Source organism: Chiloscyllium punctatum, chromosome 14 (genome assembly GCF_047496795.1).
Source record: "Chiloscyllium punctatum isolate Juve2018m chromosome 14, sChiPun1.3, whole genome shotgun sequence".
In the NCBI taxonomy this organism is placed as follows: Eukaryota; Metazoa; Chordata; class Chondrichthyes; order Orectolobiformes; family Hemiscylliidae; genus Chiloscyllium; species Chiloscyllium punctatum.
Window position 1 is genome coordinate 28,639,502 of NC_092752.1, and position 72,089 is coordinate 28,711,590.

Genomic DNA, 72,089 nt, shown 5'->3' on the forward strand with positions numbered 1-72,089 from the left:
TCCAAGTACTGATCCATAAGCCGCACCTACTCAGCCTCTCCTTATAGCCCAAACTCCAACCCTGGCAACATCCTCACAAATCTTTACTGAACCTTTTCAAGTTTCACAACATCCTTGCTACATCAGGCCTACCAGAATTGAATGTAGCATTCCAATAGTGACCTAACCAATGTCCTCTGCAGTCACAACGTGACCTCCCAACTCCTACACTCAATAGAGCCAAGCATACTAAATGCCTTCTTCACTATCCTATCTACCTCTGACTCCACTTTCAATGAACTATGAACCTGCATTCCAAGGTCACTTTGTTCAGTAACACATCCCAGGACTTTACCATTAAGTGTATAAGTCCTGCTCTGATTTGCTTTTCCAAAATGCAGCAGCTCACATTTTCCTAAATTAAACTCCATCTGCCACTTCTCAGCCTATTGGTTCAGCTGATCAAGATTCTGTTGTACTCTGAGGTAACCTTCTTCACTGATGAAGGGCTTATGTTCGAACCATCGACTCTCTTGCTCCTCGGATGCTGCCTGACCTGCTGTGCTTTTCCAGTGCCACACTTTTTGACTCTGATCTCCAGCATCTGCAGTTTTCACTTTCTCCTAGTCTCTGTAGCCTTCTTCACTGTCCACTACACCACCTATTTTGGTGTCATCTGCAAACTTACTAACCAAACCTCCTAATCATTTATGTAAATGACAAAAAGTATGGATTTAGCACCAATCCTTGTGGCACATCACTGGTCACAGGCCTCCAGTCTGAAAAGCAACCTTCCACCATCACCCTCTGCCAGTTCTGTATCCAAATGACTAGCCTTCCCTGTATTTCATGTGTTCTAACCTTGCTAACCAGTCTGCCATGAAGAACCTTGTCGAACACCTTGCTGAAGTCCATATAATAGATCGTGCCCACTGCTCTGCCCTCATCATTCTCCTTTGTCACTTCAAAAAACTCAATCAAGTTTGTGAGACATGCTTTCCCACGCACAAAGCCATGTTGACTATCCCTAACGAGTCTTTACCTTTCCAAGTATGTGTAAATCTTATCCCTCAGGATTCCCTCCAACAACTTGCCCACCACCGATGTCAGACTCTCCGGTCTATAGTTCCCTGGCTGTTCCTTGCCACCTTTCTTAAATAGTGGGACCACATTAGCCAACCTCTGGTTTTCCAGCACCTCACCTGTGGCTAACAATGATAAAAATATCTCAGCAAGGGGCATAGCAATCACTTCCCTAGCTTCCCACAGAGTTCAAGGGTACACCTGATCAGGTCCTGGGGCTTTAGAAGTCTTTCATTCGTTGTACACTAAGGGTCTGGTAACTTATATAACATCCTTGGGCAGCATACTTATCAATGAATGCACATATTAAATATCAGGTATTTAAATTGAATTGATTATATGTACAATGAAGAATTGTATATGACTGCATTTTCCATATTGTCCATTTTAAAGTAGTTTGATATCTACTTTTATTTCGCAAACAAAACATATTTTTGCAAAAAAATCTGTATAGTCATTTTATGCTGAATCCCATCCTTATTAGTCAACACCTTCACCAATCTGCACTATTTCTAAAGTTATACTCTGCTGCAATTGCTGAATTTCTAACATGTTTCATAAATTTTACCAGAGTGTCTGTCACACATTTGACTGTTTAGAAAGTGAAAGTGTGGAACATTTCATTATATTTCTGCATTGTGCCTTATAGTCGAGTCATTGAGTCAGAGTTGTATAACACGGAAACAGACCCTTTGGTTCAACTCGTCCGCACCGACCAGATACCCTAAATTAATCTAATCCCATTTGGCTCGTGTCCCTTTAAAGGTAAAAACAAGGACTGCAGATGCTGGAATACAGCTCTATTCCTAATGAAGGGCTTTTGCCTGAAACGTCGATTTTCCTGCTCCTCGGATGCTGCCTGACCTGCTGTGCTTTTTCAGCACCACTCTAACCTAGACCCATGTCCCTTTAAACCCTTCCCATTTATATACCCATCCAGATGCCTTTTAAATGTTGTAATTGTATCAGCCTCAACCACTTCCTGTGGCAGCTCATTCCATACACGCACCACCCACTGTATGAAAACGTTGCCCCTTAGGTCCTTTTATATCTTTCCCCTTTCACCTTAAACCTATGCAGGAGGTGAGCTATTTGCTGCAGGATTCCTAGTGTCTGACCTGCTCTTGTAGCCACAGTAGTTCTATAGCTTGTCCAATTCAGTTTCTGGTTAACAGTAATCCCCAGGATGTTGATGTTGGGGAATTCAGCAACAGTAATGCTGTTGAATGTCAAGGGATGGGTACAAATTAGTACAGATTTAGAACACATTTTGTGCTTGGCTTTTACAACATGAATGGGTGAGTTTAAAAAAAGACAGGAATAAAGTAAAAGTTAAATATGTCTCTAATTTAGCCTGAATTGGACAGATACAAAGACATTAAGACAATTATGGAGGAGGGCGGGAAGGAGAGTGGACCATAAGCTAAAATCTTAATCATAAAAATAACACAACAAGCTGTGGTAACTGGAGATCTGAAACAAAAAGAGATTGCTGGAGAAATTCGGTTCTGATCAAGACTCGCCAGATTTCTAAACGTAAACATTGCCTTCTCCGGCAGCAATTTCTGTTTTTGATCCTTAGTCCTTGTCCATCCTGACCAGTCCATGGATATCAAGGGTCTGAGAAGTCTTTGAAACTTGGGATAAAGGGCTAGAGACATGGTGCAGTTCCTCTGTAAATCACTAGATGTTGCTGCAGAATGTGATATAGAGTAGTTCTTTTTCAAAAAGAAACTTTTATTTTATATAGAAACTAGGCGTTTCTTCACTAGATTTTGTTCATTTGATAGTGAACATAGTTTTAAAAAACAATATAAGGATTTAAATCTACACCAAAATAAAGGCTATTTAGGTTTGTAAATAATCTCCCAAGTTGAATCGTTTGCAGCGTGAGGGGGAAAAAAAAGATTTTAATCTGCAAGTGACCAGCTAAGAGTAAGCTGCAGTTCAGTTTCAGTGGGAATGGAATTCAGACAGTACTTTATAAAACAGCCGTAACTTTATAACGGGAAAGTAAAACCGAGACACAATCCCAGTCTCCGATCACCGCTTTCAAAGTGTGAAGCCAGCATCAATCATTTCAACAGAATGAGTAAAATTCATGAGAAGGAATGAGAGAAGACTATGCTGATGAACCATCATGCTTAACTAACAGGTTTTCTGTACAGGCCTTTCCTCACCTCTGATGGTTTATTTAAGCACGTCTACAATGTCTGAATTATCAGTGAGTTCTGCCCCCGCCCCCAGGGTGATAAAGCAGAGTCTATCACCTTCACCTACAGCAAGAGCTGAGACTACACCTCATGGGCGGAGCTAAATTACCATTCCCCACCCTCCTCTCAGACTGTTCCTGTTGTTGTTGTTGCCTGGTTCTTCCAGGTTGTTTGGAGTCATGGCGAAGGATTATGTCTTGTTAGCTGTTGTGTCACTGTTATCTGTCGTCCAGCAGGGTAAGGCGCTGGTTTTGTATGTGTAACAGGTATCATTCTCTATTTCCTATGGTTCCTGTTCAAATGCACACTCCCTGCTGTACTCTCGCCTACCTTTGACCGTGCCAGTGAGCTCGGAACACTGCCACATGCATTTCAGTTAAATTCTACATGTTTTATTCGGATAATGAGGAACAGCTTCAACGGGTTTAGTTTTTCGTCCCCTTATCTTGAACCCCTTGAGGTAATTCCTATCTCTTCCAGCTGGTGAAAGGTTAAAGGCAGTGGACGAACCTGGATGGAAGGCAGAGGGCAGTTTAATCTGGAATATGATATGAATGCAGGAAGTTGTGCTAAACTACATTCATTTAAACAACTTTACATCTCAACGAACGCACTGTCCAATTCTAGGCCCTACATGTTTGGTGGGACATGAAATTTTGGAGAAGGTACAGTGGAGATGTACTTTATAGCAGTAGGCCTGAGGGAAGTTCAGATGCTGCTGCAGTTTAAAGATTTGATTGGTGTCTTGGTGGTGGGGGAATACCCAGTTTTGATTGAATAAATAGAAGCAATTGTGGCAGGATACCTATTAGAATTATTGCCAAATGAATAGGAGGCCATGGGCAGACATTTGTGTTTGTGAAAAGCAAAACAGGTCAGGCCAAGGAGCAGGAAAATCCACGTTTCGGGCAAAAGTCTGTTCATACTTGTTTGTGAGCTGCAATACTTTGACAGAAAAAGATTCAGCAGTTCTTTTCAGAAAGGAATTGGATAAGTTCTGAAAAGATAAAAACAAATAGAGAACTATGGGAAATGGATAGATGGGATAGCATTTTTGAAACTCTGTGGGTACAATGGGCTGACTCACCAGCTGTATTGTCACAAGACACCACTTAAAAGGACAAGCAGGAGGCTGGGAGAACACAGCAAGCCAGGCAGCATCGGGGGGGGGGGGGGACAGGCAGGAGGCTGGGAGGTCACAGCAAGCCAGGCAGCATCAGAAGGGACAGGCAGGAGGCTGGGAGGTCACAGCAAGTCAGGCAGCATCAGTAAGTGGGCAAGTTGACCCTCCTTCAGGCCTACGGAGCTGCAGATAAAGGGGAAGGTGGGTGGGGCAGGGTTACTGGTGGGGAGAGGGGTGGAGTAGTGTTAGGTGAACACAGTGGGTAGGTATGACCTGGTAGGTTATTGGGAAGACTGAATCTGGTTGGTAGCTGAAAGGAAGGATTGGTAGGTGGAATAGAAGGGAGGAGGCAGGGCTGGAAATGGAATGGGGGATGGGTGGAAAGGTTATTTAAAATTAGAGACCTCCGTGTTGAGTCCTCCGAGCTATTGGCTGCCCAGGTGGAATATGAGGTGTTGTTTTTCCAATTTGCAGTCTGATTCACTGTGGCAATGAAAGAGGCAGAGGATGGACATGTTGGAGAGGATGTGGGAAAGGGAATTTAAATGGGCAGTGACTGGGAGGTCAGGCTGGTCCTCGCTGAGATGCTCAATGAAATGTGCCCTTAGTTTACGTTTAGTCTCACTGGTATAGAGAAGACGACATCGGGTGCCTCCTCGAGACTGCTGCAGAACCCCAGCCTGGAGCCTTGCCACATATTCACCATCCTCCCGACCTTGAACTCCCTGAGGCCGAACGGTCTGTCCTCAGTAAAGGGCTCACGTTTATGCCTCCACCTTAGCGAGTTTGGCGCCCACCACGATATGGAGCTCTTTTTCCATCGCCTCTGTGCCTTCTTCTTTGATGAAGACTCCCAACCTCCCTCCGAGGACCCCATCTCCATCCTTCCTCTTCCACTTGGACACTTGCTCCTCACCTCTTGTCTCCCCTGATTGTGACATCAGCAACTTTTGATTTCTCCACCCCCCCCCGCCCATTCCAACCTCACCCCCTCCAAACATGCAGCGCACCATTCTCTCCGCACCAATCGCCGTTTCACCAGTAAACCTGCTGACAAAGGCAGGATGGTGGTAGTCTGGAGGATGGACCTCTGCAGCACAGAGGCCAAAAGTCAGCTCTCTGACACCATATCCTACCTTCCTCTTGACCACGATCCCATCATGGCCCAACAGGCCACTATCACCCACACCATCTGTGACCTCATCACGTCCAGTGATCTCCCCTCCACTGCCTCCATCCTCATAGTCCCCCAGCCTCGCACTGCCTGGTTCTACCTGCTCCCCAAGATCCACAAGCCCAACTACCCTGACTGACCTGGAGCTGGAATAAACCAAAAGCCAGCCTAATAGTGACCATGTAACCACAGTTAATTGTTATTAAAACCACTTCGTTCACGACTTCCCATTTGGGAAGGAAATCCTTACCTGGTCAGGTCTCCATATGATTCCAGATCCGCAGCATTGTGGTTGATTCTGCAGCTAGCGGAGGGTTGGAGAGCAAAAGGAGTTGAGTCCAGACATGCCTGCGTCTGAAGCAGAGAAGATGCTGACCCTTTCATATGCTGGATGGAATATGGATGATAGTCTTCCTCAGCTTGAAGACCAGGTTTGTGACGAGTTTAAAAACCCAAAACAGAGAAAGGTTGATCTGGCTTACTGGTTTTCTGATCAATACATACGTTTCTGTGGCATTTTGGGGGACCCTAGTGCTGTTGCTCCTGAGGAGTGTAGGCTTCCATTTAGTAGCTGAGCCAAAGGTTGAGAAATAAAGTAGACTCAATGTGAGATGGAACATTGAATGAATTCATCCCTATGCCATTGCTTTGTGCTAGGGGCAGGATAAGGGCAATAAGAGTACATTACACCAAGGACAGAAATTCATTGTAGGAAAAAGAAAATTTTATCTATGTTTTGTCAGAAATTTCCAATCAGTAAAATATGTTGAAATTTTTGGAATGTGAGGCTACAAATAACATTTAATATGAGATTTGTCCCGTTGTATAGAAATAAATGAAAAGCTTTCCCAATTAGGAGGCAAAAGCAGGCCAGTTGCATCTCTCGCAGTTTAATATCTCTTGCTGTTTGGTCACACCAGCACAGTGTAAGACTTTTATACTATTTAAACTTCATTCCAGAGTCATCCATTCCATTCCTTCTGCTGAGGAGTCCCACCTCTTTAAGATTTTCATCACTTGCGATTCTCTAAGGTTTTTTTGTATTTGTTTTGCTGACTTTTTTTTTCTTATTTGTCTTGCTGCTTAATAAGTAAAATCAGGACCTCCGTTGAGGAAAATACTGAGTTCAAAATGTGGAGGTCGCTGAAATAATATGGTGAAAATTAAATGTTAGGAATAATGATCAGAGTTAATGACAGTGTTTTTGGACTCAGTAACTGTTCCAAAGTATTTCCTCCAGTGAGATCATTAGTGTTAAATCTGTACAATGTGTTGGGCTGCCTCATTGTATTAGCAGATTTATTGTGAATAGCTGCACCGTATAAATCAGAAGCCTCTGTTTAAATTCTGATGTGAGCCAGTTGGCAAATGTCACCTGGGACATTACCTGACTTCAAATAACGGATGTTGGGGCAAGGATTGGGGGCTGCACAATGAGGATATAGGACAATCCTTGGCTGAAAGACCATACCAAGTGTACATAGTTCTTTAAATAAGGATATTTTCTTCACATAGTCATAGAAATGTACAGAACGGAAACAGACCCTTTAGTCCAACTTGTCCATGCTGACCAGACATCCCAATCCAATCTAGTCCCACTTGCCCAAATCCCTCCAAACCCTTCCTTTTCATATACCCATCCAAATGCCTTTTAAATGTTGCAATTGTACGAGCCTCCACCACTTCCTCTGGTAGCTCGTTCCATACGAGCTGCCGGGGGTGGGGGTGGAGTGGTTTTAATGTCTGCTTTCAGAATGCTGGTAATGGCACATTATCACTAGTGTGCAGCAATTGGGCATTCAGATTGGTATCCAAAGATTAGTAACAATATAGGCAGAAGGAAATAGAGGGTTACAATGATAGATTTAGATCAGGGATGATGGGAGGAGGCTGTAGCAGAACACAAAACACTGTTATGGACTAATTGGGCTGAATCACCTATCTCCATGTTACATATCTTACATAATCCTAATAATCTTCCTCTGAATGATTTTCCTTCTTATAGGGAAAATATTAAGCCGTACCTTAGTAGAGATTGAGTCCTCTGTGAGCAATTTGGAGCAGTAATCCCATGATCTTCAATGTGTGATTCGATATATTGTCGGTTCATTGTATTAGGTGAGCAATTGTCTAGTTCATACTAAACTCGCAGCATAAAACCTTCAATAATTCCATACAAAAGATTTTTGTTGCTGGATTATGACATGATTGAATAAAGGGTAATACTTTATGTTGGTGGAGTAGGTTCACAACCCGTTAACACTGCTTTGCCAGCTACATTAGTTGTAGTTTTATAGCCACTCCTTGTATTTTGAAGTTAACTCCCTAAATATCAAATGACATTACTTTCTTTGAGATGAGGATCTTTGTGACCTTATACTAGAATGACATAGGGTAGTGTTTTCAAGGTTTATTTGGAGCGATGTTCATATACAAGTACTTATCATTCTCATCTCCTTCTCTTTCCAAGTAGACTTGTAAGATATCCATTCAAATACAAGAATCCCTCCACGGATCTCATCATAGGAATTTTCTTTCTTGTGGATGAATCTAGATCAACTTTGGGTATAAAGGATCCCATCAGGTCCTCAAACAATGTCTTTGAGGGTACCAAGTGCTGATTGAGTTATACAGTACTGCATGTACCCCCACCACTTGATCCCTAGCAGTTGCCTATCTGCTCTCTGGTTGGAATCAGCAATGTGCACCAGTCAAACATTGGACTACTGTCATCTGCCACATCAGTTTATATCATCTGGTAGCCTGCTGGGACAGCCAGTAACCCACTATAACACCAGTGGCATAGATTTGAGTAATCAATGTAATTAGACTGATTCTGCTGACACGAAGCTATATTTGACATGTTGAGACTAAATGTATAATATTAGATCATATCTCTTAAAAGAAAATAGAAACAAACTGTGCCAGATAACAAAGAAACCCCACAGAAAACATGGAGAATCAGTAAGTAAATCTAGAGCGAGAGAGAGAGACGCTTGCAGCCAAGTGTGAAGGTATGTTACCAAGTCATGTGGTGGTTGACATCTGAGCTAAGGTATAAATAATTTGTCTTTGACAATTGAAGGTAGCTGTGGAAAACTGAAGCACTTCAAATTCGAGAACAATAAAAGGCAAAATGGATTCTGCATTATTGGGTCTCTGATGATGGAAGTATGAGCTGATTTTTATAGAAATTGAGTTTGTAGAAATCTGAAATGAAACAAAGGATTGTTTCATTTTCAAACCTGCAGCTTCACTTTTCTCCTGTTCTAAGGAAATCACGAAATATTTCTGTGCAAAAGTAGTCAAAAACAGGATGTCCCAAACACCCTGTCCTAAACGTGAATAAGTTCAAGTCAGGAAATTGTGTGTGTAAAAATGAATGTGTCACCAGTTTCTGTGATTTCATGTCAAAATGTTTTGTGCTGTTTGCATATTATTGTAATACCAAATTTTAACCACTAGAGGCCCTAGGTAGATTATATGAAGAGTAATCTCCATTAGGTGTGTACTCTAGTACAGTACAATGCAATTGACCTCTCGGATCTTATGCATTTTCTCTTTCCGTCATTTTTGTAGAATGATCAGTAGATAAATTCACACCTGTCACACTACTGATTTAGAACTGGTTAGGAACGCCACAAATTTAGTTGCATGTCTGCTGGATTAGTTGGTCTCTTGGGCAACAGTGGGTGTGAATACAATTTAGATTTTGCAACCCTGGGAGAGAGAGTATTAAACCAAGCTATCTGCTTGTGTTTGTTAAGCAGTGACCCCTGTTGGAAATGTACATATATTGTACATAGGTGAGGACAGGACCGGAATTAACTGTGGCTCCCTCATGTTATATGGGCCAGTATAGTTTGTACTATAACTGGACTCACAAAGGATGGTAGGTTGATAGCAGTCAGTGTCAGACAGCCAATATTTTTGATACAGAGCAAGTTACCCAGTTTGGGAGAAGATGGGTTCGGGAGAAAATTGTATGGAAAGTGCTTGATTTAATACTGAAATATGTAAACAAGGAAGCTCCTTGTTGCTATTTATTAATCTGGACTCTACAATTTATGTCAGTGGAGTTCATCTCTCTGATTTAAGCTATTGATTCTGTGACTTGACTGTGCATTGGTCCACTAAAAGGAACACTAGTGACAGAACGGAGTTGAGCTTATCTCTTACAATTACAGAGATATGACACAGGATGGGCAGGATTGGCAGCTTAATGTTCCAGGGTATAGATGCTATAGAAAAGATAGAACGAGGATCGGGCATGGTGTTTTTGACTAAGGATAACATCACTGCTGTACTTTGGATATTCCTGGGAATACCTCCAGGGACGTTATTTGGGTAGAACTGAAAAATAAGAAGGGGATGTTCACCTTATTGGGATTGTATTATAGACACCCTAATAGTCAGTGGGAAATTGAGAAACAAACATATAAGGAGATCTCAGTTATCTGTAAGAATAATAGGGTGGTTATGGTAGAGGATTTTAATTTTCCAAACATAGACTGGGACTGCCATTGCGTTAATAGCTTGGATGGAGAGGAATTAGTATGTACAAGAAAATTTCAGTATGTGAATGTACCTACTAGAGAAGGTGCAAAACTTGACCTACTCTTGGGACTTGAGGCTGAGCAGGTGACTGAGGTGTTAGTGGGGAGCACTTGGGGCCAGCGGCCATGATTGTATTAGTTTTAAAATAATAATGAAAAAGGATAGACTGGATCTAAAAGTTGGAGTTCTAAATTAGAGGGAGGCTAATTTTGACGGTATTAGGCAAGAACTTTCAAATGCTGATTGGGAGCAGATGTTCACAGATAAATGGTCAGCTGGAAAATGGGAAGCCTTCAAAAATGAGATAACAGGAGTCCAGAGACAGTGTATTCCTGTTAGGGTGAAGGGGAAAGCTGGTAGGTGTAGGGAATGCTGGATGACTAGAGAAATTGAGGTTTTGGTCAAGAAAAAGAAGGAAGCATATGTCAGGTATAGACAGGATAGATTCCTGAAGAAGGGTTTATGCCCGAAACGTCGATTCTCCTGTTCCTTGGATGCTGCCTGACCTGCTGCGCTTTTCCAGCAACACATTTTCAGCTATAGACAGGATAGATCAAGTGAATTCTTAGAGTATAAAGGCAGTAGGAGTATACTTGAGAGGGAAGTCAGGAGGCCAAAAAGGAGACATGAGATAGGTTTGGTAATATGGTTAAGGAGAATCCTGAGAGATTCTACAAATAGATCAAGGGCAAAAGGATAGCTAGAGAGAGAATAGGTTAAAGATCAGCAAGGCTGCCTACATGTGGAACTGCAGGAGATGGATGGGATACTAAATTAGTATTTTGCATCAGTTTTAACTGTGGAGAAAGATATGAAATACAGAATGTGGGGAAATAGATGGTAACATCTTGAAAAATGTCCATATTATAGAGGAGGAGATGCTGGTCTTAAAACGCATAAATGTGAGGTGCTGCATTTTGGAAGGGCAAATCAGAGCAGGACTTATACACTTAAGGGTTAGGTCCTGGGGAGTGTTGCTGAACAAAGAGACCTTGGGGTGCAGATTCATAGTTCCTTGAATGTGTAATCGCAGGTAGACAGTGAAGTGAAGAAGGTGTTTGGTATGCTTTCCTTTCTTGGTAGGTGCATTGAGTAAAGACGTTAGGAGGTCATGTTGTGGCTGTACAGGTCGTTGGTTCTGCCAGTTTTGGGGTATTGTGTGCACTTCTGGTCTCCCTGCTGTAGCAAGGATATTGTGAAACGTGAAAGATTTCAGAAACTATTTACAAGGTTGTTGCCAGGGTTGGAGGGTTTGAGCTATAGGGAGAGGCTGAACAGGCTGCGGCTGTTTTCCCTGGAATGTCAGAGGCTGAGAGGTGACCTTTTAGAGGTTTACAAAATTATGAAATGTATGGATAGGGTAACTATATGTATGGTCTTTTCCCCAAGGTTGGGGGACTCCAGACCTAGAGGGTGAGAGGGGAAAGATTTAAAAGAGACCTAAGGGGGACCTATTTTACACAGAGGGTGGTGCCTGTATGGAATGAGCTTCCAGAGGAAGTGGTGGAGGCTGGTACGATTGCAACATTTTAAAAGGCATCTGGATGGGTATATGAATAGGTAGGGTTTAGAGGGATATGGGTCAAATGCTGGGAAGTGAGACTGGATATATATCAGATATCTGATCAGCATGGACGGGTTGGACTGAATGGTCTGTTTCTATGCTGTATACTACTATGACCTGATGACTCTTCTGATCTTTGTTCCTCAAAACATCAGGAAAGGTTTATGGAACCAGCAAGTTTATTGAAAGGTGATAAATAGCTGTATACAAGAAAATACGAGGCTGAAGACAAAAGGAATTAACTGTCTAATCCATTTTTCTCCAAGTCTAATTTGGCTTGAAAAGCTGGATGAATTGGGAGTGTGTTGCTGAGAATGAACCTCAATACATTACATGAGTTATAAAACCCACACCAGCAGTGAATCTTGTATCCTGCCTTTTAGCTTCTCATCAGGCAATACCATCACTTGCAGTAGTCTGCTGTGTGTTTTGACCTTTTGACCTTAGGACCATTTACTTTATAAAGAATTGCTTGGAGCATTCATTAGACTGAGAATGCTTTGAGAAAGTAAGGACTGCAGACTAATCCAGTACTGGAGCTCAGAGTCAACCTCCACTAATGTTGTCTACTGTATCCGTTGCGCCAGATGTGGTGTCCTCTACATCGGGGAGACAGGACGCCAACTTGCGGACATTTCAGAGAACATCTCTGGAACGTCCGCACAAACCAACCCTATCACCCTGTGGCCGAATACTTCAACTCCCTCTCCCATCCACCAAGGACATGCAGGTCCTGGGCCACCTCCACCGCCACTCCCTAACCACCCGACGCCTAGAGGAAGAATGCCTCATCTTCTGCCTTGGGACCCAGCAACCACATGGGATTAATGTGGATTTCAACATTTTCCTCATTTCCCCTCCCCCACCTTATCCAAGTCCTAAGCTTCCAACTCAGCACCTCCCTCTTGACCTGTCCATTGTCTTTCCTATCTATCTGCTCCACCCTCCTCTGACTTCTAACCTCCTCCCTGCCTTTCATTTACCTATTGCATTCTCAGCTACATTTCCCCCACCCCCTGCCCCTCCCATTTATCTCTCAGCCCCCTGGCACACAAGCCTCGTTCCTGATGAAGAGCTTATGTCGGTTCTCCTGCCCCTCGGACGCTGCCTGACCTGCTGTGTTTTTCCAGCACCACACTTTCGATTGTGAGAATGCTATGATCTATGTTTTTTGTATTTTCATACGATGTGTTTAAATCTTTGCCCCAGCATAGCTCCCTTTATTTGTACTGTTCTAATACTGCTCTGCATTTTGAAATAACCTTTCCCTTGTATATGCAGCACATTTTGCCAAGCAAGTAGGAAGTGCCAGGAAGAAGTATAAAATTGCTCCACCATCAGTTACAGGATCTCCTGATTTTGAAAGAATATTTCGTGCACAGTAAGTTTTATAATATCTATTAACACTGAAGAATTGACTGAAGATTTCCTTCTTCCAATTTTTCCCAAATGAAATTGTGCTTAAGCTTTCAGTGTGGTCGCTTTAAGACTCTCGTTTTATCATCAATAAAAAAATCAAAAGGAAGTTCTTACTGCATTTTTCTTAATTAACTGTCTTGTTAGGCATGAATCAATCTTGGGTTTTTCTTTCTTTTTTTTTTAAAGTTAAATAATTAGCAGGATTTTCAAGTTGAGAACGTTCCTGGAGAAGAGCAAGACCTTGTCTAGATAAACATTCTGAGCAATGCTGCCATTTCCATGACTCTGGCCATTCAGAACGATAGCCTCAGTTCCCAACAACCCGGTCTGAACTGCACTAGATCACAAAGGGTAGGGGAGGACTAGTATTTGGCAGCCAGTACAACAATAAGTACCTTATACACAGTTACAATCACATGCAGGAACAAAAACGGACTCTCAAACACATTTTCAGTTTAATTAACCACGTTCTTCTAATTTTTTTTACCTTCCTCTCTTGAAAGGCTTGACTTTTTTTTGCTTTTCAACTTTAATCAAGAATTGGTACAGGTATCAATGAGCCTCATTAATAATCTTTTGAGTAAATTTTTAACCATGGACCGCATCACAGCTGAGCCTGTTTTGACTTGTTTGTAACCATTGACGTGGTTGGCTGCAGCTTCCTCATCCAAGCTCTTCCTCATTGTTGCCCCGCTAAGGGGGCACTGATCCTATCTGTATCTATCTAATCGTAATCAGGAAATTGCATTCAATGGCTTCTCATCCTGCTCTACCTCATTTCCTCTAGTGTCTCCAAGTGATCCATCCTTGGTCCCTCAGTGACATGATCTAAAGGCATGGCATTAGTTTTCACATGTATGCTGACAACACTCAGCTCTACCTCCCCACCATCACCACTACCGCATCTCTTGACTCCTCCCCTGTTGTTAAACTGTCAGATTGCTTATCTGATATCCAGTACTGGATTAGCAGTAATAAAAATACTTTGAAATTGGAAGCCATTGTTTTCAAATCCCTTTCAAACTCCACTCCCTAGCCATGGTCTTCTACCTATGTCCTTGGCAACAGTCTGTGATAAAGACAATCTGTTTGCAACCTTGGAGTCACACTTGATACTCCAATAAGCTTCTGACCACATTTGTGCTGGCTGAAGAATGCCCATTGTCCCTCCATAATATCACTCCACTTCTCCTGATTCCAGTAGACCTACTGCTGAAATCCTCATCTGTGCCTTTTGTTACTTTATTATTCCAATGCACATCTGTCTAGTCTCCCACGTTTCAGTCTCGGTACATTTGAGCTCATCTGGAACTCTGCCTATGTCTTAACTTACAGCAAGGCACTCTCCTCTATCACTTCTGTATTCACTCAACTCCATTGGTTCCCCATCTAGCAAAGTCTCAGAACATAGAACAATACAGACCAGAACAGGCCCTGCGGCCCTTGATGTTACGCCGACCTGTAAAGTAATCTAAGCCCATCCCCCTACACTATCCCATTGTCATCCATGTGCTTATCCAAGGGCCAAGGGCTATTTAAATGCCCCTAATGTTGCTGAGTTAACTACATTGGCAGGCAGGGCATTCCACACCCTTACCACTCTGAGTAAAGAACCTGCCTCTGACATCTGTCTTAAATCTATCACACCTCAACTTTTGCAATGCCCCCTCGTACAAGCTGACGTCATCATCCTTGGAAAAAGACTTTCACTGTCTACCCTATCTAATCCTCTGATCATGTATGTCCTTATTAAATCCCCTCTTAGCCGCCTTCTCTCCAATGAGAACAGACTCCAGTCTCTCAGCTTTTCCTCATAAGACCTTCCCTCCAGACCAAGCAACATCCTGGTAAATCTCCTCTGCACCTTTTCCAATGTTTCCACATCCTTCCTGTAATGGGGCGACCAGAGCTGTACATAATATTCCAAGTGCGGCCACACTAGCGTTTTGTAAGGTTGCAGCATGACATTACAGCTCTGGAATTCAATCCCTCTACCAATCAAACCTAATACACTGTATGCCTTCTTAACAGCGCTATCAACCTGGATGGCGACTTTCAGGGGTCAATGTACAGGATACCTCAACACATCCACACTACCAAGAATCTTTTCATTGACCCAGTACTCTGCCTTCCTGTTATTTTTCCTAAAGTGAATCACTTCACATTTATCTGCTTTGAATTCCAAATGCCACCTCTCCGCCCAGTTCTGCAGTTTATCCAAGTCCCCCTGCAACCTGTAACATTCTTCCAAACTGTCCACTATTTCACCGACTTCAGTGTCATCTGCAAACTTACTAACCCATCCACCTATGCCTGTGTCTAAGTAATTTATAAAAATGACATGACAAACAGCAGTGGTCCCAAAATAGGTCCTTGTGGCACACCACTAGTAACCGGACTCCAGGCTGAATATTTTCCATCAACTACCACTCGCTGCTTTCTTACAGAAAGCCAGTTTCTAATCCAAACTGCTAAATTGCCCTTAATCCCATGCCTCTGTGTTTTCTTGAACAGCCTACCATGTGGAACATTATTAAAGGATTTACTCAAGTCCATCAACTGCCCTACTCTTGTCCACACGCTTGGTCACCTTCTCAAAATACTCAGAGGTTTGTGCGACGTGATCGGCCCATTGACGAAACCATGTTGACTATCTGAAATCAAATTATTTCTTGCTAAATGATTATAAACCCTATCTTTTATAATCCTTTCCAAAACTTTTCCTACAACAGAAGTAAGGCTGACTGGTTTATAATTACCAGTCATCCCCACTGCCCTTCTTGAACAAGGGCACAACATTTGCAATCCTCCAGTCCTCTCTACTAAACCTGTAGACAATGACGATTCAAATCAAAGCCAAAGGCTCCAACACCACCTCCCTAGCTTCCCAGAGAATCCTCAAATAAATCCCATCCGGCCCAGGGAATTGTCTACTTTCACTCCTAGAATTGATAACACCTCCTCCTTACCTCCTCCTTATCAACCTTGATCCTTTCTAGTCTAATATCCTGTATCTCATTCTTCTCCTCTACAATATTCTCCTTTTTGTGAGTGAAAACAGATGAGAAATATTCATTTAGCACCTCTCCAAACTCCACAGGGTCCATACACAACTTCCCATTTCTGTCTTTGGCCCTATTCCTACCCTAGTCATCCTTTTATTCCTCACGTACCTATAGAAAGCTTTAGAGTTCTCCTTCATTCTACCTGCTAAAGACAACTCATGTCCCCTCATTGCTCTTCTTAACTCTGTCTTTAAATCCTTCCTAGCTAATCTGTAACCCTCCATCATCTCATCTATACCATCTCATCTCAACGTCACATAAGCTTCTTTCTTCTGCTTAACAAGAGATGCAATTTCTTTAGTAAACCACGGTTCCCTTGCCTTATCACTTCCTCCCTGCCTGACAGGGACATACCTATCAAGGACACGCAATATCTGTTCCTTAAACCAGCTCCATGTTTCAACTGTCCCCATCCCCTGCATTTTGCTACCCCATTCTATGCCTCCTAAGTTTTGCCCTATCGCATTATAATTGCCCTTACCCCATCTATAACTCTTGCCCTGTGGCATGTACCTATCCCTTCCATTGCTAACCTAAATGTAACTGAGTTATGGTCACTCTCTCCAAAGTGCTCACCTACCACTAAATCAAACACCTGGCCTGGTCAATTACCAAGCACCAGATCCAGTGTGGCCTCCCCTCTTGTCAGCCCTTCGACATAATGTATCAGGAAACCCTCCTGCACACATTGGACAAAAACTGATCCACATGATGTACCAGAGTTATAGCATTTCCAGTTAATGTTGGGGAAGTTAAAGTCCCCATAATGATCACCCTGTTCCTTTCACTCCTACCCAGAGTTGTTTTGCCGATCCTCTCCTCCACATCCCTGGAACACCGCGGAGGCCTATTTTTAAAAAAAAAAGCTCCCAGCAGTGTGACCTCCTCTCCTGTTTCTAACCTCAGCCCATATCACCTCAGTAGAGGGGTCCTCATCAAAAGTTCTTTCAGCCACCGTTATACTGTCCTTGACTAGCAAGGCCACACCTCCCCCTCTTTTACTACCTTCTAAATCCTGGAACCTGCAACATCCATTCGTGACCCTGCTCTATCCATGTCTCCGAAATGCCCACAACATCAAAGTCCCAAGTACCTATCCGTGCTGCTAGCTCACCTACCTTATTCCGGATACTCTTGGTGCACTTCAAATCAGCTTGCTGTCTGCCAGCACACTCCTGGCCATGAAATCCTGTCCCTGTCTTTCCTACTCACATCCTCCTGTACAGTGGAACTACACCTCAGTTCCCACCCCCCTTCTCAGTTTAAACCCACCCAAATATCACTAGCAAATTTCCCACCCAAGATATTATTACCCCTCTGCTTCAAGTGAAGACCTCCTGGTTCTAGAGGTCCCACCTTCTGCAGAATGAGCCCCAATTATCCATGTACCTGAAACCCTCCCTTCTGCAGTATCCCTGCAGCCACGTGTTTAGCTGATATCTCCCCCTGTTCCTTGCCTCGCTATCACGTGGCACGGGTAACAAACCAGAGATAACAACTCTTTGTTCTAGCACTCAGCTACAACTCTTTGTTCTAGCACTCAGATTCAACCCTAGCTCCCTGAAATCCTGCCCTACATCCCTATCCCTCTTTCTACCTATGTCATTGGTACCGACATGGACCATGACTTGAGGCTGGTCACTCTCTCCCTTCAGAACCCCAAAGATACGATCTGAGACATCACTGACCCTGGCACCTGGGAGACAACACACCAACCACGAGTCTTGTTCATTCCCAATGAACCTTCTATCTGACTCTCTAATCATTGAGTTCCCCAATGACTAACACACTCTCCTCCTTTCCCTCCTTCCCTCCTATGCAACAGGGACAGGCTCTGTGCCAGAGACCTGCACCCCACTTGCATACCCCTGGTAAGTCGTACCCCCCAACAGTATCCAAAACGGTATACTTGTTTTTCAGGGGAACGACCACAGGGGATCGCTGCACTGAATGGTTTTTCCCCCTTCGAACAGTTACCCAGCTTTCTTCATGCCGAGGAGTAACTACTTCCCTGTAACTCTTATCTAGCACAGCCTCTGCCTCCTGAATGATCCGAAGTTTATCCAGCTCCTGCTCCCGTTCCCGTTCCCTAATGTGGTTTTGGAGGAGCAAGAGTTGGGTGCACTTCCTGCAGATGTACTTGGATGGGACACTAATGGAGTCCCTCATCTCAAACATCATGCAGGAGGAACATTGCTCTCCCTGCACTGCCATCCCTGCTAATCCCCTTATTGGAAAGTAAAAAAGAAGAGAAGCTTACCTGATGTGTCCCTGGTGTTTAAGGTTAGAGGAGGTTGATGGGTCGGAGGCCCTACAAAGGTAGGGTCTCGGTTTTAGAAAACATTCACTTATATAGCTGGAGGGAAATAAAAAAAAAGTCCCTCCTTTCCCAGAAACCTCTGCTCTCTGATGTCAGATGTAAGACTCAAATCAGTGACTGGATTAGTGGTGCTGGAAGAGCACAACAGTTCAAGCAGCATCCAACGAGCAGCGAAATCAACGTTTCGGGCAAAAGCCCTCACTGCTCCCGACATGCCCTGGTCCAAGCTCCTGCTCTTCGTGCTGGTGCTGATAAACAGAAATGGAGGGCTTTTAAAATTCTCATCTTTGTTTTCAAATCCCAATGTGGCTTTGCTCTTCCCTATCTCTGAAACCCTCTCCAACCCCACAATCCTCTGAGATATGTGTGCTCCTTTTAATCCTAGATTCTTGTGCATTCCCAGTTATAATTGCTGCATGGTTGGTAACAAAGCTCTGGAATTCCATCTCTGACACCTCTCCACCTTACTTTTTAAAACATTTAGCCATCTGGCCTCATGTCTTATTTTTTGGCCCAGTGTTATACTTTGCTTTGTAATGTCACCTATAATGTAAACATACCTTTTTTATGTAAAAGGTGCAATTATAAATAAGTTATTGTTGAAGCTGGTCTTGTTCTGTCAAATATCTACAAATGCATATACTTCCCAATTGGTTGGATACCAATCAGGAGCAGGGTCAAAGCAGATTCTCCTTTCAGCCTCACCTTCCCTCATACAGAGAATTGAAGCAAATTGTAGAGTGGTATTACTGAAAGTGTTTATGATACAGTAGCACCTCGACATACAAACGACCCCGTTTATGTACAAATCGGTTTACGAACAGGATTGTACGTAAAATCTTGCTTCAACGTACGTACAAAATTCAAGGTACGAACACAAAAAGTCCGTGTGCGACCACGTGGTTTCATTGTTCTGCTTTGCTACGCGCTTGTTGAATGCAAAAGCTCTCGGGGCCCCACGTGATCTTAGTCAGTTCGTCTTTGGCGCATGCGCTGTGAACAGCCATCCAAGCATTCTTACGCTATCCGAACAATGGGAAAAATTGATTCAGTTCCGGACTGGGTCCCGGGACAGATTAAGTTCATAAGTCGAGGCGCTACTGTATTTCATAAAGAGAGCTTTCTGCCAGTTTACTAACTCCTTTTTATGTTAGAGAACTATGGTTTTTTCCCTACATATTGTGAATAAACCTTCCATGGTGTTTCAGGGCTAGAAGGAAAGGACAGATGCCTGGCTAAGGAGGGACCAATTTTAGGAGGATGGCCAATGTTGTGTTGGAGTTGGGCAGGAAGGGAGCCTGATTGGGGTAGTAAAAAGAACAACCTTGGAAACAGGATAGTCGTTATGCTCCCCCTAAGCTGAGGAGCTATGCAGCAGCCTGCAGATTTTCTCGTAGACCGAGGGCAGGCTTAAAGGTACCACATTGATGTAGCCATACCAAACAGTTTAAAGGCACACATTAATAAGCCACACACCACACTGAAAGGTTAGATGGGCCATTAGCCCTGCAGTTCTATATGAACTGACGTTTCAGGGGATGGGTGTCTGGTCAGAAATATTGGGATATTTAAGTCTAGTGTCGACAAAGGTACAAATGAGGTAACAGATGAGCCAGTGTGGCCTGGAGTTAAGGCAAAAGAAGTTATGATTTTCCTGTAAAAGATATGGAACTTGAGATTGAACAGGAGGCAGAGGTCATATGTTTTTGAAGACTTTATTATAATCGATTTTATTTTTATAAAACACTGTGAGAGAACCTTCCCTTTTGTTCCACTTGGAGTAGGAAAAAAAGTTGAAGTTTTATTTGCTTACAGATACAATCTTTGATTGCCAATAATTAACGTCAGTCAGTCCCTTACCTTAATTGAGGCATATCCATATAATGATATGGTGCTGGTGAATAATTCACAGCAAACCTTTAGACAACATAAGATTTGACTTCACATGAACATGAATCATTTGTGTGTAATTGTATTGTGATGGCTGCTTGCTCAGATAACAGAGACATAAATTAGTGGTACGCATCATCAAGGTGAATAAATTCAGTTTGCCCTTTCCTTGCCCTCCTTCCACCACTAGCTTGCCCAGAAATACTCATTCACGTTTATCCAGTGCATTTCCTAAATGTTCTGTCTTCACACATGAGCTGAGATAACAGCTGCACCAGAACTATTCACCTGTGGAGGCCATCACAACCAAGGCTGGCCCTGTCCCTATCTGTAGATAGTAAGAAGTGCAGATGCTGGAGAGTCAGGCAGCTTCCTCAGGCAGCTCATTCCAGTATCCTAACAAAGATTCCGATCAGAAACGTCGATCCTCCTCCTCCTCCTCGGCCTGCTGTGCTTGTTCCAGCTCAAATCCCTATCCACCCCATCCCTACCTGACACCTGTATATGTGCCATATCCAGCAAAAAACGTTAGAAGGACCAGAAATGGAAATCCTGGACAATTTCGCCCTTTTAAAAAGGGAAGTATTTTTGGCTTAAAATCTTTAAAGTGACAAGCAGCAGTATGTTTCTTTCAAAGGGTAATTTAATTTCTGGTGAAATCGGAATCATAGAATCATACTGGCCCCCCCGAAGAGCATCTACCCATCCAGATGCCTTCTAAATGTTGTTTGGAATGAGCTGCCAGTGGATGTGGAGGAGTAGTAGTCCCCACCACTTCCTCTGGCAGCTCATTCCATACATGCACCACCCTCTGTGTGAAAAGGTTGCCCCTTAGGTCCCCTTTTAAAATTTTCCCCTTTCACCTTAAACCTATGCCCTCTAGTTTTGGATTTCCCTATCCTGGGAAAAAGACCTTGGTTATTCACCTGACCCTTGTAGTGCACTGACTGTCATACCTTCCTGTCAAAGCCCTGGCTTTGAATCCCACCCCAGAGCTAAGATGCCAAGGAAGTTGCATTCCTAATGTGGCCAAACACGTTGTGTATCAAGCTGCACCTTCATTCAGCACCTCCCAATGGCAAAGGTAAGAATGAGAGAGGGGTTAATGTACTGGAAGAAAATTTGGAGCTTCTAGCAGCACTATCCATGGTTCCAGAACACAACACACGTGTAGAAAGTGCATGCTGCTGCTTCAGCTCTGACTCCGAGTTAGCTGTAACTCACAACGTTCATAGCTTAATTGTGCTGCATTTCTCTTTTAAAGAATGTTTTCTCATGGAGATGTTAACAACAGAGCAATAAATCTCAGCTAGAATTTATTTTTTAAGTAAGCTTGTGTGTGTGGATGGTGAGCACAGAATCAAGCTGGACAGAATTCCGGTTCCACCTCTGCCCTCTCTTTGCTCTTGTAAATTGGCAGCGTGGATCTTGGTTTCAGTTGCAACAGAATAAGATTCAAGCCTGTTCTCCAGGATCTAACATAGAATGAAGGGAAAATGACAGAAAGAGCCATTTGGCTCTTCCACCTGCTCTCTGTTCGGTAACATCATGACTAATCTGGGTGGCTTTATTTTCACTCTCCTACCCATCCCCAAAACCCTCGATCCTCTCGTCTAACTCAACTTTGAGTGGATTTAATGGTACAGCCGGCAGTGCTCGCTGGGGAAGAGAAGTTCCAAAGACCAGTGACCCTCAGAGAAATTTCTACTCAGACCCCTTGGCATCATGGTAGCCCACAAACCCGCCAACACAGTAAAACAGCAGCTAATGAACTTGAAAGACCCTATACAGACAACAGGCAAAACTAATGACTGCAACAAACACTACATTGGACAAACAGGCAGAAAACTAGCCACCAAGATACATGAACATCAACCAGCCACAAAACAACATGACCCTCTCTCACTAATACCCTTACATACCGATGAGGAAGGACACCACTTTGACTGGGACAACACATCCATCCTAGGACAAGCCAAACAGAGACACGCACGAGGTTTCCTAGAAGCATGGAATTCCAACCGGGACTTTAGCAACAAACACACTGACTTGGATGGGATTTACCACCCTGTGGGAAAAAAAACAGGAAATGACATCATCAATCCAAAGAAACCCAAATATATAAGTAGAAAGCAGGAATCATCAGCAATGCATTAGCTGACCAATGTTGCTAGCCTCAGTACACATGAGCTACCTGGAAAAAAAATTGGTCTGATTTCTGTGCAGTAATCTATTCTCTAAACAAGTACATACTTGTAACCACAGCCTATTTTTGAAATTATAAACATACTTTGTTCTTAAAGACATCTTTATACACATTGTCACTAAAGCAGTTCAGATCAATCAGTAGCATCTCACTGAAGATGTTACCTATAATAGTGACAAAACATCTAAAAATGAACTTTGAACTCAACATCCAGAAATTTCTCCTCATTTCCATCTTAACTGGAAACCACTTTGTTTGAATCATTGCTCCTTAGTCCTAGATACAAGGGGAACATCCTCTCAGCATTTATCCTGTTAACCTATGCTAGGATCCTTAAAGCTTCAACAAGATTACTTCTCCTCCTTCCAACTCTTCCTCATAAGACAAATTCCTCACTCCAGAAATCCGCCTAGTGAACTGCTTCCAATACAAATCTATCCCTTCCAGGTAAGGTGATCAAAACTGTACTTGTACTCTAGATGTGGTGTCGGTAATGTCCTGTACAGTTGAAGCCAAACTTTTGTACTTTTATATTTCATTCTCATTGCACTAAAAGCTGATATTCCATTTACTACCTTGATTATATTTACTGGGTCTGTGTGCTGAATTTTTTTTTTAGGATTCATGTATAAAAGTGACCAAGTCCCTCTGCCACCATATTTTGCAGTTTCACTCCATTTCAATAATACTCTACTCTTCTTGCCGAAGCAACGACCTCCTACTTTTACATGTTAAGCTCCATTATACTCATCAGGTCTTATCGCCTCATCCCTGCTGATGCTATAAAATATTTAAAGTTTAAAATTTGTCATCTTTCATCAGAATTGCGTGGAGATAATTCCCAACATGATTCAGCACCTTCAAGGGAGGTTAGGAGAAAATTTGGGGGTGGACGTTTCAAAGCAATTTTAATTAAATATTTTGGAAACATCCATTGAAATTGATTTCATGCTTGTTGCTTTTAAATCCCTGCAGGCAGAACTCTGTTGAATTCTATCCCATGTTCTTGGTTCTATTTTGGACTTCTGGAATGTTCTTTAATCAAGGTGAGTAGTAATGTTTTTGAAGAAGCGGTCTTTCCAAATACACACTCTTGGTCTTCAGCAAAGCCAGTTCATTTGCATGGCATCCATTATCTATGAGGCATAGGCTGAACGTTTTCTCCATTGTTTCCTTTATAAGGAGGTTAAGTTGAAGGTATTATGAAACTTGGTGATTTCCCTCCCACTATCTACTATAACAGAATCGTGGACATCTGTAGGGAACAGGGAGACTGAAAGAAAATGAAAAATAGCTTTAAGTTTTCTTAGTTCCTAACATGGTTCAGTGGATAACTGTAGTAGCCAGGGCAATACTAAGCTGTGTAGAGTGGACAAGTCTCAGGATTCCTTTCCTGGTCAATGCTGACATAGCAGATTTCAGCCCAGTTAGTAGCTGACCAATGTTGCTAGCCTTAGTACACATGAGCAACCTGGAACAAAATTGGCCTGCTCTCTGTTTAGTGATCTATTCTCTACTTACTTGTAACCACCAGCCTATTTTTGAAATTAAAAACATACTTTGTTCATAAAGATATCTTTATACACATTGTCACTAAAGCAGTTCAGTTCCGGACTGTAACATACGAAGAGAAACAAACATCGGAGTTTGACTGTATCCAACAAATAAAGCAAAGGCATTTCTTACTTGTGCAAGGTTTTATTGACATGAGACACTGGGAAGGTCCAATATCTGCACATGCCCCCATTTAACTTCAGGAGAAAGCCCTCAGACAGTGGTTTTTCCCCAGTTTGCCTTGGCAGCAGCTGCCATGAGTTTTAGTGCAGCCCTCAGCACATAGTCCTGGACCTTGGAATGTGCCAGTCTGCAACACTTGGTTGAGGTCAGTTCCTTGCTCTGGAAGACCAACCAGTTTCGGGCAGACCAAAGAGCGGCTTTCACGGAGTTGATGGTCCTCCAGGCGCAATTGTCTCTGTATCGGTCCTGGGAAGCAGACAACAGAGCACAGAGTCACGGAGCTGCTCGGGATGAATCTCAACAAATATACATCTAACCACTAGACAAAGACAGGATCAACCTCGCTTGTGATGCTACTGTGATCGATGTTGTTGCCAAATGTCACTGCCTGAACTCATCTGAAGTATAGTTCGGTTCAGCAAACCTTTGAGAACCTGCAAATGGAAATCTCCAGAAATTGTTGTAAGAAGAATATCACCTTTGAAAAGGTTTACAAATAATCCTTACCAGGGAAAAAAAGAAGTCTCATCAAGGCATGCTTGCATACTTAAAGGGTGACTGCTGCTGATCTCTTTGAGGATGCCCAGCACTTTTGGCATTCTACAGTTAAGGCAAATTCAGTCAGCTCCGTGCAGAATTACTTTGTAGTTTGATCATAAACAATAACTTTTAGTAGGGCATGTAAGGTCTCTGGGTATTGGTGTCTAAAGGGAAATACGGAGTAAATGAGGTAAATCCTGTTAATCAATGCCACGTTGTCTGCATATTCTGAGAAAATGATCTATTTTGATGTTTAATGCAAGGACTTAATCAGTAAGTTGTAGTGAAACTCAAATAGAAGGAAGGCAAAACCATGAAAACTTTGAGATAGAAAGCCAGAAGAATAACAGGAGTGAGAAATGAAGAAAAGTTATTAAGAGAAGGGAGGAAAGCAATGCAGAAAAGAAGCACCTTAAAATTCATATTCTGTTTTCCAAGCAGCGTTAGGAAGAAAATAAAGAATACTGAGCTAATTTAATGGCTGGAGAGAGAGGGAGGGAGGAGAAAGGAGAAATAATAACTTTGCATTTACGTAGCTGCTCATCACATTCTCAGTACATATGCTGATAACAGATATTTCTGCTATGGAACCTCATTATTAATTATTGGCTGATTTGTAAATCTTCTAATGGCTTCACTCAGCAAGGCTTGTTGAAGAGGCTGGCAAGGAAACTTTATTATATTGAGATTTAAAATGGTTACGGGTTTTTAAAATGGACTTTAAAGTACTGTTTGAAAAGCTCATCAAAATAAACAAAGACTTTCCAAATTTATGGGGCTCATGGATTCTGTAGAGAGTGAATTCTGGGTAAGTGTGGAGATGTGGGGGAAGCCACACCTTCTTCAGAACTAAGTGAGCCTCCCAGCAAAAGGAGGTAGGCCTTTGAAAATCAGTTGCTTTGGCAACCATTTATCTCAGTCTCCACCTTTTGGCCTTTCTGACTCAAATAAGAACTCTGGAGACCTGTGAGCTGTCTCTGGAATCCAAGCAAATGCTTATAGGAAATATAATGACAATTTTGGATGAGCCTCCAGCCTCTAGCCTCTGGCATATCCTTGAAGCTTCAAACGTATGTCTGTAACTTCAAGCATGAACTTAACCTGAAACTATACCTGGGCCTAAAGCAATTTTGAAAGCAGTTCCTTTGCCAATGAAGTCATCTATTAACACTGCCTTGGTAGGTTCAGCTTTCTATGATACATCTAAGTCCATAGTAGTAGGAACATATAGAAAATAGGAGCATGAATAGGCCATTCTGCTCTTTGGAACTTGGCTGTCCAGCCCTCCTCCTCTTGGAAGTAAGAGTGCCTCTTCCTCAGCTAAAATTTCACCAAGAGGAGTCAACTTGGTGCAAGGCTGTGAAATTGCTGGTGACTTTGGGGGTGGAGGTAGAACACACAGGTTAGGAGTGGAGCATGGGTATGGAACAATGGCAAAGGTAGTAATTGAAATATCCAAGATCCTGAGGGATCCTGTTTGATGACAATGTAAATGAATGGCTCAAAGCAAATGAGGCAAACCACTGAGAAAAACCAAAAAGAAAATGGAGAGGGTAAGTGCAACACATACCATGTGGCTCAGTTTATCTTGGCCAGAACTTTTATCTTGTTCTTAGTACTCTGGAGATGGAGTCATTTCCCAAACATCCCAATCCTGTATCCTGACTGTCACTGTCCACCCATGCTGTTTTTATAGCGGGTGGTGGAGGTGGCTGGTGTCAGGAACAGCAGGCCCAAGGTGGAGACCGAGTTGGATGGTTGCCAAAGCAACTGGCTTTAAAGACTCCCTTTCATTCGCCGGGATGTCCATCAGTTCTGGAGAGGAAGGTGCGACTTCTCTCACACCTCCATAATTGCCCAGTATCCAATATGTGCAAAACCCAGGAGTCCTGTAGCAAATTTGAGAAGTCTTTGAAAAGCTCATAACTCTATCAAAATAAACAAGTAGTATTCAAAGTCCATTTAAAAAATCCATAACATCTTAAATCGATCAAGTTTTCTTGCCAGTCTCTTCAATGATCCTTGCTGAGATGAAGCCATTAGAAGATTACTAATTATTGGCTAATTTGCAAATGAGATTCCATTGCACAAGTATAGAAACCACCTGCTCTGAGTTGCATGCATTCGTGAGCTTGAAACTCAGCCCAGCATTCACACCAAGGTTGCATTGAACAACTATTAACAAAACCTTCTGAATATAGTAAAGCTTTTGAAGTCAGCTGAAGACCACCAACCTTGAAGAAAGAGGCTAAAGCTGTCACTCATTTGCAGGTGACTACCCATTTTTGAATTTGTTCAATCACTCCTTTTGGAGAGACAAGATGCCCTTCAGAGATGAAAATAACAGTAGACATAAGTGTGCATAAAATCCTACTGGAACTGTTGAGCTTTAAAGACACTAAAATCTTCCCACTAAAGTTTTTTTTATTAAAAAGAAGTTTGCAATTTAAAAAAGAAAGAAATCCTATGTTTGCAATTTCGCTGTCTGTTTGTACAAACCTGAGTTTTATCATTGCAGGATTAGTACTGCCTGATTTGATTCCACAAATATTATCATGGTGTAGTGCATGGTAGTTCAGTGTGACTGGTATCTCCAAGTAGTTAAGTCTTTGTGGAGCTATGAATATGATTGTTTTAAGAAGGAATTAATGTAAGTCTTCAGTAGTTAAAGGAATTTTAAATGTATCAAATAGGTCCTTATGAATATGGACATTTATAAAAGGTTTGCAAGAGACAATTAAGTTTTGTTTTATTTCATCTTAGCATAGCTCCTGCAGGAGCCCATGGTGGATCCTGGGTATGTTGGAATGGAGGGTGCAAAGGCAAAGGGGCCCTGGGCTGGCATGAGTTGGCATAGGGAGTGTTGATGAGCATGGAGGTAAGTGGAGGGATACTGTTTTGCAAGGAAGGTGTGAGGGGATCCTGGGGGCAGGTAGAGGGGAGAAAGTTGATTATAGGATGTGTGAAATTCCATGGCATTTTGGTTGAGTTAGCACGGATAGAGCATGAGTAGTATGTGGGGTAGTGAGGGCTATTTCTTACTTTATTCTTTCACTTACAATTCTTGGAGTTGGCCTTTCACAATGCCTGCATCCCCGGCTGCCTTCACTGTTTCTGGGGTTGGAGGGTCTGATTCTCTTTAACTCCTGTCTCCCCCACTTTCCCTTCCACTGCCTGGGACAAGAATCAGAACTTTTGGGCCACTTCTATTGATTTGGATTTGGAGACTCCGGGAACTTTTTCAACTTCGGGTCAAACATTTACTTCCATATTTCCAGTATGCGGGTTTTAACAATAACAAAAAAAAAGCCACCATGCCAGAACACTAGCGTTTTCAATCATTCGAGAAACTTATCACATTTTGAATGGAGATATCTCTCATTGTGTTACCCTGGAGTTTAAAGTTAGGGAACTTGGAGCAGAGTGAGAGAAACTCTACCCTTATTGTATTTTTCCTGAGCACTCTTGATGCCCACTAGAATCAAGGGCTTTCCTGGCCAGTTACAGGATCCCTAGTGTGAAAGTGTGGTAAGTTTCAGTGCTGCCATCAGAAAGATTGAGAACTTAAAACAGGAGGGGGTTCACATTATCCTGTGTAAAATTACTGATGACTGTATGAATGTTTTTACATGAAATATCTGTTTGCCATTTTAATGAAGCTCTTAACTCAAGTGAGTAAATTTCTTCTTTCAAAACGCAGAAATGAGAAATTTCATGGGAATGAATTAATATGTTCATTACTGGTCCCACACAGTCACATTTCAACCTGAAGATCTGATGAGACAAATCAAATGAATCATCTGGGAAGGTCAAATTAATTGTAAGAAAGCTGGTTATAAATCTGTACCATCTTCTCATTTAGGAGTTAACTGTTATTAAAACAAATATCTCTAGTGTCATACATTGATTTTTTTTTCCATTAGAAATTAATTTTTTGATTTGTAGTTTCAATAGAGTATTTCAAAATTGGAAAATCAATTCAATGCTCAAAAAAATACAAATTTGAAATATGCTGTTTTATTTGATCAGTTTTCAAGGTGGAGCAGATGCATTTTGATATTAAATGTTGTATCCATAAACACTATGGCAAGAGTTTAGAAAATATATTGAGGTAAACTGTTTACAACCTTGTACTCCTCTGATTCTCTCTTGCCCTGTGGTTCTATCTTGTGCTGAGACATCATTCCACCAGCCCTCGAAATGCTCAGGTATCCCTGCCCAGCAGGAGAGGAATTATTCCACATGTGTGAATCTAACAATTGAGCATGGCTGCATTATCTGATCATTTGAGGTATTTTCCAGTTAGAGTGCTCCTCTGCTACCCTGAACACAAACGAAAGGTTGAATCAGCTAGATTTGAAGGACTTGGGGCACAAAATCACTCTGCATGGAGCATTTTCAATCTTGTAATTTACATAGTTTTGAATTTATTCAATTAAAGTTGACAATATGACACTGAGTTGTACAGCAGACCCTTCAGTCCAACCAGTCCATTGCTGACCATAATCCCAAACTGAATTAATCCCACCTACCTGCACTTGGCCCATATCCCTGCAAATATTTCTTATTCATGTTCTTATCCAAATGTCTTTTAAACATATCCACATCCACCACTTCCTTTGGAAGTTCATTCCATGCACGAACCATTCTGTGTTTTAAAATGAAAAGAAAAGGCTCCTCGTCTTTTTAAGATCTTTCTCATTTAAAAGGTTTGAGCGATCAATAAGTTAAAAACTGGTTTATGTTTCTATTTATGTTGGAGCTGTATAAGACTCTAATTAGGCCACGTTTGGAATATTGCATGGACGTCTGTTCCCCACACTATAGGAAGAATGTGGAGGCCTTGGGGAGGGTGCAAAAGAGATTTACCAGGATGATGCCTGGATTGGAGTGGTTAAATATAAGGAGAGGTTGCACACAATTGGATTGACACTATGGCATCAGAGGCTGAAGGGTGACCTGATAGAAGCTTAAAAAATTTGAGAGGCATGGATAGGGTGGATAGTCAGAATCTTTTTCCCAAGATGGAAATGCTAAATACAAGGGGGCATCGATGAGAGGGGCAAAGTTTTTTTTACAAAGAGGGTGGTAGGTGCCTGGAACATGCTGCCAGGGAAGGTGGTAGAAGCAGAGCCAATAGTAACATTTAAGAAGTGCTTAGACAGACACATGAACAGGCAGGGAAAAGAGGGGTATGGACCATGTGCAGTAGAGAATGGCACCATAGTTGACACAGATATGGTGGGCCGAAGGGCCTGTTCGTGTGCTGTACTGTTCCCTACTGTGTGGAAGCAGGCCAATCAGCCCATCGAATCTACACCACCTCTCCAAACCGCATCCCACCTGGGTCCACCTCCCTAGACTATATGGCTAATCCACCTAGCCTGCACATCCCTGAACACTACGGACAATTTAGCATGGCCAATCCACCTGACCTGCACATCTTTGGACTTTGGGAGGTAACTGGAGCACCCAGAGGAATCCCACGCAGCCATAGGGAGAATGTGCAAACTCCACACAGACAGTCGCCTGAGGGTGGAATCAAATCCAGGTCCCTGGTGCTGTGAGGCAGCAGTGCTAACCACTGAGTTAACACACAATATGAAAGTTACAACCTTTATTACTCTGCACTGTATACCAGACTTGGTTCAGACTACAGGGTGTTGCTGATTTATGAACATCCGCCTCATGGATGCTCATACTTACGAATACGATCCCATGCATGGTTCTAATTTGAAAGACCCAAAATAGGAGTGTTTCCCGAATGTACAAACAGCTGCTTTCCATTGCCTTGCGTTGAGTTCCAGCTTGCAAAAAAATTGACTTGCGGATGGATTCCAGAACTATGTTCACTAGCGTTTGGTAGAATGAGGTGAGTATCTGAGAAACCTGCAAACCTCTAACAGAGCTGGACAGGATAAATACAGGAAAGATGCTCCCTGTTACCAGGCTAAAGACGCAAGCTAGACCATTTAGCACTGAAGTAAGGCGAAGTTACTTTGAGGGTGGTGAGCTGTGGAATTCTCTGCTTTGGAAAGTGGTTGAGGCCAAACATTGAATGTTTACCAGAAGGAGATAGATGTCGGGATGCAGGTAATGGGAAGAAGGCAGAATCGGGGCACTGAGTTCGATGATTTCGCCATGATCCTAATGAATAGCAGCACAGGCTTAAAGGCCTACTCCTGTTCCTATTTTCTATGTTTTCTGCTAATTCTTGGGGAGAGAATTGGAGGGAATAGTTTCCTGGAAAGAAACAGGCCAAGTAATTTATTTAGGTGCAAAGCTTTATCTATGAGCGGTTTTGCTGATGTCTGAGGTTTGTTTTGTTGCTTGACTAAGCATACCACTAGTGACTGAACAGAGACTGCAAAAGGAAACGTGAAACAGGCTGAGATTAAATCACTTTTGTACCAAATAGACCACCAATACTAAAGTCAATGAGCTGTCACACGACAGATTTATGCATAACCTACTGTGTAACATCTTTGTCCGTAGTTCTGACTTTCTGTGCATTCAAGGACATGATTGTTAATACCAGTTAATGTGACTGTTAATGTGCCTTCTGTGGGAAATGATAGCCTTGTTTTGTTTCTGAGTCACAGTGAAGCTGATGGAAAGACAGGAGGAAGTGCTATTCAGGGCCAGATTGTGACAGGATGATGGTCTGTTAAGACAGCAGGATGCATGGCCTAAAGCTGAGAGAGCATGAGGAAAGACTTCTGGATAGATTAAAATCTATCCTCGGATTGTTAGCGCTGGCATCCACTTTGAAGCACTAAAACAGGCTCAGTTGTGAATTAGTATCGAATACATGACCCATCAAATGTGAATGTGCAATTGAATCAACACATCAATTGACTGTAATTATAAAATTTGTGTTAAGCTTTTGTCAATGTTATGTATGAAATTACTTTGAAGTTCTGAAAGATTAGTTTGAGGTGCAGTTGCTGAAGGAATGGTGAGGTGCTTCTTCACATAAAACAAAGGAAACATCCCACCAGCTGGGTCAGGATCATGCTGTACTTTCATCCCTGCCTCTTCCTCAGGACCACGTGATCTTGTGTTCTCTTTTTTCTTTGTTGTTCACTCTGCACGCTCTCTCTCCTGCACGTGCTCTCCTTTTCTTCCCCTCTCTCCCACTGTCACACCATTCCAGCTTCCCAAACATCTCTCCTTTGCAGCTGCATGTCCCTTCCTCACTTGTTCCTCCAACCTACATGCTACCCACTTTCCTGCTGTCTCTCCCTCTCCTGATCAATGCCTCCCTCCTGCCTCTCTTCCCTGCTCTTGACCCTCCCACCTTCACCACCCTCACCCATTTTTTAATCTGCCTCCTTCCTGCCTCACCCATTTTTTGATTTCCCCCCCAACCCGTCCCTTCCATGCTCTCTATCCCAACCCTCACCCACTCCCAACCTGTTCTGTCTTCACATTCACTCGTTCTATCGCACATACAGACCCGTACATTGTAAAGAAGTCACGGAGTATGGAGAATACAGCAGGAAGGTGGGGGCTAAATAGAAATGAAAGACAAGATCTAAGGAAACTGCAAAAGAGTCTCAAGGGCTGGTGTTCTCTGTTACTGGTCTCCCTCACTTAGAGTTCAGTTCTGCAGGTTTATAGCTGTCCAGTTCACTTGGTGAAAGATGTTATGACTGAAGTTGATTGGTGCACTGAGTCCTTTTCTACTTGCACTCTTCCACTGTTGACAATAAAGTTTAAATTTAATGGGGAATGATATTATCAATGCAATAGGCCTCAAATTGTATTAGGTTTGTACTTCAAAAATGTCAAAGGTTTCTTGTGTTGAACAATATTAACAAGTGCTTTAAAACAAAACTTATCCAAAAAATGCAAATACTTTTGTCAAAGAGGTTTAGATTGCGCAAGGTTGGATATACTGTTCTAATAGCTGGATTTAGCATGAGGCAAATTCTTAACTAGAGTAAGATACCCTCTAGACCACTCCAAATAGAAAATGTAAGTAAGACAGAACCTATGGATTTCTTAACCATCTCTCCAGCCGCAATAGTTAGTGGCATAATATAATGAGATTTCAAGACACAGCATTAAAATAGATTCCAATTCATCTCACCTGAGGAGTTAACCTCAGATGTCCCTCAAAAGGCACTTGCTCCTGGTATTTCTCTCCGTTCTGGGAACTGTGCCCCTTGGATTCTGGATGTAGCACTCCAGCACCTGGTCACAGGCACAACTTAAGATTTTCATAGACAGCTACCTGCACCAAGCTAGTACTAGAGTCCTAGAGATGTACAGCATGAAAACAGACCTTTTAGTCCACCCATCCATGCCGACCAGATATCCCAACCCAATCTAGTCCCACCTGCCAGCACCCGGCCCATATCCCTCCAAACCCTTCCTATTCATATACCCATCCAAATGCCTCTTAAATGTTACAATTGTACCAGCCTCCACCACATCCTCTGGCAGCTCATTCCATACACATGATTTGCATGGAAAAGTTGCCCCTCAGGTCTCTTTTATATCTTTCCCCTCTCACCCTAAACCTATGCCCTCTAGTTCTGGACTCCCCGGCCCAAGGGAAAAGACTTTGCTTATTTACCCTATCCATGCCCCTCATAATTTTGTAAACTTCTATAAGGTCACCCCTCAGCCTCCAGTGCTCCAGGGAAAACAGCCCCAGCCTGTTCAGCCTCTCCCTGTAGCTCATAACCTCCAACCCTGGCAACATCCTTGTAAATCTTTTCTGAACCCTTTCAAGTTTCACAACATCTTTCCGATAGAAAGAGAGTGTAGTTTTTTTTTCCTGAGCTCTAATGTTGCTTAATTGCACAAGACAAGTCCAGCTTCTGGGCTTCTATCATGCCACTCTCTGCATTGAAATAACTGCTCACTGGCTTTTTCTAAGACCCTCATGGCTCCCAGACTTTTACTGAGTCCTAACTGCAATGCTCAGTTTCATCCACTAACTCCTGGGATCTCTCCAGAGTTCTAATCACACAGAAATATCATATAATTTCTGGGACATTTTTCTAAGCCCCAACACCAAACCAATGGCTTTTAATCACCTCATTAGGACACCTTCTAACACTCTCTTGTTGCAGTGAGTATGCTTTTTACTCCCTGACAAGCTCGAACTGACTGTAGTCCTATAATTGCTCTTCAGTGATCCTTGACATGTTCTGAGTGATTGTTACGACATGGGATAAACTCTCCTGCTTAATTTAAACCCCGCAACACTAAAGATTTATTCCATGCAGTCATCTATAAAAATTCGAGTGGCAAAGAACTGTGTAAAGTAAAAATTAACTTTATTTCTTAAAGTATAACAGAGAATAATTAACCACTATGTATGATTTCTTTCTCTAATCTATCTTTTATCTTCCCTTCTATAATACTAGTCCGATAAGGCTCCCAATTAAGATTTACAAAACAATATTTGTTATCTCAATACCAGACAGCTGTAGGTTTTTATCTTCGGATCTTCCTGAGTCTTCTGTTCTCCTTCTTAGTCACTTATGCATCACAGGTTACTGATCGAAAAGGTACTTTTAAAGAGAGAGAGCGTGAGAGATGTTTTCAAGCAGTCTAGTACATGTTAGGCTAAGCAGTTTACCTCTCAACTGTTCAATTTCCCTCCGGTCTTATATCCAAGATTGTGTCATTGGCTTTTAATATTGTCAAGATACTCAATTAAATCTTGATTGGAAATTGGTATTTTTATCAAGGTTTAATTTAAACTGGCTGAATTCAAATTTGTCTTTGTCTCCAGGCAACGAACTACTTGAGTTGTTCGACCCAGTTGCCTTATTGAGAACATTTGGTGCTGTGTATGGTAGTTCTGCTGCTTTTCATTCTCTAAGATACACCCACATCTTCATAACACCTCCCACCTTAAAAAAACGAACCATCATAATGAAAAAGTGGCTTCTTTTTTAATCTTTTAAACACATTATCCTAACATACTGATAACTTCCATATAAGTTCACCTTAACCTCTTCCCATATACCTAAATATATGCATTAAATAAAGACATATCATCTAAACTGTTAAATCTGCGATATCGCATCTGCGATTACATTCTTCCGATCTCCAACATGTACAATTTTAAAATTAAAAGTCTGTAACAAAAGACTCCAATGAAATAGTTTCATATTCTTATCTTTAAAACCTTCTAAGAATGTAAATGGATTGTGGTCAGCATACACAATTTCTCTGATACGTCATTCGTGACATACACATTGAAATGCTGTAAGGCCAGTACTAAACTCGATAGTTCGTTTTCGATTGTGGAGTATTTCCTCTGGGGGATGTTGATCTTTGAAAAGTAACCAACTGGCAGTTCAATCCCATCCTCATTTTCCTGGAGGAGTAAAGCGCCAACTCCTGTGTCACAGCATCAATGGCGACTTTAAATGGTTTTGAAAAGTTTAGTGTAGCTAAAGCTGGTTTGGTGGTTAATATCGATTTCAAATGGTCAAATGCCTCCTGACGTTGTTCTGTCCACCGAAACTTTGTGTCCTTCTTCAGCAAATGGGTTAATGGTGCCACTACACTGCTGAAGTTTGGAACAAACTTCCAATAAAATCCACTGAGTCCTAAGAATCAAAGCACTTCTTTCTTCCAGCTTGGTCGTGGAAATTCCTCTCTAGCCTTTGTCTTTGCATTCCATGACCGATGTTATGTTCCAAGCAAGTCACCTCTGCTTTCGTGAATTCAGTTTTATTTAAGCTTATCACAAGTTTTGCTTCTTGTAGTCGTTGAAAGAGCTCTGCCAAATTTACCATGTGATCTTTCCAGGACTTACTAAAGACCGCTCCATCATCCAAACAAACTGCACAGTTTGTTAAACCAGCCACAGCTCTGTTCATGAGTCTTTGGAATGTGGCGGGCGCATTCTTCCTTCCAAAGGGTATTACTTTAAACTTATAGCCCATTTGGGGTAACAAACGCAGAAAGTTCTTTTGCCATTTCTGCTAAAGGTATCTGCCCGTAACCATGCCGTAAGCCCAACTTGGTGATGTAACTGGCTTGTCCGACTTTCTCGATATAGTCCTCCAATCTAGGAATTGGATATGAATCTGATTTTGTAACAGCGCTGACCTTCCGATAATCTGCGCAGAATAGTTGCGTCCTGTCTGTTTTGGGAACTAGGATGATCGGCAAACTCCAGCCGCTCTGGCTTGGTTCGATGATGTCCTCCTCAAGCATGGCCTCCACCTCCATCTGGACCTGTCGGGCTTTGAAAGGATTAAGCCGATAGGGGTGTTGTTTCATCGGAGCAGTATTCCCTATGGCTACTTCATATACAATAGCATTAGTCCTCCCCATCTGATTCTTACACATGTCCTTGTACTGTAGTAACAAATCTTTCAACTCCATTCTGTGCTCCTGAGTCAGATAGCTTACTAATCTATCCCACTCCTCAAGGAGTACTTCACTTTTAATCTATTTTGAGGCAGCTCAAAAATCTATATCGTATAGATTTGTTTCCTCACTCTGCAGGGCAGTAACTAAAACCCACTCCTCCAGTTCTTTCTATCTAGTGTAATACGGTTTCAGCATGTTCTCTTGACATACCCGATACCTTTTCTTTCTATCTGGCATCTTTACTAAATAGTTCACTTGACTCCTCTTTTTCTCAATTTGATAGGGACCACTAAACCTGGCTTGAAGGGATCTCCTATCACTGGTAACAGTACTAACATATCATCCCCTTGGGAAAATGTCCAAGTCTCAGAGTTTCTGCCACCTGCTTCATTCTACACTGTGCCCTCTTTAGGTTCTGTTTAGCTAATTCACCCACTCTATTGAATCTCCTCTTCCCCTCCAATACGTAATCTAATGGTGAGATCTCTGACTTTGGTCCTGTCAATTTTTCTTTAATTAATTTCAAAGGGTCTCTCACTTCATGAATGAATATTAACTCAAAGGGAGTGAACTAAAATAGATTAGTTTGGGGCATCTCTAATGGCAAACAATACGAATGGGATACCTTTATCCCAATCACTCAGGTAATCCTGACCGTATACTCTCAACATAATTCTCAAGTTCTGATGCCACCCTTCTAAAGGTCCCTGGGATTCAAGACGATATGCACTAGATTTAAAGTGCTGTATACTGAAGCTATCTATAACCTCCTTAAACAGCAGTAAAATTTGACTCTTAGTCTGACTGAATCTCTGGGTAGCCCATTCCGTGTGAAGAAAGCTACTAACTCCTCTACTACCTTTATTTGCCTTGATACTGTAGAATGGAATTGCTCTGATAATCTGGTAGAATCATCCATTATGGTTAACAAATACTGGCTCCCACTTTTATTTCTCGGGAGGGGACCTACATAGTCTATTATAACCCACATGAAAAGTTCTTCAAATGTGGGAATTGGCATCAAAAGTGCTGGTTTTATTACCGCCTAGGGTTTACCTATCATTTGGCATGTATGACACGTACGGCAAAAGTTAACCATATCCTTGTGTATTCCAAGCTAATAAAAATGTTTTTGTACCTGAGCCTGAGTCTTTCGTACCACTAAGTGACCTCCTACAAGTAGTTCATGTGCTACCTGTAACACCTCCTGTCTGTATGCTGCAGGCAACACAGTCTGGTGCACTTCGGCCTATTTCTCCTCTGCACTAACCTGCTGTGGTCTCCATTTCCATCTTGTGGTTTCTATCTTTCAGATAATAACCCTCCGGAATATTCTCTGCCTCGTTTTCAGAGTATGTATGCATCCATCCATATCTTTTATCATCTTGGTGTTGTAAGTCTCTTAGCCTTTCAGGACTAAACACTTCTGTCTGACCCTCTGGATGTTCAGGCTTTTCCTGCACCATTCCGTCAAACAGGGTAGCTGCTAACTGAACCTCAACTCCTTCATCTTTCTCTTTACTTTTCACTTTGTGTTGCGACTTATGATAGTCGGATCTGGTTACAACACAGTCTGGGAAATAACAGGATATTTCTGTTTTAACTCCTCAGTTTCTTGGTCTTCCTTGCGCTTCTCCACAACAAGTGGTGTCACTCCCACCTTGGATCCTCCCAAATCATTCCCAAGAACAAACTGAATTCCTGGAGTTGACACTCTGTCAATCACTCTCACTGTAACTTCACCAGTCTTAAGTTGGTATTCCAACCTGATCTTACATAAGAGAATGTTAAATTTCTGTCCATCAATCCCACAAATTACCACAATCTCAGGTAATACATCAGAAACAGTGCACATTCACTCATCCTTTACTATCAGCGATTGGTTAGATCCTGTATCTCTCGAAATTATAACGTCTTGTCCTCCTCCCTTTGGTCCTTCTGAGTAAGCTTTACCCACAGAGGCGAATTCTTTGTAGAGATCAAGTACTAACTCCATACCCAGCCCCTGCTTAGGCCGTGCACTCTCCTGCAGCTCCTCAGCTCTTCTTGGGGTCTCCTTTACTATGTTCACTAATGCCACTGGCTTAGCTTCTTTTATCACAGCACCCTTCTTTAATGACCAGCACTGTGTCTTTACATGTCCCACTTTACCACAGTGTAAACACCTGAGGCCTTTCATCTCCTTTCCACTTTCTTGCAATTCTTTTTAATTCTGTGGTAAAATCTTACCAGTGCTCTCTAATCTTGGTTTAGTAGTGTAGGATCTCCCTTTCTCCCAACTTACATCCCTCAGAGGACAAACTTCTGGCCGGAAGCTTGTACTCATCTGCTAATTCTGCTGCCCTTCTCACTTCCTGAACTTTCTGTTCTTCCACCTGAATTCTTACCATCTCTGGAAGTGAGTTTTTAAACTCCTCCAGCAGAATAATCTCACTTAAAGCCTCAAATATCCTATCTATTTTCTAAGCGTTTACCCATCAAGCAAAGTGACTATGCTTAATTCTTGTGAGCTCAGCTTAATTCTGACCTGGTTCCTTCTTTGTTTCTGAACCGCTGTTTATATGCTTATGGTACCAATTCATAAGCACTTAAAATAGCCTGTTTAACCCCTTCATAATCCCTTGACAGCTCATATGACAATGTGGCAAATACCTCACTAGCTCTGCCTACCAATTTAGTCTGAACTACCATTATCCATAAATCCTCAGACCACTCCATCTGCCTAGCCAATTATTCGAATGTAATAAAGAAGACTTCAACATTTTTCTCAAAATATAGCAGAATTTTGACATGTTTATATATATCGCTACCTTCTCTTTTAATGTCCATCCTGTTAACTTGACTTTGCTGACTAAGTTGCAACTTCTCAAGTTCAAATTCTCTCTCTCTCTCTCTCTCTCTTTCTTCTCTCTTTTTCCTCTCTCTCCCTTTATCTTCTAACTCCATTTTCCTCAATTGTAATTTAAGTTTTTCCACCTCTACTGCATCTGTCTGTTTCTCCGACACACCGAAGTGTTTGAGTAATTCCCTTACAATTTCAGCTTCACTTTTGTCCATGGTTAAACCCAAATCTAACTTATTTGCTAATTCTAAAAGTATGGCCTTTTTCTTTCCTTCTGAACTTTCTCAGCAAATTTCAGAATCATCTTCAAATCCCAGAACCTCTTCTGCAATTTTAAGAGCCATTTCTCTCACTTTTAACTTAATCAGCCACAAATCACCGAGATTAAACAATTTGTCTCACCTGCGTTTTATTTAGAGTTCTAGGGCACTAACCTAAAAGTGTTTAAATCTGCTGGGATTTTTCGTACCCCAAAATCTATTCAATTCTGTCTAAACTAGTTCAAATCATAGAGTCGAGCCCCCAAACTGTTACGACATGGGGTACACTCTCCTGCTTAATTTAAACCCACCAACACAGAAAAGATTTATTCCATGCAGTAATCAGTAAACATTCAAACGGGCAAGAACAATGTAAAGCAAAAATTAACAACTTTATTTCTTAATGTATAAGAGAGAATAATTAACTAACCACTATTTACAATTTCTTTCTCTAACCTATCTTTTTACCTTCTCTTCTATAATACTAGTCCAATAAAACTCCCATTAAGATTTACAAAACAGCACTTCTTATCTCAAAACCAGGCAGCTGTAGGTTCTTGTCTTCGGATCTTCCTGTCTTTTTCTTCTCCTTGTTAGGATTTTCTGTGTCACAGGTTACTGATCAAAAAGATACTTTTAAGAGAGAGTTTTTTTTCCAAGCAGTCTGATACATAATTAGGCTTGGCAGCTCTCCTCTCAACTGTTCAATTTTCTCCTGGTCTTATACCCTAGAGCATTGGATTTTAAGATTGTCAATATACTCAATTCAAACTTGATTGGAAATTGATATTTTTATCGGGGTATAATTTAAACTGATTCGAATTTGTCTCTAGGCAACAAACTACTTGAGTTGTTTAACCCAGTGTTACATACATTGTTGCCTTATTGAGAACACTTGGTGTTGTGTCCAGTAGTTCTGCTGCTTTTAACTTTCTTAAAGGTACACCCATATCTTCATAAGTGATCTATAAAAAAAAATTATTAGGCCCTGCCACGATTGCTAGGTAGCAATACGTTCCCCAAAAGCCAGCCAATTGTAAAAATTGTGGCTTACAGAGTACAAATGGATAGAGCAGGAAAAAAAAGAATTTCATCACAGTTTGGAATGACAGCCTAAAGAAAGGACAGCTGTAAGTTGGAGCCACATTAACACCTCTGCTTCCACAGGAGATTAAGAAATTCAGGATGTCCATAAAGACCTTTACAATTTTTTATAGATGCACCAAAGAAAACATTCTACCCAGATGGACCACAGTGTAGTATGGCAACCGTTCTTCCCAAGACTGAAAGAAACGGCAGAGTTATGAACACTGTCCATCACACAACCCAACCTCCCATCCACTGACTTCATCTATACGTCCTGTTGCATTGGGAAAGCAACTAACATAATCAAAGAGATCTCCCACTCCAGTTATACTGCCTTCCACTGTCTCCGTCAGGCAGGAGCTATAAAAGTTCTGTAGTATGAAGTATGAACAGATTCAAGAACTGCCTCTTCCCTACTGTTATCAGATTTTTAATGGACCTGTTTAATATTAATGTTGATATGTCTCTCTGCACCTTCTCAACAGCTGTAACCCTGTCTCCTGCACTCTGTTCTGTTACCCTGATGCCTTTGTATCGTATGCCTGCCCATAAAGCACATAAGACAACAATTTTCTCTATACTTTGGTACACATGTGAGTAATAAATCCAATCAAATCATCCTTGTTTTCAAATCTCTTCATGGCCTTGTTTCTGCCTATCTCTAATCTGCAAACCCTCTGAGATATCTGTGCTTCCCGCATTCTGGCCTGTTGTGTATTCCCAAACATAATTGTCCCACTATTGGTGGTCCTGCCTTCATTTGCTTAGGCCCACGCTCTACATCTATATACATTGCTTGCCTTCCAAGATACTTTCACTGTCTACATCTTTGTCCAAAGTTTTGGTAATTTGACCGAATCTCTCCTTACATGGTTGGGTGCCGTAATTCACTTTATCGTGCTCCTGCAAATCACCTTGGAATGTTTAGTTGTTTTAACAGTGCAATATAAATAGAATTAGTTGTTGTTAAATGATTTTTTAAACATGCGATTCAAATAATTCAGCAAAACACTTGTATATAGACAAAATATGATAGATTTTTACAGATTCTGCACCCTTGATGTTCTGAACATTTGTAAAAAGTATTAAGTGAGCATTTGTAACAAAGCTCTCTTCCTTTTATGAAAATGAACAGGTCAAGTAAGATTTCAATCAGAGTCCATGATTGTCTAATAGTTCCTGTCACGCTGTTTGGCAATGAAACTGTATTACTCCCAATATGCCTTGAGTTAAAACCTGATATTCTCTGATTTTTTTGAAGACTTACTTCTACAACTGATCTCTTACTATAATTTCTACTTCTAATGGTGCTATAATATGTACAATTGTATAAGATTACAGTCTTTATATTCCAGTCATTCCCCTCCCAGGATTCATCCAAATCTATAATTTTGAGCCTTCTGTTCCCTTTTCCATGATGTTTATTCAGCTTCCCCTTAAACACAACTATATTATTTGTTTCAACCACTCTGTGTAGTACTGAGTTACATATTCTCACAACTATTTGAATACAGTTTTTAAAAGAAGTCCAATTGGATTTGTGAATAATTATCTCATATTAATGGCTTCTAGTTACTCGCTTCCCCATATGAGAAATAATTCTCTTCATATTCATTGTCTCAAATTCTATCGGGTCACCCTCTCAGCCTTGCTTTTCCATGAGAGAAGAGAACTAGCATGTTGATCTTTTCCTAATCTGCATAGACATGTTTTTTTCTAATATTGTGTTAATAAATCCTCTGCGCAACCTCTCCATTGCCTTGATATTCTTTTTATCATATGCTAACTAGAACTGTTCTCCCAGTACCTGTAAGTTTGGTCTCTCCAACATTTGATACAGTTAACATAACAAACATATTTTTATAGTTGTAATCCTCTAATAGCCTTACTAATCTCTGGCATAGTGTTTTGTGATATGTACCTGAGATCTCTGTCTTCCACTGTCCTACCTAGATGGGCACATTGCAAGTAGTAAGTGATATTTCTATTCTTTCTCTCAAAAATGCTCTCTTGTTTATTTGTGTTGAACTTCATTCTCAAATTATTTACCATATTCTACAAGCTTATTAATATCCCTTTTTATTTGCTCTAGTCCAATTCTCAAATTTTTTTGTACCTGCCACACCACACCACACCACCGCAAAATTTGATGCCATCTGCAAATTCAGAATGGTCTTTGCCACTAACATATTGCTGCCATCAAACCAAAAACTACATTCTACCCATCCTCCAAATGACTAATGAGCTTCAGTGTTGATATACCATTAGATATGTAGGCTGTGCATCTCAAAAACTGGAGAATTGTATCAAACAGCATATCCCTTCAGCCGTTGGCAAGGTCATGACTATACCCAAACAGCCATGTCCTCACAAAACTCAAAGCAGAATGTCCAATATTTGATTCAGTTCCATGACTGGGCAACATTTGGTAAATAAAATTTACACTGACCACTAATTTCAGATTATTGGGTTCAAAGACTGGCACATTTGACATACTGAAAGGTACATCTATTAAAATACAGGGCCATGTTCTTTGCAGTCAGAACATGTACGTGCACTGCACCTGTTTCAACTCAACAAAGTAGGTGGCTGCCATTTTCTGATTCATTACTCAGGGAAATACCTGGTCAAATCAGTCAACATGTCTGCTTTAATTTTTAAAAATTAACTTGGCAGTTAACTGTTAGTCATCATCTAATTGGAGCATTCAACATGGTACCTCCACCAATTGCATCCCTCTTGCTAATCACTGAGTGTTCCTTTCTCCTGCAATAGAAAATGTTGTTCCCCCTTATCAATGGTATTCTTGTGAATATCCCAGTGAATGCAAGATGAATAGCTATGACAAAATGTGGCTTCTTTCTGCAGCACCCAGGTTCTCTATTACCAGATAGCTACTTCCTTCTTTTGATCTGTTCGTACAAGCTCAAGCCTTGACTTATATGTGACATTTTCACAACATAGAAAATCAAGGGATGATCATATTGATTGGTTATTTTCGGCTTGATGAGTTTTGACTGAATGGAAGAAAGACCAATCAGGAGCATGTTTATCTCAACAGTCTGCCAAGATAGTACATTGTCCAGAGTTGCAGTCATTTAATTTTCTTCTTCTTTAATGAGTTGTGAGCGTCACTGATTGAGCCAGCATTTATTGCCCATCCCTAATTGTCCATGAAACTGTGGTGGTTCTCCAATTTCTTGAATAGCTTCAATCCATGTAGTGTAGATATGTCCTGTTAGGTTAGGAGTTTGAGGATTTTGATTCAGCTACAGCAAAGGAATGGTGACACAGTGCCACGTCGGGTTTGGAAATGACTTGGAGGGGCATTTGCAGATGTTGATGTTCCCATTTATCTGTTCCCCCATGCATCTGGGTATCTGATTGATCACATATAACATATCTCAAAGCAATCTTGGATTATTTTAAAGACACTGTCTAGGACTTTAGCATGTTCATTTATACCGTTTCATTGCCAGGAACCATATCATAATATAGACTCTTGTTTGAAATTTCCTTTACCTGGGGTGATGGTATGACTTGGTAATGTTGCTGGGTCAATAATCCAGATATTCAGGACAATATTCCCTCTAGGCCATTTCGAGGTGCAAATTAGTGTGTAAACGCATTGATAACTGGCTTGGTCTCCACAACAGGAAACTCACACTGGATAGGATCCTAGGCTAATGCTCTGGGACCATTGGTTCAAATCCTACCGTGGCAGCAGATGGAATTCAAAATTCAATTCATAACTCTGCAATATAAAGCCAAACTCCATAAAGGTAACTTTGACAGCTATCATCAGTTGTTGTAAAAAGCAAAATATCCTTTAGGAATGAAAAACGACTATGTTGGACCCATTTGCGACTCCAGAGCTGTAGCAATTTGATTATCTCTTTGCAGCCCACAGCAAACTGCATGGGTCACCAGCACCTCACTTACGTTGCCATTCTTTATATGGCAACCTGAAATATGAGTGTCCCACACTTGACTGAAGAAGAATCATAGTTTGTCACAATCCAATACTTACCTTGTGTCCATAAATATCACTTTTGAGTTGTGTAATTGGATCATAGTTAAGTGCTGGAACTTGAGTGCAATTTCTTCAGTTCTCTCATCATTGCCCCTTGACCATGGACCAGTCGCTGGCATGGAGACTTTGAGACTGGTTACTGTGTTTTGTTGTTGCTATAAAGATACATTGTTATCACTTCAGTTTATTCCGTGATTACCTGAGGATTAAATGTCATTACTATTGTATTATTGCATAGATTGCAAAAAAGTTACCTTGAAGACTGTTAGATGATACCATGACATATGACCATTTAGGAAGAAACTCCTCACCTCACCTACAGTGGTCACAGTGCAATGGGGTCAGTGCTTTGTGTTAGTCATGGAATGTAGCCGTAATATTAGTGAGCATGGAACACAGACTTTGTGAAAGACTGAGATCTTATAAATAGTACTGTTAATAAACTTCAACACATCTGTCTCACCAAGAACCCAGTCTTGTGTGTTGTATGAATTAACACAGAGGGAAACACTCTGTATCATCACTAGAAGTGATGTCTGAACCAAGAAATTACATTGGTTACTTCAGTGTAACTGTCTTCATGATTATTGCATATATCATCATATGGAGCAAGTAAATTAAACTTTATATTTGTTCTTGGGGTACGGAAACAACATACATAATATTGATAAAGTGCATTGATTAATTTAATTTTCAGTTACCTAAAATAATAGTTTGTTACTTGCCTTCATTCAGAAATCACCTCGATCTTGGGTCTTGTATATCTGTTTAGTCGACACATGTACTTTACTGGATATGCAGAGTCAATGAAAGGAAGGTAGGTGTTTAAAGGCTCTTCCTAATTTATTTTCTTTTTCTGTTTTTTGGTCTTTGTCTCTCACGATGATCTTTCCATGCTGTGCACTATCTTCTCTGAAAGATTAGTAATTTACTTCCCATGTTGATTGTCATAAGTTTGAAACTTTTTATAAAAACGATCCATTATAATTCTGCCTCCAATACTTTTTGCCCCCTATTTTGTGTGGTAGGAAGGGGAAGGAGAGAAGGTGACTTGCCCCAAAATAATAGCTGCCATTTGTTATTGCATATAAAGTAGTGCATTATGAAATCCAAATTTGTTGTCCACTGAAGTCTATTTGAGAACATGTAGAATACAGCCAGGAAATTGGTCCACACAGCTCAGACTACTGAGGCCTTAACATAGTAGGTAAGAAGCATATGTACAAATCCAGCTGGAAGTGCATCACTTACTATACTGGGTAGGGACAAATGAACTTTCAAGCTTACCAGCTGCACTCAAGAAGTGACAACCAAGAAACTTGGCTGACTGTGCAGGGCTGAACAGTCATCCAGACACCATACTGAGATTAAAAAAATGAAAGAACTTACATGTCTTGCGAATAAAGTACTTTCTTAAATTTGGCAACTTGTAGTGTGAGAGACCCAGCAGTCAATTAGGGTCCAACTAGATCCCAAAAGCAGCAATGAAATAAATTACAATGATCTATTTTTAGATGTTACAAGGGATGAAAGTGGCCGATATAAGGGAAATTAATATTCCTACCAGTTGGTGCCATAGGGTCTTGTCTGCATCTGAGAGACCAGTCAGGATCTTGGTTCATTATGCCATCAGGAAGGTGGCAGATCTGACAGAACAGTTTTCTCTTTGTGATCTGTTGGAGCAGCGGTTTAGATTAAGCACTCAAGCCCCTGAAGTAGGACATGAGTCTTCAACCTTCTGTGTTGTAGGTCAGAATATTACCACTTCACCAACACTGATACTGTAGGATGATGGATGCTGGCTGAAATCCAATACCTTTCATCGTGTGAATGACCAGAGGCTGTCTATTGACTTGCATCACATCCGTGATCTGAGATTCCCACCTGATTTCCACCCCATAGATTATCAGAAGGAATTCTATTGTTTAGGAAAGTAAACTGATGTTTTTTAGCATTTTACTTGCTCTCCCCACTGTCTTGGATATGAAGAAAGTTGCAATGAAGCCCAGCAGTATCTCTCTGATGTCAGCTGTTATATCAGGCTCCAGTAATTGCCCATCGAGCTACTGAAAGCAGAAATAGGAAAACAAGAACATAAATCATCATGTACTTCTAAAAATAAATTGTAGTTGGCCGATTATTGTTTTAACGTGTGCATTTCTGGTTTCAGGATTCCTGGATTCAAAATTGGTATCGCAGTGTTGTTCATACTGTTCGGTCTTAGTTTTGTCGCGATTACAACTTGCATGATGGACGAGTATTTTGATTTCAACATAGCTAAAAAGATCAGCAAATTGTTTCCATAATGTGAAAGCTGTTGACTACAAAAGGGAATATTGCATACTCTGCTTTAAAATGATTATTATGAAGACATTCTCTGAAGCCATTCTGTGATTTTATGTATGTGACTTCAACATGGTAAAATAAAAACAGCATTTTTCACATCATCTAGGCTTTTTAAAAAATCTAATGTTCATTTATGTACACAACCTTACTTTGTAACTATTTAGTTAGTTGCATTTTTAATAAGCTCAGGTAAATTAGCATTAATTTTCTTGCAGTTATTTTCCAATCCAAATATTTACATTCAGTTTCACACACATTTTATACCATTAATATTTCCACAGGAGAGGTGATGGCCTAGCAGAATTATCACTAGACTATTAATCCAGAGATCCAGGCCATGTTCTGGGGACCTGGGTTCACATCCTGCTATGGACAGATGGTGAAATTAGAATTCAGTTTTAAAAATCTGGAATTTACAAAGCTTTTCATTGTGCCTCCATACACATGACAATAAATTCAATTCAATTCAATTCTATGATAACAATGAAACCATTGCCAGAGCAAATTACTGCAGATGCTGGAATCTGTACTGGAATCACAATAGGTCAGGCAGTATGCACAGAGTGAAAGCAAGATAACATTTTGAGTCTGGATGACTCTTCAGACCCGCTGTGATCTCTTTATGTTTTAAGTATGAAACCATTGTTGATCGATGGAAAAACCACTCTGGTTTCACTAACGTCCTTTTGGAAAGGAAATTGCGATCCTTACCTGGCCTTCATGTGCTGCCAGACCCACAGCAATGCGGTTGACACTTAACTGCCCTCTGGACAATTAGGAATGGACAGTAAATGCTGCTGTAGCCATGACACACTCATCCCTTCAATGAACTTTTAAAAAGTACAGGTGGAGTTTACTATCTTCAGGCCATTTGCTATGTTTATCCTACGCTCAAGTCTGAACTCAAGTCTACACATGGGTCATGTACTGATGAAGAGTGGTTGAGATGGCATTCCTTCCCAATGGTGGTTATTTTTGGATTACTTTCTGAAGGCTAAAGACTTTAGTGAGATGCACTGCGTCCGTCAAATGCAGCTTGTCAGCCATTCACTGCTATAACTTCTCATCACGCCTGTTTGGTGTGGGGCTTGAATTCAAGTCTTTTGTCTTAAAAGCCAATAATACTATCACTGAGACACAAATAGCAACTGAGATGCATGAAGTATTTTGTTGCAGGAAAATTATTGACGTGGAAACACCTTGCTCTTCTTGAAGTAGTCTCATAGGACCCAGTACATCCACCTCAGGAAGAAATTGCTTCACGTAACATCTGATCTTGACAAATGTAGCATTTCCAACAGTTTTGTGCCAAAGTGCTGGCCCACACGCTTAATCTTGAATCGAGTTCATATTCAGAAGTGTGTCACAGCCACAACTTCTAAAGTTGAAGGCAAGTGTATTACACATTGATGAAACCTGTTACTCTAGAAACGTTGTCAGACTAAAACCTTCAGGATAAAGAAATGCTTCCAATCTCCATGCCATGTGATGCAAAATAAATTGAACTGTCACTGTGGACAGGAGGTATTCTACACCTCCATTTAAAGAATTTGCAAACTATTTTGTAAGAGATCAGCTCAAAAACACAATTTCATTTTGACTGAAAAACAATATTTCATTCCTGACTGAATAAAGACATTAATTAATTTTCCTCCTGGATCTCAATTGCACCGATACAATTGTTCTCTTTGCCATGCATCTTAGGATTGTTTTGATGATAAAGGCTGAGAATATGTAAACGTAAGCTACACTTAACATGTCTTTTCAGTATCTTATTTTTCTGCAACATCATTCTGTGTATGTGAACGTTCTGCTTAAATAAACATTTAGATTCCAGGATTCAAAATAAAATAGTGTAGATACTAGAAATGTGAAAACAGAAAATACTAGGAATATTCACCAGGGCAGGCAGCCACTTTAGAGAGAGAGGGACAGAGTTGACATTTTCATCAAAAAAACCGGAAGAACTACGGATGCTAGAAATCAGAAGTTGCTGGAAAAGTTCAGCAAATCCAGCAGCATCTGTAGAGAGAAAACATTAAAATTTTCAGGCCCAGTGACACATCTTTAGAATTGATGGAAGGGTCACTGGACCCAAAATGTTAACTGTTTTCTCCCCACAAATGCTGCCAGACAAGCTGGGGTTTTCTAGTGTGATCATACTACAGCTTTAAGAGATGTACTTGGTCCTGTTTTTGTTTTCCTGAAGAGTGGTTGAGACAAAAGGAGAGGAGCAGTCTGTCCAAGCCAATCAAGTAAACAGCTTGTGAGGCCTTGGGTTTTTAAAGTTGGAACAATATAAGCAGCCTGACGGGGTGAGGTCAAGCTCCCATAGAACCAGGATTTTAGTTTAACTTTCAGCAGCTGTTCGGGTTTGGAAACTGCGATACATCTCTCCCTGTGACAGCAAAACACTTGAGTTCTCTCACTTTCCAAGTTTTCTCTTGATGTTCTTTCCTCCTGGACTGGAGAATTACATGTGAGACAGTCTATTTTGTTGAATTTGTCTTTGTCAAAGATTTGTTTATGGAATGTTATTATCTTGGAACAGTTGCTGTTTAGTAATTAAATAATCTATTATTCTGTTAAGCTTTCCAATAAAGTGATTCCAATTATTCTTTCTTTTATTTATATTTTAACTATAGTGTCAGAATAAAGTATGTTTTGCTTCAAGCCTGGTAGTTTGACCAATGGAATTATACACTGCCTTACACTTGCCTTTTTTTAAAAAAAAAGAGTAGGTTGAGCTCTAGGTAACTATTCATTAGAAACCAGTTCTGAACCTCCATTCCAAACTTAGACACTCAGAATCCCACCACACCTCGATGTTTTCTGTTTCCATTTATTTCACCATGAAAGGTTAGCTGATAACAGTCTTCAACGATGCCCAAACCTTGACTATTTTCTTTCATGAATCTCCTGTGTAAGTGGCGTTTCTCATTTAAGACATGGTGTAAAATCATTTTTGATTGTTTGTAACTTGAATATTCACATGGATACTTACTGAAGTAATTGTTTCACAAAATCTTAAGAAGTAAAAAGATAAATAAATTCCAAAAGTAAATTTAATGTTGTCATTCATGCACCAGCTTTTATGCTCCAACCAAACTCCTTCAATATTAATTGTCTTCTTGTGCAAAGTTAGCTGATAGAATATCGCGTTCCTGCATTACTTATTGATGATTTTATTTCCCAGAGGAGTATTGATGTTATCATTTCCCATTGATGATTACATCAATGTTAGCACTGCTACCTCACAGCGCCAGGGACCCAGATTCAATTCCCGTCTTGGGCAATTGTCTCTATGGAGTTTGCACATTCTCCCCGTGTCTGCGTGGGTTTCTTCCGGGTGCTCCGGTTTCCTCCCACAGTCCAAAGATGCGCAGGTCAAGTGAATTGGCCATGCTAAAATTGCCCGTAGTGATAGGTGCACTAGTCAGGGTGGGTTGCTCTTCGGAGGGTCGGTGTGGACTTGTTGGGCCGAAGGGCCTGTTTCCACACTGTTGGGAATCTTAAAAAAAAGAGGAGTAGAGAGGAGTAGAGGATATCAATGGTTTGAGCACAACATGATTGCCCAATCTTGGCACTGATCTTAAACAAAATTCTTGTTTTTGCCACTGTTGAGGATTACAGGCAGTAAAGTGCTTCGTCTCTTTACCTGATAGAGATAAGCTGAGAAGGAGGTTTCCTCATTACCTCAGGTGAAGTGGTCATCATGGTGAGACCAGGATCTACTGCTTCTACACAATTGGCCTTGCAGAGGTGACGGTGAGCCATCATCTTGACCTGTTGGTGTCCAGGTGATGCAGGTATACCCATAGTACTGTTAGTGAGGAAGCTCGAGGATTCTGACCAAGTGACAATGAAGGACTGGTGACGTAGATTCAATTCATTATGGTATTTGGCTTGGAGGAGAGCTTTGTGGGTGATGGTGTTTCCATGCAACTGCTGCCCTTGTCTTTTTAGATGATAGATCATCATGGATTGTACTGACACTGTGAACCCTGGATTGTATCCCTATGCTTAGAGGCTGTTGTCTTACATTGGATTGTCTCTACTCTGAGTCTGCTCTGTCTTTGACTTCAGAATAACTGTCTGACCCTTAGGAATTCCAATAAATACTTTTACTTGTGTACTAATGTTCAGATGCACTCTTTCAGGTGCACCGACTTTTTCAGAACTATTACCTTATACAATATATTCTTCTACTGTGGTAATGGAATTTCTGCTTTCAACATTGTGGCCATCCAGTGAATATCCATTGCTGAAAAGTGCTGCTCTGTGATTCACTAAAGCTAAGTCCCAGTCATTATTGAGTCTATTGTGACCATTAACAACATCACTGGAGGAAGATGAGAACATGTCACTTTTCTTTACAGGTGGGAGACACTGGAAAGGCTAGTTTTTATTTCTCATCCCGAATTGCCCTTGAACTCAGTGCCTTTGTAGTCCATTCTCTGAGGTTAGTTTAGCATCAACCTCACTGTCATGAGTCTGGAGTCACATGTAGATAAAATCAGGTAAGGATGGCAGTTTCCTTCCTAAAAGTGAACCAGATGAGTTTGTACAATGAGCTATGGTGGTTTCATTGTTACAATTATTGAGACTAGTGTCACAATTCACTGGGTTAGTGCACTAGAAATCAAGCCCTGCTAATCCTAGAGTTGTGATAAACACGAAGATTTACTTTGACTGCCAAGAATCCCAAATTGTCTTTGACTGGCTGCTAACCAGGATAAACATGATCCCTTTAGGAACCTTTAAAAAAAATTATTATAACACCCTTAGCTTAAACAATAACAGTAAAAGGATTTCTAACTTGTGAAGTTTAAACACTATTCTTTTTAAAAACTTCTACAGACACACTTGGGGAAAAATGCACAATTATTATGAGTGGACAGGAAAGGAAAATTAAAGGAATATATTTCTGTACCACCAGTCCAAAAAAAATCATAAAACTAAATGGGTTAGTTTTGCAATCCTCAATTGTTCAGTGATGCCCTGATGTTACTTGCATAGCAATGATCAGTCTGTAGTTCACTGACTGCTTGGTTGGTGTCATGGCTCACTGGGAGAGTGCACTGCAAGCCACACCCCAATTATTCCCAGTGTCATGACAAGTTTTAAAAAACCATTGATTAAGTCACTAAAAAGCAAATTCTACGTAGCTATCTAATTTTAAAAAATGTAACATAGTTTGCATAGCAGCCTTTTCAGAGATGTTACTACACACCTCTGGAGCAGGTGGGACTTGAACCCAGGACTCTCAGTTCAGGAATAGGGACGCTACCACAGTGCCACAAGATGGCCCCCATCAACTGTCTAATTCAGCTTAAAACAACATTTGCACCAGATTCTTCCCATTAGCAAGAAAATAATAATTTATGACCAAACTGGTTGCAACCAATCGCAAAAAAAGGTCAACATGGAAACTTTATAGATCTAAAACGAACCCTTTCTCAAAATTCCCATACATGTACAAATAGGTACACACTGTAGGCAGGACAGTTATTTGGTGGGTGGGCGGAGGAGGCAAGGAAACAAAGAAGCACAGTTCTGGCATCAGTCTGGAACACAGATGTTTCTGAGTTGTTTCAGATCCTTTTAAGTCCTTCCCATTCTTTCCTAATGATGCAAGATTCTGGCTGCACTGATTCACACTCTTTCTTTCATCAGTTGATAACTTTAGTGTCTCTCATGATGGTCCTAATCCCTTTTCCTTTTAACAGGGGCTTTGCAGAGAGAGCATTTCACAGACAAAGGTGAGGAACAGTAGCTAGCTGCTAGGAATTTTCCTTCCCACACGAGGGAGAGAAAGGGAGACATGAATGTTTTTCTCTTCCTAGGCTGGATGTTGCTGCTGTATTATCCACACACAGGGCTGTAGCTACCTGCCTGGGAGCCAATCAAATGGCTCTTGTTATGCTGAGCCCACAACTAGTGCTGACAATGTCTGGGCAAAGTTGCCCTAAACACACAGATGCTCATTTTGTCTGGAATTGTCCCTCACTGTTTGAATCAGGCAACAGTGTTAATCAACCCACAATATTATTCCAGTAATTTGTTTTTAAAACTGCAAACATCCTCTTCCACAGTTTCCTTGGATTAGCGTACTATCTTTTCCCACATTCATCCACAATCCATACAGGGTCTTTCTTCAGGTTTTACATTTATTTCTTTCGATGTCTCTGAATGTAGTTTTCCTTCTCTTTCAAATGGGAGAGAGCAACTTTACAGAGAAAGAGGAGAAAAGATTGATAACTTCAGGAAATCTCCACTCTGTCTGATTCACTTCCATCACTCTCTGACCAATCAGAGGCTTGTCGCTATGCTGAGCTGTCCTGAACCCATTATACTGATTTTAATTGAAAAGCCAATCAAAAGACTACACCCTGATGGTGCCAGTTTATTTGCACTCAATGTCCCCACAAGTAATATTGTTTCCTATGTATCAGTTAGCTTAATGTGTTTCTTTAATACTGCAAGCAACTTTTTCCCTCTTTAAAGCAATGTCATTTTTCCCCTTTTCCCATCAAGTAATATTGTGGTCTTTTATTTAATTCTACCCCTAAAAGAAATGAAACACATTTTTAAATGCATTTCATTACCATGTACATAGCACCTAGACAACAAAACATGAAAAATACATCCATTCATCCTCATTCAGTTCCTTTACAGAATTAAATAGTCTATTATAATCTTTCTCTTAAATTCTTAACTTATTCTGTAATTTTCGCAATCTGTAAAATGTCCCTGCTATGGATGATTTTATGTATGAGAAACAGATCATAGTTTTATGAGAAAAATTTACTGCAGCATAGAAGAAAGCTTTCAAATATTCTCATTATTAATTTGACTGCGTTAAACTCTTCTGCACTTTTCTCAACAAAAAGAAAGTATTTCTCAGAGAGAATTCTGTTAGCACTCACTGTTCTTATCCCAAACAAAATAGTGACTGAATTTTATTCTTTTTAACAAAGTGCAAGTTGTGTCAAGATTTTGGCCATGGGGTCCAGCAAGTTTTCTCTCCATATTCTGCCACACTTAGCTTAATAATTACTGATCCCACACCCATGGTGTCCCTCATTCCGATTCGTGCCTTATCTTACCAAATGCCGTTCCTGGTTCAACTTTCTACATCCCAGATATCCACCAAACAACATGGAGGTCTAGGTCAAGGGGATGGGCCAAAGGAGAGGAGTCTTGTAATTAAAAATATAGAATAAGATATAATCTTTACAACACTAAGGTGTGTTGGGAGGGGGAGAAAGAAGAAATCCTATTTACGTCACTTTGATGGCACAGCTGATGACACACTATATGTCATTTAGCTATAACGTTATAACTATCTCTCTGTGTAGCCCTGAGTCTAACTGTCTAGTTTGGGACATTACATCATGGTCACACTGGATGTACCACGGATTGATGCCTGTCCTGAGAGCCTGCAGCAGCATCTGTCTGCAAGTGGAACAAGAGTCCAGCAGATATCGTTAGCCCCCATCCTTCAATATCCCTATTCTTCCCCTAACCTCTATGTCCAAAAGTGTTGGTGTGAATGAGTTGGTCAGGAATTTCTGAAAAAGGGAGCTGCACAGCAATGGATTAGGATAGCCAGGGATTAGGGTCCCTGCAGGGTTGTATCTTGTACAGTGGATCTGTGTGTAATGTTCTTGCCCTCTAAAGGGCCTTACAACAGAGATTCTTGCAGCCCCTCACACAGTCTGGGACACGTACTCTGCTCACTCTGAGTGTATTTGCAGCTGTTTGTTTTTCCCTGATTGCACACTTTCGATTTCCAACATTATGGAAAGAAATAGATGGTGCTCCTTGATCAGTGACTTCCACTTCCAGCTCTAGGTTTTGGTAAATCTTCAAACAACCAAATCCCCTTCCTCTTAGTTCTTTTCATGAACCCCATCAGCTTTATACCTTCCAGGTTTCCCCACCCAAACCGTCAAAGTGAACCTGCATTTCCTAACCTCTCAACGCATGGAATATGAGGTGACCGTGCTAGGTGTGGTTATACACTGCTCCTTATTCGATGCCAGGCTGCTACTGACTGTGAACAAAGAGCCATCCTTCACCACCCCTCCCTGTTCACAATTTACTCATTCCAGATATGTTTATCTCCTTCCCCAGCCTGTACTCCTCAGTCCAGAAGAATAGTTTGCCAAATCTCCTTCCTGTGGCAGAGTTCCCCTGTCCTGTCCCAACAACCCACTTTCTACTTAGTTTCTTTGGACAGATCTGATGGAAAGGATTCTGGGTAATCCAAGATAGAGGACAGGAAAAATTGTGGCTGTAACAGCTGCTCCTTTTTGAGGTATTTTCAGCATTGGAGCTGATTTCCTCAAATTCTAGGAGCAGTAATTACTATATTATAAGCTGTTGCATTATTTTGGAACTTTGGAAAAAAAGATTAAAAAAAAGCACTTTAAAAAGGAAGAAGAGAGACAAAGGCAGTGACCACATAGAAGTGATTCAAATGGAGCAGTGAACCTGCACAGCTGCATGACCCAGCATTAACCTGCACAGCTGCATGACCCAGCGTTAACCTGCACAGCTAACTGCTTTTACTGTTTGGTTTCAAGTATCTCTGGACATCTGAGTTCATTTTAAGAAAAATGAACAAACATTGAAATTCACAACTGACCTGGAGATACCTGTGTGGGGGAACGCAGAGCAGGGGAGCAGTTAAGTGGCTTAATTTTAATGTGTAACCTTACTGTGTTTGTTTAGAAATCTACAATACTGAGTTGAGTGGATTTTTAAAAAAATTATATGTTATTATTGAGATCTGTCTCTTGATTAAACTTTATAAATATAAAAACATAGGTATTATGTTAGCCTGGCAATGTTTTTAGAGCAGTAAAACTGTGTTATTTTCTGGGTCTGTAAATTGTGAAGGTGCAAAGATGGCCTTTAGTAGAGTGATGTGCTCTTCCTGTCGGATGTGGAAGGTTAGGGAGAGTTTCCATGTAACTGATGATTATGCCTGCAGGAAGTGTGTTTGGTTGCGACTCCTATCAGATCACGTGGATCGGTTGGAGTGGCAGTTAGAGGGCAAGAGAGGAGGAGGAATAGTGTTTTTGATAAGGGATAGCATTACTGCTGTAATGAGGGAGGATATTCCTTGGAATATGACCAGGCAAGTTATTTGGGTGGTACTGCGAAATAAGAAAGGGATGATCACTTTATTGGGATTGTACTTTATAGATTCCCCCCTCATAGCCAACTGGAAGTTGAAAAACAAAAGGACATCTCAGTTATCTGTCAGAATAATTGAGTGGTTAAACTAGGGGATTTTAACTTTCCAAGCATACATTGGGATTGTCATGGTGTAAAGGGCTTGGATGGAAAGGAATTTGTTAAGTGGGCACAATAAATTTTTCTGATCCGGTATGTGGATGTACCTACTAGAGAATGTACGGGAAAGTAAGGACTACAGATGCTGGAGATCAGAGTTGAAGAGTGTGGTTCTGGAAGAGCACAGCCAGTCAGGCATCATCTGAGGAGCAGGAGAATCAATGTTTCAGGCATATTGAGTCTCATTCCTGATGAAGAGCTTATGTCTGAAACGTAAATTCTCCTGCTTCTCAGATGCTGCCTGACCAGCTGTGATTTTCCAGCTCCACAATCTTTGATTACTAGAGAAGGAGCAAAGCTTGACCTACTCTTGGAAAATAAGGCAGAGCAGGTGACTGAGGTATCAATGGAGGAGCACTTTGGGGCCAGTGACCATAATTCCATTACTTTTAAAATAGTGACGGAAGAAGATAGACTGAATCTAAAAGTTAAAGTTTAAAATTGGAGGAAGGCCAATTTTAATGGTAGTTTGAGGCAAGAACTTTCAAAAGTTGATTGGCTAGAAAATGGGAAGCCTTCAAAAACGAGACAATGAGAGTCCAGAGAAAGTATGCTCCTGTTAGGGTAAAGGGCAAATCTGGTAGGTGTAGGAAATGCTGGATGACTAGAGAAATCAAGGTTTTGTTTAAGAATTAGAAGGAAGTATTTGTTAGGTATAAACAGCAGAGATTGAATGAATCCCTGGAACAGTATTAAGGCAGTAGGAATATACCCTAACAGGGAAATCAAGAGAGCAAAAAGGGACATGAGACAGCTTTGGCAAATAGGGTTAAGGAGAATCCAAAGGGATACTACAAACACCTTAAGGACAAAAGGGTAATTAAGAAGAGAATAGGCCTCTTAACGATCAGCAAGGCAGCCTGTGTGTGGAACTACAGGAGATGGGGGATCAGTGTTCATTGTGGAGAAGGATATGGGAGATAGATAATGTGGTGAAATAAATAGAGACATTTCATTTACAGAAGAGGAAGTACTGGATATTTCAAATTGCATAAGGATTGGTAAATCCCCAGGACCTGATCAGGACTCCCCTAGAACTAAGGGAATGATTGGTGGGTGCATCACTGAAATCTTTGCATCATCAATAGTCACAGGTGAGGTGTCAGAAGACTGGAAGTTGGCTAATGTGGCACCACTATTTAAGAAAAATGGTAAGGAAAAGCTCGGAACCACAGATTGGTGAACCTGACATCAGTGGTGGGCATGTTGTTGGAGGGAATCCTGTGGAACAGGATTTACACATATTTGGAAAGACAGGGACTGATTAGGGCTAGTTAACATGGATTTGTGTGTGGGGAATTGTGTCTCACAAACTTAATTGAGTTTTTTGAAGAAGGGACAAAGAGGATTGATGAGGGCAGAGCAATGTATGCGATCTACGTGGACTTCAGTAAGGTGTTTGACAAAGTTCCTCATGGTAGATTGGTTAGCAAGGTTCGATCACATGGAAGACGGGAAGAACTAATCATTTGGAAACAGACCTGGCTTGAAGGAAGAAGACAGAGGATGATGGTAGAGGGTTGCTTTTCAGACTGGAGGCTTGTGACCAGTGGAGTGCCACAAGGATCGGTGCTGGGTCCACTGCCTTTTGTCATTTATGTAAATGATTTTGATGTGAACATAGGAGATATAGTTAGTAAGTTTGCAAATGACACAAAAATTTGAGGTGTAGTGGACAGCGAAGAAGGTTACCTCAGATTACAATGGGATCTTGATCAGATGGGCCAATATGCCGAGGAGTGGCAGATGGAGTTTAATTTAGCTAATGTGAGGTGCTGCATTTTGGGAAAGCAAATCAGAGCAAGACTTATACACGTAATGGTAAGGTCCTAGGGAGTGTCGCTGAATCTTTGACTGAGGACTGCTGACAAGCATAAGACCATAAGACGGAGCAGCAGAGGTGGGACATTCAGCCCATTGAGTTTGCTTTACCATTGAATGAGATCATTGCTGATCTGACAATCTTCAATTCCACTTTGCCACCTTCTCCCTGCAACTTTTGAATCCCCTGCTGATTAAAAAGCCTTGGAATAATGGCCCAGCTCTCTTTGGTCAGGCATTCCACATATTCACAACTCTCTGACAGAAGAATTTCCTCTTCATCTCTGTCTTAAATGTGTGACCCCTTATTCTGAGACTATACTGATAGCCTGCTTTTGTTTCTGTGTAATAATCCCACACATTCAATTGAATGGTTCTTCGAAATCTGGTTCTTCAAAAACTTGAGATTTCTCTACTACATAGCACGTCTAGCATATTTTCCAGAACAGCTCCACATCCTAATTCAGTCTGGGCCGTGTAAAATTCTGTTGATCGATGTTTGTGTTTTCCATATTCCTCCATGTCCTGCCGTCATAAGTTCATGTGCTATTTGCAAAATCTCCTTCTGATATTTGGACAGTACCACTGCTGATGAACAATTATCCATTCCTCATCTGCAGGTCAATATGGATGTCTCCACTTCCTCAGGAGAACTGCATTTTTAATGTAAAAATACTTCAAAGTTCCTTTAGCCTCAGCATCAATGTGAGCTGCCTGTGCTCTCTTGTTTTAACTCTGGATTTGCTTTCTCAGCATCAATTAGCAAAGACATGCTGAATATTTCTTTTGGACTATCCCCTTCCTCAAGTAAAGTTTCAGATATTTTAACATTTGCCTAAACTGAGCAGGTCTGGCAGCATCAGTTCTGATGCAGGGTCACTAGACTCGAAACATTAATTCTGCTTTCTTTCCACAGAGGCTGCCTGTCCTGCTGAGTTTCTCCAGCAATATTTGTTTTTTGTTTTGTTTAGCTATTGCTCTGGTGATGGAAAACTACCTGGAAATTGTTCCTGTACCTGTTTGATCTCTTTAACCTTATTCAGACTTTCTGTGATTATGAGTGCAGCTCTAACCTTTTACTCCAGCCAAGTCATTTCCTAAGAGTAATTCAACTCCATTTGTGGGTAATCACTTAGTAACTCCTACTACCACAGTTCAGGTTAATATGTTATACATGAGTTTTGCTTTCTGTAGTGAAATTATAAGACCATTTGATGTAGAAATGGAATTAGACCCTTTGGCCTATCAAGTCTGCTTCATCATTTGATCATGACTGATAGGTTTCTCCCCGCCATTCTCCTACCTTCTCCCCCATACTAATCAAAAAATTAGTAATCTATCTCTGACTTAAAGATACACAATGACCTGGCCTCCACACACTTCTGAGGTAATGAGGTCCACAGATTCACCACCCCCTGACTGAAGACATTTCTCCTCATCTCATCTGGAGGGAAAGGTACATCCTTCTCCAGAAAAAGCATTTAAGTATTACCCATGTCTCTTAATGTACTTACGGGTTTAGCAGCATCATTGGAAGGATAAGGAATTATTTTCCCTTTTGACAAGATTCTTTTGCATCATTTGCCCTATTCACCTTGCCTGCTCTCACCTTCAGTCTCCTGCGTTATAACATTATAACGTTATCATTTTGTCCAGGTTATTGGCCCTTTGAGTCCCTTTTTGGACTCGCTCCAAAATGTCTCATCTATTTCCCTCACAAATTCTAACATTCTGACCAAGAATCTCCCACTTTGTTATAATGCATCTACCTTCAGCACCTTGCTTTCTGATCTAAGGACATTCCCAGCTCTCCTTTAATTGATCCTGGCTACTTGTCTTCCTTTCACTCTCCCATTCTCAGCCCTTCTCGAGTTTGTTGGAGTGACAGGAAAAAAATGTTCAGTTTTATAGATTAGATTGTAATCATCAGCCATGACTTCTGCTTGTCTAATGGATGTAGCCTTCTGATCTTCAATATGGCTCCTTTTTTGAAAAGTTTTTAAATTCTTCTAAGAGACTTATCTCTCCAAACGGTATTTATTCCAAATGCCCTTATTCGCCTTTCAAAATTAGTCTGTTTGACTCTTTCAAATTTCTTATAGGTTTACATAACTACTAAGAGCAGGAGCAGGCATTTCAGTCCCTCAAGCCTGCTCCCATATTCAATATCATCACAGCTGATCTCATCTCAGCCTCGACTCCACTTTCAACAGAGCCTGGTTTTTTACATTCTGAAACATTTGCTACATGCTTCAGGAACTAACCCATGTGCACCCAGAATAATGTGCTTCAGAGCATCATAATATTCAGAAACTCCTTTGACAGAGAAAAATCGTTTTCCTGCACTAGAGCTGAACGTTACTGTGCATGGGTGAAGGCCTGTGTTGCTTCAGCCATTTCATTTATCTTACTACTTACTTGACTGACATAAGGAATATCTCCACAACCTTTATCTCAAATTTTGCTAGGGTCTGTACAAACTTAAAATATTTCCTTATAGATTTTAGATTATGTCTAGAATTTTTCTCATCAGAGCCCATTCAGCTTCTTTTTTTTTAAATTGCACCATTTTAAGCCTTTATTCTTGTGTTGTGTCTTCTCTCTGAGATACAAGATTTTTCTTTTTGTACCTCAGTTCTTTTCAGTTCCCTCTGCCTTTCTTCATTTCTCATTTCATTTTGTTCGTCATTCTCAAGGTGCTTTAACTGTGGGCCGGAGGGTGGACCTGATCAGGTAGTCGCGGAGGGAACAGTCTTTACAGAAGCGGAAAGGGGTGGGGAGGTAAATATATCTCTGGTAGTGGGGTCTTTTTGGAGGCGGCGGAAATGTTGGCAGATGATTTGGTTTATGCGAAGGTTTGTAGGGTGGAAGGTGAGCACCAGGGGCATTCTGTCCTTGTTATGGTTGGAGGGGTGGGGTTTGAGGGCAGAGGTGCGGGATGTGGACGAGATGCGTTGGAGGGCATCTTTAACCACATGGGAAGGGAAATTGTGGTCTTTAAAGAAGGAGGCCATCTGGTGTGTTCTATGGTGGAACTGGTCCTCCTGGGAGCAGATACGGCGGAGGCGGAGAAATTGGGAATATGGGATGGCATTTTTGCAAGAGATAGGGTGGGAAGAGGTGTAATCCAGGTAGCTGTGGGAGTCGGTGGGTTTGTAAAAAATGTCATTGTCAAGTCAGTTGTCACTAATGGAGATGGAGAGGTCCAGGAAGGGGAGGGAGGTGTCAGAGATGGTCCAGGTAAATTTAAGGTCAGGGTGGAATGTGTTAGTGAAGTTGATGAATTGCTCAACCTCCTTGCGGGAGCACGAGGTGGCGCCAATGCAGTCATCAATGTAGCGGAGGAAGAGGTGGGGAGTGGTGCCGGTGTAATTACGGAAGATCAACTGTTCTACATAGCCAACAAAGAGACAGGCATAGCTGGGGCCCATACGTGTGCCCATGGCTACGCCTTTGGTCTGGAGGAAGTGGGAGGATTCAAAGGAGAAATTGTTAAGGGTGAGGACCAGTTCGGCCAAACGAATGAGAGTGTTTTTACCTCACCTGTCCTATTGTGCCCACCTAGATTTCTGAAAGAGCTGGACGTAGCATTCAATATAAATTCAATGGTAAAGAACTATAGCATAGAACATAGAAAAGTACAGCACAGAACAAGCCCTTCAGCCCATGATAGCAGTTAGAGAGCAATAGATCATTTTGAGCCAGTGAGCTATACAAAATAATTTAACAAAGAAAAGGTAATTCTGATGAATTGTTGTCAAACTGAAATATTAACTACGATTCTTTCCCTGCAAATGCTGCTAGATTTGTTGCATTTTTCAGACTTTGTATATATCAGAAAAATATATCAATATTATCAAGTGTCCCAACAGTGACCCCTGGGGAACTCTACTACACATATTCCTCCAGCCCCAAAACAACCGATCAACCACTGTTCTGTTCCTTGTGACTCAGCCAAATTCTCCCCCATGCTGCTTTTGTTCCTTTTACTCCACAAACTATAGTTTACTCGTTGATCTACTGGACAGTACTGTATCAAATTCCTTCGGAAGTCCATGCACACCACAACAACAGCATAGCTCTCGAGAACTGTCTCTGCTACCTTTTCAAAAAGCTCCAGCAAGTTAGCTAAAAATAAATTTCCCTCTGCAATCCATGCTACCTTTTCTTAATTAGCCCTTTTTGTCCATGAGACTATTATTCCCCCAGTTAAGCTGATTGCCTGTCGTTACTGGATCTTTGTAGAACCTAAGTCTAAAATGCTTAATATGAACTGTTATAGGGAATACCAGTTAAGCTTTGGTAGGTCTAACAGGTATTGCATTGAGGACTTCTCTTGACTAAAGTATTTTTCATTTTTTTTAATGTTTGAAACCTTTTTTCTATGAAAACATTAAGTATACGGCATTGTGGGCGGCACAGTGGCACAGTGGTTAGCACTGCTGCCTCACAGCGCCAGAGACCTGGGTTCAATTCCCGCCTCAGGCGACTGACTGTGTGGAGTTTGCACGTTCTCCCCGTGTCTGCGTGGGTTTCCTCCGGGTGCTCCGGTTTCCTCCCACAGTCCAAAGATGTGCAGGTCAGGTGAATTGGCCATGCTAAATTGCCCGTAGTGTTAGGTAAGGGGTAGATGTAGATGTAGGGGTATGGGTGGGTTACGCTTCGGCGGGGCGGTGTGGACTTGTTGGGCCGAAGGGCCTGTTTCCACACTGTAAGTAATCTAATCTAATCAATATGAACTGCAGGTTCATAGCTCCTTGAAAGTGGAGTCGCAGGTAGATAGGATAGTGAAGAAGGCGTTTGGTATGCTTTCCTTTATTGGTCAGAGTATTGAGTACAGGAGTTGGGAGGTCATGTTACGGCTGTACAGGACATTGGTTAGGCCACTGTTGGAATATTGCGTGCAATTCTGGTCTCGTTCCTATCGGAAGGATGTTGTGAAACTTGAACGGGTTCAGAAAAGATTTACAAGGATGTTGCCAGGGTTGGAGGATTTGAACTATAGGGAGAGGCTGAATAGGCTGGGGCTGTTTTCCGCCTGGAGCGTTGAAGGCTGAGGAGCGACTTTATAGAAATTTATAAAATCATGAGGGGTTTGGATAGGATAAATAGACAAAATCTTTTCCCTGGGGTCAGGGAGTCCAGAACTAGAGGTTTAGGATGAGAGGGGCAAGATATAAAAGAGACCTAAGGGACAATGTTTTCATGCAGAGGGTGGTGCGTAAATGGAATGAGCTGCCAGAGGAAGTGGTGGAGGCTGGTACAATTACAACATTTAAAAAGCATCTGGATGGGTATATGAATAGGAAGGGTTTAGAGGGATATGGGCCGGGTGCTAGCAGGTGGGACTAGATTGGGTTGGGATATCTGGTCGGTATGGATGGGTTGGACAAAAAGGTCTGCTTCTGTGCTGTCCATCTCTATGACTCTGATGGCTTCCTACTTGGAGTAACTGGTCTCCTTGCTTCTCTCGGTCTGATTCACACCCCTCACAGAGTCTGAGTTGAACTGCATCCTGACCAATCAGAGGCTTACTGCTATATTGAGCTCTCCTGAATGCATAACAAATGATGCTAATTGAGGAGCTAATGAAAAGATGTCTCTGGGCAAAATTACTCTGGACATACCCATGTGGTGTAGATTTATCTGGACTCACTGCTGCCAAAAGGTAAGGGGCTCTTATGATTAAGTTATAGTGAGCACTATCTCTGTGCAAGGAGGCCACATTCAAGTTCTATCTGCTCCAGGGTTGTGTAAGAATGACCCTGCACAGGGTGATTAGAAAGTATCTGCCCCCCCAAAAAAATGGTTTTATATGGACCGGTTGGGTTTGCTTGTGTTCTGAAAGATGCAAATAGCTTCCTATCTTTTCTCTCCTTAGTTAAAGCAGTGTCCATTTTTCCCATTTTTAGCCCATAGCAAAAGAATAATCATAGAATCCCTACAATGCAGAAAGAGGCTGTTTGGCTCATTGAGCCTGCACTAACTCTCTGAACAGCATGCCACCGACTATCCCATATGTACCATGGCCAGTCCTACCAAGCATGCACAATACAGGGCAATTTAGCATGGCCAATCCACCCAACCTGCACATCTTTGGACTGTGGGAGAAAAACAGAGCAACCAACAGAAACAGGGAAAATGTGCAAACCCCACATAGACAGTCAACCAAGGCTGGATTTGAACCCATGTCCCTGGTGTTGTGAGGCAGTAGTGCTAGCCACTGAGCCACTGTGCTGCCCTAATGTTGTCCCTTACACTGGCTTTTTTATTTTTCATTCCCAAATATATTAATTAAACTTAAATAATACTAGCTGGCTTGATGGGATTTGAACCCATGCTCCTTAAGTGCTAGCCAGAACCTCAATCCTACTACTACACCTCCATCTCCCACTGATATAATGGATTCCTGATCCTGTTGTGAACCTCTTAAACGTTTTGTTCATAATTTATGGATTATTGTCTGAAACCATTTCATCTGGGAACCTATGTGGAAAATAGTTACTTCAATGTTTTGACCATTGAGTCAAGCATATGAAGTAACATCTATCTTTCTAGAACAGGAACCTACAAATATCAACTGTGCTTTCCTTTGAAAGTTGAATGTGTCTAGCCCTAATCTTTGAGAACACCTGAGCAGGAAGTTCAAAGATATTAAAGGCTCCACTGGCGACTGTCCAATAACTGCACATGTGTGGCAAGATGACATCAACTTCTCAATTTCTTTTGAAAGTCCTGGCAACCCCACAAACTTATTTATTCCTCAGTGCCCTTTGTGAGTTCTTCTTACAATTTATTCAGTCATGGGTTTTGATGTTGTCAGACAGTGGATAAAAAATTTAACAGGTCATCTATTATGGTCGAGACTTACTGTTGTTCATGGATATTTATTTAAAAGCTAGTTTATTGGACTATACTTCAACCAATCTGTCTCAACAGAATTTTCTAAGTTGCATGCATTCCACACCTACCTCTTGAGCTCACAAATTTCCTGTAGCTTCTCTCAGAACATAATTTATTACAGTTAAAAATGGCGCTTCATCTTCATTAAGGATGAAATCTTCAGCTTGACCCATTGTTGCTTTGAATAGTGCATTAGCTGTAATCTGTAACTACCCTGGGACATAGACTGTCGAGTAGTCATAGCTCGTCAATCTGAGTCAGAACCTTTGAATTCTTAGTGGCATTTTGACTTCTTCCTTGGAATCTAATGTTATGGTTTCTTCAATCCCACTAGGCAATCCGAGAAAAATGCACATCCTCAAGTAACAGCTAAATTATCTTCATCTAGAATTGAATTGCGTTAGTCTGTTTCTGTTTGCCCCTTAGATGGAAAGTCAATTGGCTTCCTACTCACATCATCCTTAATCTGAATAAGTATTGTGCCTTGTTCTGTAAAAGATGCATCTGCAGGCCCTATTGTGGGCAATCTGGGATTGTAATGAGTTAGTGAATCAAAAAAAAATTAACATTTCCTTAATGCAGTGTTCTGCTCCAAATTCCAAAGTCAAGTTGACATTTTCACAAAAGATCCTTTGGGGATTGTGTGATCAAAAGACCAGAAGACCTAGGAGTGGAAGTAAGGTCATTCGGCCCATCGTGTCCACTCCGCCATTTATAGACAATAGACAATAGATAATAGATGCAGGAGTAGGCCATTCAGCCCTTCGAGCCTGCGCTGCCATTCAATATGATCATGGCTGATCATTCCCAATCAGTATCCTGTTCCAGCCTTATCTCCATAACTCTTGACTCCACTATCTTTAAGAGCTCTATCCAATTCTTTCTTAAATGAATCCAGAGACTGGGCCTCCACTGCCCTCTGGGGCAGAGCATTCCACACAGCCACCACTCTCTGGGTGAAGAAGTTTCTCCTCATCTCTGTCCTAAATGGTCTACCCCGTATTTTTAAGTTGTGTCCTCTGGTTCGGCACTCCCCCATCAGCGGAAATATGTTTCCTCCTGCCAGAGTGTCCAATCCTTTCATAATCCTATACGTTTCAATCAGATCCCCTCTCAGTCTTCTAAGCTCAAGGGTATACAAGCCCAGTCGCTTCAGTCTTTCCGTGTAAAGCAATCCTGCCATTCCAGGAATTGACCTCGTGGTTTAATCATGGTTGATGGGCATTTCAACTCCACTTACCCGCACTGTCCCCGTATCCCTTAATTCCTTGTGAGTTCCTCAGCTGTTCATTGTATGTTAGGCCTACCATTCCAGGGATCATCTATGTGAATCTCCACTGAACGCACTCCAGTGCCAGTATGTCCTTCCTGAGGTGTGGGGCCCAAAATTGGACACAATATTCTAAATGGGGCCTAACTAGAGCTTTATAAAGTCTCAGAAGCACATTGCTGCTTTTATATTCCAACCCTCTTGAGATAGATGATATTACATTTGCTTTCTTAATCACGGACTCAACTGCAAGTTAACCTTTAGAGAATCCTGGACTAGCCCTCCCAGATCCCTTTGTACATTGGCTTTATGAATTTTCCCACTGTTTAGAAAATAGTCCATGCCTGTATTCTTTTTTCCAAAGTGCAAGACCTTGCATTTGCTCACGTTGAATTTCAGCAGCCATTTCCTGGACCACTCCCAGAAACTGTCTAAATCTTTCTTCAGCCTCCCCATCTCCTCAGTACTACCTGCCTGTCTGCCTAACTTTGTATCATTGGCAAACTTCGCCAGAATACTGCCAGTCCCTTCATCCAGATCATTAATATATAACGTGAACAGCTGCAGCCCCAACACTGAACCCTGTGGGACACCACTTGTCACCAGCTGCCATTCTGAAAAAGAACCTTTTATCCCAACTCTCTCCCTTCTGTCAGATAGCCAATCCTCAATCCATGTCAGTAGCTCACCTCGAACACCATGAGCCCTCACCTTACTCAGCAGTCTCCCAAGATGCAGCTTGTCAAAGGCCTTTTCGAAGTCTAGATAGACCACATCCATTGGGTATCCCTGGTCTAATTTACTTGTCACCTCTTCAAAGAATTCTAACAGGTTTGTTAGGCATAACCTTCCCTTACTAAATCCATGCTGACTTGTCCTAATCCAACCCTGCACTTCCAAGAATTTAGAAATCTCATCCTTAATGATGGATTCTAGAATTTTACGAACAATCAAGGTTAGGCTAATTGGTCTATAATTTTCCATCTTTTGTCTTGATCGTTTCTTGCACAAAGGGGTTACAACAACAATTTTCCAATCATCAGGGACTTTTCCTGACTCCAGTGACTTTTGAAAGATTGCAAACAACGCCTCTGCTATTTCCTCAGCCACCTCCCTCAGAACTCTAGGATGTAGCCCATTGGGCCTAAGTGATTTATTAGTTTTTAGACCTTTTAGCTTTTCTAGCACTTCCTCTTTTGTAATGCCTACCATACTCAACTCTGCCCCTAACTCTCCATAATTCTTGGGATATTATTCATGTCTTCCACTGTGAAGACTAAAGCAAAGTACTTATTAAGTTCTTCAGCTATTTCCTTATCTTCCTTATCGCCTTCCTGCATCAATGTGAAGTGGTCCAATGTCTACTTTTGCCTCTCGTTTGTTTCTTATGTATTGAAAGAAACTTTTACTATCATTTCTAATATTACTGGCTAGCCTCCCTTCATATTTGACCCTCTCCTTCCTTATTTCTCTCTTTGTTATCCTCTATTTGTTTTTGTAGTCTTCCTAATCTTCTGATTTCCCAGTGCTCTTGGCCTCTTTATAGACTCTATCATTTTCTTTGATACATTTCTTGACTTCCTTTGTCAATCATGGCTGTCTAATTCCCCCTGGATTATATTTCTTTTCTTTGGGATAAACCTCTGTACTGTGTCCTCAATTACACCTAGAAACTCCTGCCATTGTTGCTCTACTATTTTCCCCACTAGCCATATTTAGCCAAATTTAGAATGAATTTCTCCACAGGCTGACTGTTCCTAAAATGCGTTGAATACCATGGACTTTGTTTGGCTGTGGGAACTCTCTATGGCCTTCACCTTCCTATGGTATACTGGGAATCCTTTCTCTTGTATGATTTCGCCCAATAATATGTCTTATCTTTGCAACTTGATACTTCTCATTGAGCATGAGGCCTGTACTCTGCAGACCCTTCACAAGCTATGTGGTTATGATCTTTTTCTGAAGTGTTGGGTACAACATACGACAGAATACTCCCTGTTTCATTTGAAACATCGCACACGGAAATATATCTGGTGTTGACCAAATTCCAAATTAGGTGATTCAACCAAAATTACTCAACAGCATGGGATGATGTAAGTGGCTAATAATCTTGACTCCTGTTTTAGGGACTTTTGTCAAAAGCTGCGTGTGTAGAATACACTATTGGTATGTTTAGTCAGATCTTCATTCATTGATCATATCAGTAGTCTTCTTGCTGAACGCCCTTGTTCCATTGTCTGGTGTCTTCACATAATCGGAGCTCCCTAATGGAGTTGAGAACTGTTCTCAGCCCTGAGCCTGCTTTGAGAGCAGCTCGACAATGGACATTCCTCCACTGTGATGTTGGTTATCAAACTGTGTCTTCACTTTCTCTAGCATTCAGTGTGGAACCCTCCTGGAAGTGTACATATCTAGGCAACTTTAAATAATGCCATGTGGTGCTCTTGATTGAGCTCATGGTTCTTTCTTGATTATATGTTTTATTGAGATCTGTCTCTTGATCAAGTTTTCAAAATATAAACTGGGGGATCCAAGATGGCTGCGACCTAGGAGGATCACGTTGCTGGGCTCCACGTCACAACGTTGGCAGGACAGAGAGCTAGAATCCATCCCATCCATGTTACTGTCAACAAAAATACAGTAAAAGAGCTACAGAACCTGAAAATTTCACTTACCTTTGTTTTTACTGCAGGAGAATGCTAAAGAAAAGAGGGAGTTTGCCTGGGGCTGTGGCCACGGCTCAATCCACTGAGGTGGCAGGCTTGCTTACTCACCAGGCCTTAGTCGAGGAGATCACCAAATCTTGTGAAGTCCTGGGCAAGCTGATTGAAGAAAAAAATCGAGGATTAGCTGACCCGGTCTCTGCTATGTTGCAAAAGCACGAACAAGAGCTGGAAGACCTGGAGTAAAGGACTGATGAACTCAAATGCTAGGTCACAGGGATGGAAGCAGAGGCTGATTCATCCAAGAGTTGGATTGGAGCCCTGGAAACACAGGTCCATGGTTTGCTGGATCTGGTGGATGACCTCAAGGACAGGGGCAGAAGAAAGCATCTTTATGTTGTCGGCATGCCAGAGGGGATGGAAAGTGAGTGGCCAGTGGAACTCTTTGAAAAGTGGTTCCCAGAATTCCTTAGTTTGGAGGCTGAAAAGGGAAGGATAAAGCTTGAGAGAGCTCATCGGGTCGCAGCACGGAGGCCAGGAATGGACTAACGCCCTGGCCCTGTCCTGGTATGGTTCCATTATTATAAAGACAAACAGAGTCATGGAAACTTCCAGAGCCCAAGGAAAGGATCTGAGGGCCTTGGTGTGCAAAATCTCCAGGGTCATGTTTTTCCAAGACTTTTCAGGGGCAATGATCCAGAAAAGAAGAGATTGAGAGAGCTTGGGATCTAGTACTCTCTAAGATACACAGCGGTGCTTTGGAATAATTATAATGCAACTGTACATTTATTTGATTCGCCAGAGAAAGCAAGAAAGTGGACACACTAACTTAAGCCAGATGATTGATTTGTACAGATAACAGAGTTGTTCAGGTTTGTCCTTCTTCAGAGAGGACCTGGTGGAGTGTCCTTTTGTTGGTAATAAGTTGCATTAAATTATGCTCGAGATGGATAGAGTGTTTATCTTTACTTTCTAAATTTTCCGAAGAGATGGGTGAGGTATTTACATTTAACTTACTTGTATATATTACTAATTTTGTTTTTTCTGACCCTTTCTTTGCTCTTTTTTCCTGGGCTGCCTGTGTTTGTGGTGCCGCCCTCGCTGGACGTTGGTTGAGACAGTTAGTAGGGTTTCAGGATGTGTAAGTACCCCTTTGAATGGGAGGTAAATTCCTCTCATCAGTGCCTCTGGCACTTTTCTGTTTTTGGTGTAATAGTTTTTGTAAGTTTTGTAAATTTGTTGGTTGTAGCTGTTTTAGTTTATGTAGTTTTTGTGTTTTGAGGACTTTTTTGTACCGAAGCTTAGCAACTCGTAGTTCGCGTTCTTCCTCTCTGGAGTCTAAATGGTGCTATCGAAGGTTATGGCTAAGGATGTGTTCAAGTAGTGTACCTAGAACATTAAGGGGGGTCACTCACCAGTCAAGAGGAAGAAGTACTGCTGCCTTGTTACAAGCAATACACCTGCATGATGCAGAGCATTTGAAACTGCAACAGAAAGAGTAAGACTGGTTTTATTTCTCTTCCTTCAATACTAGGAGTAGGGAGTGGCCACATTTGTTAGGAAGAATCTCCCATTTAAGTTATTACAGTGCATTAAAGATATGCACAGTAATCCTTAAAGCCTTGATAAATGGGGAAGAATACTGGATCTGAAATGTTTATTGTCTTCCAACCCAGTCCCTCAAATTCTTGATAGACACACTTTCTAAACTGGTTAATCTTGCATCTCAGCATATTATGATAGTGGGGAATTTTAATTGTCCAATAGATCCTCTGGTAGACAGATTGCCCAAAGGCCCCACCGATATCATCTTCATGATTTAAGCAATTAAGGAATTTGTGTGTTCAACTAGGATTGGTAGATGTTTGGAGACACCTTCACCCTACCAGCAGGGATTTTATGTTGTCTCAAATCTACACAAATGCCATAGCAGGATTGATCTCTTTTTGACTCCCACAGCGTATCTGGGCTTGGTGGTGCCCTGTCCAATTGACAATACCACTATTTCTAATCACGCTCCAGTGTACCTAATGGTCAAGAGTAAGGATACTGTGGTAGGTTCGAGGCACTGACGACTGAACCCCTTCATCCTCAAGGAGAGCACATTTACTGAATTCTTTTCTACTGAGTTCAGGGTTTTTTTTAGTCATTAATTCAGGCTCAGTCAGGAACCCATCCATTCTCTGGGAAACTGCTAACGTCTATGCTAGGGGGTTAATTATTTCCTACTCTGCCAGTGAGAAATGGCAGAAGGGTGAGCAGCAATGCTTGCTCAAGACACATCTGAAGGCAGCTGAAAAGACATACTTTGATAGGCCCTCATTGGCTAAACTGCAGAGGATCACAACGGTTCGGTCTACACTGAACTCCATGCTCACATAGCCAGCTAAGAGGGAGCTCACATTTGCAAACTAAAGGTTGTTTGAGCATAGGGATAAGCCAGGCAAGTACCTAGCGTATCTTAAAGATGTGTTGCTGGTCAGGCAGCATCAAAGGAGAAGGAGAATCAACATTTCGGGCATAAGCCCTTCTTTAGGAATGAGGAGGGTGTGCCAAGCAGGCTACGATAAAAGGTAGGGAGGAGGGACTTGGGGGAGAGGCGTTGGGAATGCGATAGGTGGAAGGAGGTTAAGGTGAGGGTGATAGGCCGGAGAGGGGGTGGGGGCGGAGAGGTCGGGAAGAAGATTGCAAGTCAAGAAGGCGGTGCTGAGTCCGAGGGCTGGGACTGAGAAAAGGTGGGGGGAGGGGAAATGAGGAAGCTGGAGAAATCTGAGTTCATCCCTTGTGGTTGGAGGGTTCCTAGGCGGAAGATGAGTCGCTCTTCCTCCAGGCGTCGTGTTGCCATGGTCTGGCGATGGAGGAGGCCAAGGACCTGCATGTCCTTGGTGAAGTGGGAGGGGGAGTTAAAGTGTTCAGCCACAGGGCGGTTGGGTTGGTTGGTGCGGGTGTCCCAGAGGTGTTCTCTGAAACATTCAGCAAGTAGGCGGCCTGTCTCTCCAATGTAGAGGAGGCCACATCGGGTGCAGTGGATGCAATAAATGATGTGTGTGGAGGTGCAGGTGAATCTCTGATGGATATTGAAGGATCCCTTGGGGCCTTAAAGGGAAGTGAGGGGGGAGGTGTGGGCACAAGTTTTGCATTTCTTGCGGTTGCAGGGGAAGGTGCTGGGAGTGGAGGTTGGGTTGGTGGAGGGGTGGTGTGGACCTGACGAGGGAGTCGCGGAGGGAGTAGTCTTTCCGGAATGCTGATAGGGGTGGGGAGGGAAATATATCCTTGG

General features: G+C 41.5%; 1 protein-coding gene across 2 annotated transcripts; it reads left to right on the top strand.

Moving 5' to 3' along the window:
* Positions 1-3,401: 3,401 nt before the first annotated feature.
* Positions 3,402-46,890, top strand: mgst2 (microsomal glutathione S-transferase 2). Of its 2 annotated transcripts, none has more exons than XM_072584100.1 (5): positions 3,402-3,512; positions 12,975-13,074; positions 23,569-23,639; positions 45,179-45,260; positions 46,614-46,890. In XM_072584100.1, the coding sequence occupies exons 1-5, from the start codon at positions 3,455-3,457 to the stop codon at positions 46,747-46,749; spliced, it is 447 nt and encodes a 148-aa protein (XP_072440201.1). In that variant the 5' UTR covers positions 3,402-3,454; the 3' UTR covers positions 46,750-46,890. The 2 variants fall into 2 exon arrangements, with proteins under 2 accessions (XP_072440201.1, XP_072440202.1); XM_072584101.1 differs by lacking the exon at positions 3,402-3,512 and adding an exon at positions 7,638-7,690.
* The last annotated feature ends 25,199 nt before the right edge of the window (positions 46,891-72,089 follow it).

Excerpts from the sequence above, each read along its gene's own strand:
- mgst2 (XM_072584100.1), top strand. The coding sequence starts at position 3,455 with ATGGCGAAGGATTATGTCTTGTTAGCTGTTGTGTCACTGTTATCTGTC. Across the intron at positions 3,513-12,974 it reads GTTATCTGTCGTCCAGCAGG|CACATTTTGCCAAGCAAGTA; the intron begins GTAAGGCGCTGG and ends TTGTATATGCAG. Across the intron at positions 13,075-23,568 it reads GAAAGAATATTTCGTGCACA|GCAGAACTCTGTTGAATTCT; the intron begins GTAAGTTTTATA and ends AAATCCCTGCAG.